This window comes from Pongo abelii, chromosome Y (genome assembly GCF_028885655.2).
Source record: "Pongo abelii isolate AG06213 chromosome Y, NHGRI_mPonAbe1-v2.0_pri, whole genome shotgun sequence".
Lineage (NCBI taxonomy): Eukaryota > Metazoa > Chordata > Mammalia > Primates > Hominidae > Pongo > Pongo abelii.
The window spans coordinates 51,547,375-51,619,463 of record NC_072009.2 but is presented as its reverse complement, the minus strand read 5'-3'; the positions used below and the strand labels follow the sequence as shown (position 1 = coordinate 51,619,463).

The 72,089-nt window shown below is 37.6% G+C and overlaps 1 protein-coding gene across 1 annotated transcript; it reads left to right on the top strand.

Moving 5' to 3' along the window:
- Positions 1-37,306: 37,306 nt before the first annotated feature.
- Positions 37,307-39,243, top strand: LOC129053502 (testis-specific chromodomain protein Y 1-like). The gene has a single exon (XM_054545534.2). It carries the CDS (start codon positions 37,312-37,314, stop codon positions 39,115-39,117), a length of 1,806 nt encoding a protein of 601 aa, XP_054401509.1. The 5' UTR covers positions 37,307-37,311; the 3' UTR covers positions 39,118-39,243.
- The last annotated feature ends 32,846 nt before the right edge of the window (positions 39,244-72,089 follow it).

The following is a 72,089-nucleotide window of genomic DNA, read 5'->3' as shown; positions in this document are numbered from 1 at the left end:
AACATTACTCATCATCAAATAAACATTTTTTCTTATCAAATAAACATTTTTTTCTTATCAAATGAACATTTTCATCACTGACAAGAAAGTACCCCTTTCTAGCCCTGCAAGAAAATATATATATGATATACTTATATATACATATATAATGTATAACTTTATATAATATGTATTTGTATGTGTATGTGTATTTGTACATGTATGCATGTGTGTGTGTATATATATATATTTACAAATGTACATATATATTTGCAAGCTTGTGCCAGGCACTTTCCTTCACATTTGTAGTTTTAACATTTCAGGAAGCCAAGAGAGCCAGATTACTTGAATTCAGGAGCTCAAATGCAGCCTGAGTAACGTGGTGCTATCGCATCTCTATTAAGATGCAAAAAGGGACCTAGATGAGTGTAACTGTCTGCACCTGTAGTCCCTGCTACCTGGGACAGTGAGGTGAAAACATCTCCTGAGTTGTTATTGTGTTGCTGCACTCCAACCTGTGCAATGAAGAGAATTGCTGCCCCTTGCCACCCTTACACACACACAAAGCTTAATAACACCTTGATTTTATTTCCTTTATTTTATCAAGGTCTTATTTGTGGCACGCATGACAATGAAACACTGTCACACAACTTTTTACTGTATAGTGTAGCTCTTTCTAATTTCTAAAACAAGCTGCAGCCTCTCATGGGAGTTTATGGTTTATTGTTCTTTAAAGAAGGTACTTCTTAGCTATCTCAGAGCTAGAAAGAAAAAGGGATCTTCTGATTTCTGGGCTTCCTTCTCTTCACTCACAGCAGCTCCCTTCTCTGTATCAGCATTATCACTTAGATTGATTTTAAATGCCTGCAGTGCACATGTAATGCACTGGCTCCCCATTGTATCTCTCATTATGAGGTTCTAGATTCCATAGCTAAACTGTAATCTTAGCATTCTAAGTGTAATTAGCATATGTCATTCTTATTTACCTATTTCCATTCTATAGCCTCATGTGTGACCAACACTCTTTTTTCTTGCATCAACAAGTTATTTTCGTTTGTTCAATCTACACAAAGCATTTTTTTCTGAAATCAAACCAACATTTCTGTTCTTTTCATTCAAATTACAATAACACTACGAGTTTCTGTCTTCAAAATTTTCACTCAATAATTTATGTGTGCATGCATCTCTGTGTGATTGTTTACAAACAATTGGCACAAGGGATCAGTTTTGTGAAAGACAATTTTCTATTGTCTTCATTGGAAAACCAAACCAAACCAAACCAAACAAAAACATAAAGAATACATGTTTATAATTTGTTCCTTTAATAATATCTTTTGGTACAAATGTGAAAAATCTTTTAACACTTGAAATGCGGACATTAGCAGTCATCAAAGTCTTCTTGATTCTTTGGAACAGTATATCCAATGGAAGGGGCAAATCCACATTGTTGTAAAATGGGATAAAGTGCATGTGTTGTTCAGTTTTGAAAAAAAAAAAAAAAAGAAATTAGAGTTGTTTGTGCTCATCCACAAAATTAACTTTTGGTTTCTCTTTACTGTTTTAGTGGTATCACACAGGTAGTTAAGATGATAACTGGTGTAAAGGAAAATAATATTGACAAAACATAGAGACTGACTTGAAGAAAAATGATTCTTTTTAAATGAATAATTTTGGATGTAGAAGATCTCACAGATTCTTTTCATCTGTCCTCTAAGATAAACTGCAATTTAATGATTGAATATCAAAGAGTTGACCGAAGAAATCGTTATTCTTTTTCTATTACAGATACCTAAAACAACCACATGTAGTTTCAGAAACAGATTTCATTCTTTAGCCTGACCAGCCCATTTTATCTCATGGGAACTTGTCTGGGGGATGGAATGAAGAACTATCTTTGAAAATGTTGTAAGTTAAATAACATGGATGTCTTTCTTGACCTTCATAACTTCTCACCTCCAAGCTGTCTGCATTGTTGTGAACTTAGCTGTCATTTAGATTGTGGTTCATTTGTAACATCATACTGCCTGCTAGTCACATCTCAGAGAAGTGAAACAATTTCTTTTCACCCTTTCTCTCACTCTTAATGCAAACCTCTTAAAATAACTATATATAGTTCTTAACGTTGTATTTTATTTTATTTTATTTACTTTTATTTATCTACCTATTTATTTATTTATTTATTTTTTATTTTTTATTTTTTTATTTTTTTTGAGATAGAGTCTCACTCTGTCACCCAGGCTGGAGTGCAGTGGCTCATTCTAGGATCACTGCAACTCCACCTTCCAGGTTCATGCCATTCTCCTGCCTCAGTCACCAGACTAGCTGGGACTACAGGCGCCAGCCACCACTCCTGGCTTATTGTTTTTTATTTTTAGTAGAAGACGGGGGTTGCACCTTGTTAGCCAGGAAGGTCTGGATCGCCTGACTTTGTGATCTCCCCACCTTGGCTTCCCAATGTGTTGGGATTACAGGCGTGGGATTACAGGCCACCACACCCGGCCAGGTCTTAACTTTTTTTTATAAGACAGTGAGACCGGCCTGGTCAAAAGGGTGAAACCCCATCTCCACCAAAAATGTGAAAATTAGCCAGGCGTCATGGCAGATGCCCATAAAATTAGCTACTGGGGAGGCTGAGACAGGTGAATTTCTTGAATCTGGGAGGCACATGTTACAGTGAGCAGAGATCCTGTCATTGCACTGCAGCCTAGTGGAAAAGGGTAAAACCCTATCTCGAAAAAAAAAAAAAAAAAGAAAACAAAAAAGAAAAGAAAAAAAAAACTGTGAGAATTAAACTCATTTGTTTCTGTGTGTCTCTTAGGGTATTACCTTTTCTTTAAGCGCTGTAAATATCAGCTGCTATTATTATTGTTTATCGTGTATCTTCAATTTACTCACACCAAATTATGCTTAATAGCATGAAAGAAAACATCAGAACAGTAACAGTCAGATGGTAGTGGCTATATGGAACCACACAAGCATCAGTGTCTGCGTCAGTAATGTTTTCTAATTTACAACAAATAAGTGACTTCTTACACCCACAGATTCTGCAAACACAAATTTCTCAAAACCTAAACTGTACTCGGTGTAACGATTCCGATTTGCTTCTTATGATAAGTAATTTGTGTTTGGCTTGTAGGAATTTTTACAAGGTATCAAAATTGTTTAATCCTTTTCCTCAGTCTCCTTGTTCCTTTTTTTGTGAAATCATTAGATCTAATTTATATGAATGTGTTGCCTTTTTGGTTTAGTTATTTCAAGGCAAAATATTTAAGATATCTTCACCTTAGAATATTGGTTTTTAATATATGGAGACATGGAAGACCATTTATTTATTATATTAATTACTATTTTTTACTCAAGCAGTTTGAAATATGAGTTAGTGAAGTGGTGAGATAATCACCAAGATTTAGCTTAACTAACAAATATTTTATTAACAGCTACAAAATACAAATTTTTTGACTCTATATAATTTTTCTGAACAGTAGAATTATTTTCTGCACGAAGGAAAAGAATTTACTATGATTAGTATACAAGTTGCCTCTATATTCATCATTACCACAGAATTTTACACCAAAAAATATTGGTGTTCCTGCCAGTGACTGGTACATGGCTTTGGATTTCATTCATAATCCTATTATAATTAGTTTTGTTGCCTATTATACTGCTCTATATTTCCTAACAGTAAAATTATTATTTCAATTTTGAAATACATGAAAAACATTTTTGCAGTAATTGTGTGAGAATTCTTGGAAAACATAAAATTCTCTCATCTAAAAATGCATTTTTTATTTAAAAATTGGCTCTGTATCACAGCTTATTCTACTTTACCATTCAGTATTAAGTTTGTCTATTCTAAACAAAATCTTTACTTATAATTTAAAAAGTGGATCATATTTTACATCAGATTTTGTTTCTCATATTGATAATTCCAATAATTTGGAAGGGCAAGGAACAAAGGACAGATGAGGTCAGGAATTTGGAACAGAGTTTGGCAAAATCCTGAAGCACCATCTTTACAAAAAGTTTTTAAAAATTAGATGTGGTGGCTTAACACTGGTAATATTAGCACTTAATGAGGCCAAGATGGGTGGATCACTTTAGGCCTAGAATTTGAGGCCAGCCTGAGTAACACTGCACGATTCTGACTCTAAGAAAAAATTAAAATAAATACATAAATTAAATAATTAGCTGAGCCTACTGGCCTTTTCTTCTAGATGCAGCTAATTGGGAGGCTGAGGAAGCAGGATGACATAAGTCCAAGGGTGAGAAGCTGCAGTTAGTGACGATGGCACCATTGTATTCACTCCTACTGGAGCACTAGAAAATTGTCTCTTAAAAAAAGCAAAATGGCTTTAGTCTTAAGTTAGTATAAATTATAAAAGTATAGAGTGCATTATAATAACTTGACTTCACAACTCTTTCTGCATTGTTTTTATTAAAAGATGTTAATAAAATGTTACTGAACTAAAAAGTGTTTGATATACATTTTCAGAGACCTATGTATAGTTGCATTTTATTTACTTCTTGACTTGACTGTGAAACTAAAGTTTCAGAGCTTTATTAGTCAATATGACATTTGTACTATATTAGTACATTTTCATACACTTATAAAGACATATGCTAGACTGGGCAATTTATGAAAGGAAGAGTGGTTTATGAACTTAGAGATTTATGTATCTGGCAAAGCAAAGAGAAGCAAGTCACATCTTATATGGATGGCAGCAAGCAAAGAGAGTGCTTGTTCAGGGAAATGCTGATGTTTAAAACCATCAGATCTGATCAGACTTACTCACTATCACAAGAACAGCACAAAAAAACACCTGCCCCCATAATATGGTTACTCTCTATGTCATCCCCCTCCACCAGGTGTAAAAATGCAAGATAAAATCTCGATGAGGACACAGTCAGATCATATCATTCCAAACCTGGCCTCTCGAAAATCTCAAATCCTCACATTTCAAAACCAGTCATGCTTTCCCAATAGTACTGTAATGTCTTAACTGATTCAAGCATTAACTCAATAGTCCAAAATCTGATATTTTATCTGAGACAAAGCAAGTTTTTCCTGCATATAAACCTGCAAAAATTAAAGCAAGTTAGTTACATCCTAGATACAATGGGGGTACTAGCATTGGGAAAATACAGGCATTCCAGATATAAGAAACTGACCAGAATAAAGGGATTACAGGCCCTAAGTACATCTGAAATTCGATGAGGCACTAAAAATGTAAGGCTCCCAGATGATCTTCTTTAACTTAATATCTCATATCCAGGTCATGCTGATGCAAGAAGTGGGTTTCCATGGTCTTGAGCAGATCCCCCTATGAGGCTTCATGGGGTACAGCCTTCCTCCCTACTGCCTTCACGATCCGGCTTTGAGTGTTTATGGGCTTTTCTGGGCACACCACCAAGCTGTCAATGGACCAACCATTCTGAAGTCTGGAGGATGAAAACCCTCATTTCCCAGCCCCACAATCATCATCTATGATGCTACCTGTGTTTTCAACATTTCCCAGCCCCACAATCATCATCTATGATGCTACCTGTGTTTTCAATGGTAGAAATACTCTTGCCGATGACAGGGATCAGGTATAGCTACTGGATCACAGAATGTATTTGATAAGTAGCACCAGCGTCTTTGAGTTCCACAAATCCTTTTGTTGGGTGGGGTCCAATGGGGGCAGATATTCCCACTCAGTAAATGTTTCACAAGCTGAGATAAGAAAAGAAAAATGCTTTGTTTGAAAGAGTTATAGAAGATGGCGTAGTATTAAATTTTCGTGTGTTAAACACAGGCTTAGCTTTGATCATTATGAGTTTACTCATTAAAAATTTTTGCATTTAAAATGATTTTATTCAATTCATTGCCATTAAAACTTTACATAAAAAAAAAATAAGAGCTTTCCCAGGTTTAATTGAGCACTTCCTTTAAGTTATTGTTCTGACCCATAAAGCTATAACCTTCATGTAAATATCTGCTTCTTTCCTCAGCAAATAGTGATAATCACTTTGCCTACACTCAGAATTTTGTTGTGAGTTGAAGTCAATGAGATGGTGTCTTTAAAATTATGGTGGAAGTATAAATTCTTCTTTATTTAGTGTAAAACTGAATACCACTTACACGTCAATCCATCTCAGAGGTGGACTGCATAAATTAGAGCACATTGAACTGAAAGTTGTGTAGCTACAGACAAAATTAAATGGATCTTCATATACTGACAGATGGGTGACAAAGTTCAAAACAAAGTTAACAATATAGACTATTGTATATATTAATTTGTGTAAAAAAAATAAATAAATAGTTATATGTATGGCTTACCGCAGGCACAGAGATAATCTCTGCAAAAGGAATATAAAATTGGATATCGGTTATCCAATACTTGTTAGTACATGTCATCCTACATAGTGAATATATACATATATATTAACTATGCAAAACGGTTAACTAAAGTGTTTAATGACAGCAGTGTTTGTTTATAAAAATCTCATTTGCAAATATATATTTACTATGTCAATACAAACATTAAATAAATTAACAAAAAAGTGTTTATTAAAAGCAAATTTTTCCCTCTACATAGATCTCACAATGCAAATAAAGATCTGATCTTTTAAACAGTGAGTTAGCTGGAAACTCCTATGATGTGCTAAAAAAATACTCACATGGAAATATATATATGTGTAACCTCATATTTACTAATTAAAAGCCTATACTGAATACGTTTGTTAATGTAAGACTTAGTTTTATGTCTTACACTAAGTTTTATGTCACTATATGTTAATTTGCTTACATTACCTCCCACTTTGTGTTTCAGTTCTGTGTAAGTTTAAACATCGCTAACCTTTTTGTGGAACTTATTTGGACCTTTAGAAGTAATAAAATGCACTCAAATGTTTGCTTCTAATATCATGATTTTCAAAACCATTCCTCTTTTAGAATTTAACTAAAATAACATTAAGCAACTTCAGTGCGCACATTTTAAATATAACATTTTATAGCATTAAGTTTGGCCCCTTGTTAAGGTAACATTTCCATATTTTTTCACATATGATAAAAACAACTCATGTGTTAAGTTACCAAAACCATCTATAGGAAACCATTACAGAAAGGCGTCTTCTGCAAAACAATTGTATTCTCTCACTAAACTTCTACTTACATATCTGATGACTACAAAATGTTGGGCTAGTTGACCAAAAACAAAACAAAAAAATGAGTTACTTCTTTTTCTAAATGAAAAAAAATAGGCTGGGCGCGGTGGCTCATGCTTGTCATCCCAGCACTTTGGGAGGCCGAGGTGGGCAGATCACGAGGTCAGGAGATCGAGACCACGGTGAAACACCATCTCTACTAAAAATATAAAAAATTAGCCTGGCACGGTGGCGGGCACCTGTAATCACAGCTACTCGGTGAGGCTGAGGCAGGAGAATGGCGTGAACCCGGGAGGTGGAGCTCGCAGTGAGCCGAGATCGCGCCACTGCACTCCATCACTCCAGCCTGGGTGACAGAGCAAGACTCCGTCTCAAAAAAAAAAAAAAAAAAAAAAAAAAAAAAAAAATATATATATATATATATATATATATATATAGCATTTTAAACCATACTAAGTGAATATTAATGAATAAAAGCAGATTTATAATTTAAACTACTCACTAGTTATTGCTTTATCTGTGTCATATATTGCAGTCAAAGAGCCTACTCTCTTTTTTAGAATTTTTTACACAGTCAATAGCTGGCATGACAAGTAGCTCAAACTAGGATACACGGTAGTGGGTGTTGTACATCCTGGAACTGCCCATTCTGCTGGCAGTTCTTACTTCTTATACATTGCAGGGGAACTATTGATGCAGGGAAGATGAAAACATAAATTAATTTTAGCATGAGAAAGTAATCATAATATTATTTGTAGAAAACCTAAATTGAGAAAAACCTGTTTTCTCAAACAAAATACCTTTAAGTTTATTTGATGTCATTAAATATCTCATTGTATCTTGAAACAATTTTGAATTTTCTTACCAAAAAATGATCCTTAAAAAACAACCATTTATATCAAGAAATGTAATTAGCTTCAAAAGTTATATTGTTAAAGAAATTTCTAAAACCTGAGAGTTTTACACAACAGAAAAATGACATTCTAAATAGACTTACTCTTTTAATTACATATAAATGGATATGCATTCATTTCTAATGAAAAGAGCATGCATTAAAATTATATTATTTTTCTTGACTTATGAGACAGAGGAAGAAACTCATAAAAGTATGATACAGAAAATAAAGTTTTGCAAGATGGATATGTTTCTCAATTAGAAATTCATTCAACAGCCAGACATCCTGACTCACACCTATAATCCCAGGACTTTCAGATGATGAGGCAGGCAGATTACTTGACGTCAGGAGTTTGGGAAAAGTCTGGCCAACATGCGAAGCCCCATCAGCTGTGTTGGTGCACATGTGTAATCTCAGCTAACCAAAAGGCTAAGGCAGATTAATCCCTTGAAGCTGGGAAGCAGAGGGTTGCAGCATGCCAAGATTGCACCACTGCACTCCAGCTGAAGAGACTGTGTAAGATTCCATCCTCAAAATGAAAGAAAAAATTTCAATCAGCTAAGAATTGAAATACACTACTTATTTACGTTTGTCAGTTTGTCAAAACACTGATTTGTAGTTAATTTATAAAATATCTTAAATAAGATGTGGCACACTTTTCAAAGTTACTATAACTGCTACAAAAATGAAAGCCTTCTAATTTTAATTTAATTTAAATTTATATTAAGTTTCATGACACATACACAGGACATACAGATTTATTTCACAGGTAAACGTGTGTCACCGTTGTTCACTGAACCCATTATCCCATCACCTAGGTATTTAGCTCTTCATAAATTAGCTATTTGTCCTGAAGCTCTGGTTTTCCCACTTTCTTTATCCAGTCTGTCACTCATGGGCATTTGGGTTAATTCCATGACATTGATTTTGTGAACAGTGCTGTAATACACATACATATGCATGCATCCTTGTAATAGAATGACTTATTTTGCGGGGGCTGTATACCCAGTAATGAAATAGCTGAGTCCAGTGGTATTGTCATTCTGAAAGTCTAAAAGTGTGAATCACCACACATTTTTCCACATTGTCTGTACTGATTTACATTCCAAACAACAATGTAAAAACATTCTTATGACTGCACTAGCTCACTACCATCAGTTTTTTCATGGGTATAAACTTATACGATAAAGATAGTCGTCAATTTTGCTTCCACAAGACACAAACATATTGGGGTATTTCTTCCATGGAAAAAAAAAAAAGAGGAGTTTACAATTGCACTGAATGGAAGAGGCCCAAAATGCTGCTCATCATTCTACAATGCACAGCAGAAGTTCCTCACATAAAGAAATTATATGAGTACAAAATGTCAAAATCAGAAATTCTGTTCCATTAGATAGCTTTATAATACAGTGGAAGGTGCTGACCTGAAGCCCAATGCCATGAATTACAGAAGTATATTCTCAGAGACTAGATGTCTGTGTAAGTAAGAGGGATAGGGTGGTTCAGTGGAAATACCAATCTTTCAACTTTAATTTCTAAAAGATTTTGAAATGTAATGATTTTCAAATAAGGTTTAAACATTCCAAATTGTAGGAGACAGAATTTTAAGTATTTCAAGGTCCAATAGAAGAAAGGCATTTAAACACAGCTAGCTATGCTCCCTTTGTCATGGGATTTTGGGAGGGTCACCTTGCCAATTGAAAACCTCTGTGGCCAGTGGTGCCTTTGCCTGAGTTTTCTCAGGCCTGCTAAGCTTGCTCTACCCACTCTGCCTGACAGGCTACACTCAGCTTGTGTTATGGCCCAGGACTTAACACCTGCCAAGGGCAAACGTGAGGTAGAGTGGCAATGGTGTTTGGGCAAGTGTGGGGTCCAGCCGCTATACACGGCCAGGTCTGCCAGCTGTTGCAAAGCAGGAAAATTTAGGTGCCAAGAGAAGTGCCACCTCACTGAGATGCAGCAGGTGGACCAGGAATACTGCAAGCAGCTTCCACAGCTGATACTGGGGAATGTAGTGGTGCCCAGAAGTTTCAGGATGCCAGAAACAGCAAAGCCCTAAAGACGGTGTCACAGCCCTGGTTTTGAGATACCCTAGGTCTGTGCACCCTGAAGAGCGACAGCTGTCCCCTTATTTTTGTCTTTCACAATGTGATGAGTAAAGATATTTTTTTCCCTGTTTGTGTTACAGTTCTTTCAGCACCGCCATTCAGTGATTCTCAAATAATTGTTCTTTATCCAGGAAGAATGAGGTAGATGGACACATGGAGAGTGAGAAATTCATAGATAAGATTTACTGAGGGACAGAACTCGAAAGAGATCCTGATTGGGTAGTTCTTCTCCACAGGCTGGATGTTCAGATGAGGGTCCAGCTCTCAGCAGAGAGATGGCTTTAGAGTGGGCAGCTTATCTCTACAGGCAAGCTGTCAAGAATTAGTGTCCAGCTGTCAGCAGGAAAGGAACCCTGGACTTGGTAGCTTCACCATCCAGCTGATCATACTATGAGATATTAAGCTGTCCACAGAGAGAAGACCCTGGGTTGGGTAGTTCTACTTCACACCTGGTGGTTCCAAGATTGGCTAAGCCTTCAGCAAAGAGAAGACCCTCGATTGGGTGGCTCCTCACTCTAGCTGGTCATCCCGTTATCTACCCAGCTTTCAGCAGAGACTGTGGTGGGTAGCTTCAGCCCACCACTGATAGTCCTGACATCTCTTAAGCTCTCAGGAGAGAGATGGCCCTTGGGTAGGTAGCTCCTCTCCACAGCTGGTAGTTTGAATAGTCCTCAAATCTAGCTGAGTCCAGGAATATTATGTGCTTCAAAGGAAAGAAAGTGCTTGCTGATTGGATTATTTGGCCACAATGTGTGCATTTCAAAACAGAACCGGTGGTTCCTATTCTTGTCCATCGACCTAGGACCTAGACTTCAGGCTGTAACTGGCTTGAAGATGGAGTCTCACTGGGGACCAGCAAATTTACTGCCATGAGCCTGTGATGGCTAACACTGAGTGTCAATTTAACTGGATTGAGGGATACAGAGTATTAGTTTGGCATGTGTCTTTGGGAGTGTTGCCTAAGAGAGATAACCACTAGGGTCAGTGGGCTGGAGAAGGTAGATCCACCCTTAATCTGGTGGGCACAATTGACCTGTAATTGCTGTTCTCTGGAAACCACAGTCACTCAATTACCAAATTTAAATACTAACAATAATTGGACCCCGATGTGACAGGGGTCAAGTGGCACCACTCAACCATCAAAGGCAATGTGGGCACAGCTAAGGGATAGTGGCAGTCAAATAATGCGACTCCTGTAGGGCCTTTTCATTGGTTAATTAGTCACGGTGTTCATGGAAGTCAAACTGATGGAACGCTTACTGCATTCATACTTACGTTATACATACAGAAATCTTTGAGTCAAAAGGACAAAACACAATTCTGGATGATGAAAACAGAGAAATACAACCCCTCTATCAATTACCAGGCTAGAGACAGCTTAAAGACTGAGAATCCATTGAATGAAGTGGAGGCTGGGTTCCCTTGACCAAGAAACCCACAACATAACTGACTATTTATGCAGTGAATCTTTACGCCATCTTTCCCCAAGAACTCCAAGCTTTACCAAGGTAATTGTGTATTAGGGAAAGGGAAATAATCAGACTTTGCAGAAACTACTGGCCACTAGCTCTGTGCTGATGTGGGTTCCAGGGGACCCAAAATGTTATTGTGGTCCTACAGTTAAAGTAGGAGCTCAGGGAGATCAGGTAATTAATAGAGCTTTAGCTTATTAGGTCAGATTTACAGCGTGCCCAGTGAGTCCCTGCAGTCATCCTTTGGTCACTTTTCCAGTGCTAAATTGCATAACTCTCATGGATATACTTAGCAGCTGGCAGAATCCCACATTTCCATGACTTGCAAGGTGAGGGCTACAACAATACGAAAGGTAAAATGGAAGCCACTGGAGCTTCCCCTACCTAGAAAAATAGTAAATAAGAAATGATATCAAAACCCTGAAAAGATTATGGAGATGGGTGCCACCATCAAAAATTTCAGAGATGCTGGATTGGTAACTACCAACACATCCTAATTCAACTCTCCCATTTGGCCTGTGCAAAAGACAGGTGGACCTTGGATGATGACATTGGAGTATCACAACTTAACACAGTTGTGAATCAACTTGCAGCTGATATACTAGACGTGGTTTATTGTGTGAGCAAATTAATACGTCTCCTGTTACATGGTATACAGCCATTCACTTGGCCAGTGCCCTTTTCTTTATTCCTGTCTATAAGGACCACCAGAGGCAGTTTGCCTTCAGCTGGCAAGGCCAGCAATACTGATTTATTATCCTTGCTCAGGCATATATTAACTCTCTGGCTTCCTGTCATAATCTTATTCAGAGAGACCTTGATTGCTTTCCACTTCTGTAAAATATCACAATGGTCCATCTCATTGATAAGATTAGGATGACTTGATGAGTGAGCAAGAAGTAGCAAGCACACTTGAATTATTGGTGAGACATTTATGTACCAGAGGACGTGAAATAAATATGACTAAAATTCGGAGACCTTCTACCTCCATAACGTTCCTAGAGGTCCAGTCTCGGGAAGCTTGTCACAATATCTTTTCCAGGGTGAAGAACAAGTTGTTGTGTGAGGCCCCTCTTATAACCAAGCAAGAGGCATAGTACCTACTAGGCCTTTTCAGATTTTTGAAGCATCACATTTTTCGTTTGAATATGTCCCCCAGCCCACTTATTAGTGACCCAAAGGGCTGCCAGCTTTCAGGGGCATCCAAAACAGGAAAAGACTCTGCAACTTCTTCAGGCTGCGTTGCAAACACCTCTACCCTTTGGGCCATATGAACCAGGAGAGTCAATGGTGCTTGAAGTTTCAATGGCAGACAGGAATGTTGTTTGGAGCCCACAGCTAAAGAACTGTGGCAGCAGTGTCCTGCTCATTAAATCTACTTGTCTTACCATGTTTCCCATTATCCTGAAGCAGCTGGATAAATAGAACGGTGAAATGGCTTTTTGAAGTTACAATTACAATGCCAATGATGTGACAGTAGTTTGCAGTGTTCCCGCAGGTGAATCAGAGAATATGCCTCTGGGATTTTGAAGCAAGGCCCTGCCATTTTCTGCAGATAACTAGCATTCTTTGGAGAGACAGCTCTTGGCCCATTGCTGGACTTTGGTGGAATATTTGAACGTTGGTCATCAAGTCACCATGTGAACTACACTGCTTGTCATGAACTTGGTGCTTTCTGACCCATCGAGTCTTAAAGTGGGTTGTGCACAGCAGCATTTCATCATGAAATGGATGTGGTATACACGTACCTAGGCTGAGCAGGTCCTAAGGCACAACTAAGGTATGAGAAAGTCGCTCAAATGCTCACATTCTCCACTGCAGCCACGCAACCTTCTTTTGTTCAGCCTGTGTCAATGCCCAAATGTCCAGATTCCCAACTATATACTGATTCATGGTCCATAGCCAATGGTTTGGCTGGGTGTCAGGCACCTGGTAGATGCATGATTAGAACATTGATGACAAAGACAGACGTTTGGGGAGGAGGTATGTGGACGGACTTTTGTGAGTGGTCAAAAGCCGTCAAAATATTTGTATTCCGTGTGAGTTCTAGCCAACAAGGGGCCTTAGTGGATAGAGAGTTTAATAATCAAGTGGATAAAAACACTGGTTCCGGGGACACCACTCTGACTCTTTCCCCAGCCACCCCTGTCATTGCCTGATGGGTCCATAAACAAAGTGGCCATGGTGGCAGAAATTGAGGTTACACATGTGCTCAGAAACATGGACTTCCACTCACAAAGGCTGACCTGGCTATGGCCACTACTGAGTGCCCAATTTGCCAGCAGCAGAGACCAAAACTGAGCCCTCAGTATGGCCCAGTTTCTTGGGGTGATCAGCCAGCTACATGGTGACACATTAATTATATCGGACCTCTTTCATCAAGGAAATGGCAGAAGTTTGTCCTCGCTGGAATAGCCACTTACTGTGGATATGGGTTTCCCCACTCTTCACGCAATGCTTCTGATAAGACTACCATTCATGGTCTCGCAAAATGCCTTATTCACCATTATGGTATTCAACACAACATTGCCTCTGACCAGTGCACTAACTTTACAGCTAAAGAAATGTGGCCATGGGCTCCTGCTCATTATATCTATTGGTCTTACCTTGTTTCTCATTATTCTGAAACAACTAAATTAATAGGATTCTGAAGTGGCCTTTTGAAGTTACAATTGCAATGTCAACTATGTAACAATACTTTGCAGGGCTATTGCAAAGTTCTCCAGAGGACCACGTATTCTCTGAATCAGCATCCAATATATGGTATTGTTACTTCCATGGCCAAAATTCACTGGTCCAGGAATCAAGTGATGGAAGTAGAAATGTTGCCACTCACTATCACTACTGGTGTTTCACTAGCAACATTTTTGTTTCCTGTTTTTTATGATATTATGTTCTGCTGGCCTAGAGGTCTTAACTTCCCGAGGAAAAGTGCTGCCACCAGATGAAACAATAATGATTACATTAAAGTGGAAGTCAAGATTGCCACCTGGACACTTGGGCCTCCTCCTCCCTTTATGTCAACTTTCTAAAAAGGCAGTTACAGTGTTGACTGGGTTGATTGACCTGAACTATCAAGATGAAATCAGCCTACTCCTCCACGATGGAGGGAAGAAAGAGTGTGGTATAACATACAGAAGATGCATTAACATGTGTTTTAGAATTACCATGAAGTGTGATTAATGTCAGTGAAAACTACAACAGCCCAATCCTGACAGGGCTACAGTTGGATCAGACCCTTCAGGTATTAAGGTTTTGGTCACTCACCAGGGTAACAACAACAAAAAGAGCAACAAAAACAACAACAAAACAATAAAAACCGCAACCTGCTGAGGAGCGTGCTGAAGGCAAAAGGAACACAGAATGGCTAGTAGAAGAACTTAATCATCCATACCTGCTATAAACACGTGACCAGCTGCAGAAATCAGGACGTTAATTGACTTAAGTGTTTCCTCCTTCTTTAGCTAAAAAAAAAAAAAAAATAAAAATAAAAATTATGCATGTATACACATGTACCGAGAAAATATTTTTTATTTTCCTTTATCATGCTACATAAGATTTATTGAGTTCTTGTCAATATTTGCATATTGCAAACTTCATGAAATAGTGTTTTGATTGGGGATTGTTGCATTCCTTGTTGTAAGAGGATAATTGAATTATGTTAGGTGTAATTATTACCTCATTTTTGTTCTGCATTTGAAGATTATGTATTATAGCAGGAGATGCATTTCGATTCAAGTTAACAAGGGGTGGATTTGTGATGGTTTATACTGAGTGTCTAATTCATTGGATTGAGGGATACAGATTATTAATCCTGGAGGCGTTTCTTCGGTGTTTCCCCCCAAAAAATTAACGTTTGAGTCAATGGGAAGATCTACATTAATCTGGTGGGCACAATCTCATCAGCTTCTAGCAAACATCAAACAGACAGAAACAAGTCAAAAAGTGAGATGAGCCTAGCTTCCAAAGCATATGTCTTTCTTCTATGCTGGATATATTTTCTCTCGGACAGTGGACTCCAAGTTCTTCAGGTTTGGGACTCATACTTTCTCTCCTTTTTGCTCAGCTTGCAGGCAGCCTACTGTGATCACGTGCATAAGTACTTATAACCTCCCTTTCATGTTTATATATACATATACGTACACAAACACACACACACATACACACACACACACACACACATATGTGCATATATAAAAATATATAAAGGGATGGCAAATGAAACAGTTTGTAAGTATTCTCAAAAAGCATTTTCTTTTATTATACTTTAAGTTATAGGGTACATGGGCACAACGTGCCGGTCAGTTACATATGTATACACGTGCCATGCTGGTGTGTTGCACCCATTAACTCATCATTTAACATTAGGTATATCTCCAAATGCTATCCCTCCCCATGCCCCCTACCCCAAAACACGCTCCAGTGTCTGATGTTCCCCATCCTGGGTCCATGTGTTCTCGTTGTTCAATTCCCACTTATGAGTGAGAACATGCAGAGTTTGGTTTTTTGTCCTTGCGATAGTTTACTGAGAATGATGATTTCCAATTTCAACCATGTCCCTACAAACGATATGAACTCATAATCTTTTATGGCTGCATAGTATTCTATGATGTATATGTGCCACATTTTCTTAATCCAGTCTATCATTGTTGGACATTCAGCTTGGATGCAAGTCTTTGCTATTGTGAATAGTGCCACAATAAATATACGTGTGCATGTGTCTTTATAGCAGCATGATTTATAATCCTTTGGGTATGTACCCAGTAATGGGATTGCTGGGTCAAATGGTATTTCTAGTTCTACATCCCTGAGGAATCCCCACACTGACTTCCACAATGGTTGAATTCGATTACAGTCCCACCAACAGTGTAAAATTGTTCCTATTTCTCCATATCCTCTCCAGCACCTGTTGTTTCCTGGCTTTTTAATGATAACCATTCTAACTGGTGTGAGATGGTATCTCATTGTGGTTTTGATTTGCATTTCTCTGATGGCCAGTGATGGTGAGCATTTTTTCTTGTGTCTTTTGGCTTCATAAGTGTCTTCTTTCGAGAAGTATCTGTTCATATCCTTCACTCACTTTTTGATTTTTTTTTTTTCCTTGTAAATTTTTTGGAGTTCTTTGTAGATTCTGGATATTAGTCCTTTGTCAGATGAGTAGATTGTGAAAATTTTCTCCCATTCTGTAGGTTGCCTGTTCACTCTGATGGTAGTTTCTCTTGCAGTGCAGAGGCTCTTTAGTTTAATTAGATCCCATTTGCCAGTTTTGGCTTTTGTTGCCATTGCTTTTCATGTTATAGCCACGAAACGCTTGCACATGCCTATATCCTGAATGGTATAGTCCAGGTTTTCCTCCAGGGTTTTTGTGGCTTAAGGTCTAATATTTAAGTCTTTAATCCATCTTGAATTAATTTTTGTATAAGGTGTAAGGAATTCATCCAGTTACAGCTTTCTACATGTGGCTAGCCAATTATCCCAGCACCATTTATTAAATAGGGAATCGTTTCCCCATTTCTTATTTTTGTCAGGTTTGTCACAGATCAGATGGTTGTAGATACGCAGCATTATTTCTGGGACTCTGTTCTGTTCCATTGATCTACATCTCTGTTTTGGTACCAGTACCATGCTGTTTTGGTTACTGTAGCCTTGTAGTATAGTTTGAAGTCAGGAGCGTGACGTCTCCAGCTTTGTTCTTTTGGCCTAGGATTGTCTTGGCAATGAAGGCTCTTTTTGGGTTCCATGTGAACTTTAAAATAGTTTTTTTTTTTTTTTTCCAATTCTGTGAGGAAAGTCATTGGTAGTTTGATTGGAGTGGCATTGAATCTATAAATTACCTTGGGCTGTATGGCCATTTTCATGATATTGATTCTTTCTACACAGGAGCATGGAATGTTCTTCCATTTGTGTGTATCGTCTTTTATTTCATTGAGCAGTGGTTTGCAGTTCCCCTAGGAAATGTGATCCACATCCCTTGTAAATTGGATTCCTAGGTATCTTATTCTCTTATTTTATTTTATTTTGTATTATTACACTTTAACTTTTAGGTACATGTGCACAATTTGAAGGTTTGTTACATATGTATCCATGTGCCATGTTGGTGTGCTGCACCCATTAACTCGTCATTTAGCATTAGGTATATTTCCTAATGCTATCTCTCCCCCCTCCACCTTCCCCCCACCCCACAGCAGTCCCCAGAGTGTGACGTTCCCCTTCCTGTGTCCACGTGTTATCATTGTTCAATTCCCACCTATGAGTGAGAACATGTGGTGTTTGGTTGTTTGTCCTTGTGATAGTGTACTGAGAATGATAATTTCCAGTTTCATCCATGTCCTACAAAGCACAAGAACTCATCATTATTTCTGCCTGCAAGATATTCCATGGTGTATATGTGCCACATTTTCTTAATCCAGTCTATCATTGTTGGACATTTTGGTTGGTTCCAAGTCTTCGCTATTGTGAATAGTGCCGCAATAAACATACGTGTGCATGTGCCTTTATAGCAGCATAATTTACTGTCCTTTGGTTATATACTCAGTAATGGGATGGCTGGGTCAAATGGTATTTCTAGTTCTAGATCCCTGAGGAATCCCCACACTGACTTCCACAATGGTTGGACTAGTTTACAGTCCCACCAACAGTGTAAAAGTGGTCCTATTTCTCCACATCCTCTCCAGCACCTGCTGTTTCCTGACTTTTTAATGATTGCCATTCTAACTGGTGTGAGATGGTATCTCATTGTGGTTTTGATTTGAATTTCTCTGATGGTCGGTGATGGTATGTTTTCATTTATTTTTTCGCTGTATAAATGTCTTCTTTTGAGAAGTGTCTGTTCAAGTCCTTTGCACAAATTTTGATGGGGTTATTTGTTTTTCTCTTCTAAATTTGTTTGAGTGCTTTGTAGATTCTGGATATTAGCCCTTTGTCAGAACCATAGGTGGTGAAAATTTTCTCCCAATTTGTAGGTTGCCTGTTTATTCTGATGGTAGTTTGTTTTGCTGTGCAGAAGCTCTTTAGTTAAGTTAGATCCCAATTGTCAATTTTGGCTTTTGTTGCCTTTGCTTTTGGTGTTTTAGACATGAAGTCCTTGTTCATGACTGTGTCCTGAATGGTGTTGCCTAGGTTTTTTTCTAGGGTTTTTATGGTTTTAGGTCTAACATGTAAGTCTTTAATCCATCTTGAATTAATTTTTGTGTAAGGTATAATGAAAGGATCCAGTTTCAGCTTTCTACATATGGCTAGCCAGTTTTCCCAGCACTCCATTTATTAAATTGGGGATCCTTTCCCCATTGCTTGTTTTTCTCAGGTTTGTCAAAGATCAGATAGTTGTAGATATGTGGCATTATTTCTGATGGCTCTGTTCTGTTCCATTGATCTATATCTCTGTTTTGGTACCAGTACCATGCTCTTTTGGTTACTGTAGCCTTGTAGTATAGTTTGAAGTTAGGTAGCATGATGCCTCCAGCTTTGTTCTTTTGGCTTAGGATTGACGTGGTGATTCGGGCTCCTTTTTGGTTCCATATGAACTTTAAAGTAGTTTTTTCCAATTCTGTGAAGAAAGTCATTGGTAGCTTGATGGGGATGGCATTGAGTCTGTAAATTACCTTGGACAGCATGGCCATTGCCACGATATTGATTCTTCCAACCCATGAGCATGGAAAGATCTTCCATTTGTTTGTATCTTCTTTTATTTCATTGAGCAGTTGCTTGTAGTTCTCCTTTAAGAGGTCCTTGACATCCCTTGTAAGTTGGATTCCTAGTCATTTTATTCTCTTTGAAGCAATTGTGAGTGGGACGTCACTCATGATTTGGCTCTCTGTTTGTCTGTTATTGGTATATAAGAATGCTTGTGATTTTTGTTCACTGATTTTGTATCCTGAGACTTTGCTGAACTTGCTTATCAGCTTGAGGAGATTTTGGCTGAGACAATGAGGTTTTCTGGATATACAATCATGTCATCTGTAAACAGGGACAATTTGACTTCCTCTTTTCCTAATTGAATACCCTTTATTTCCTTCTCCTGCCTAATTGCCCTGACCAGAACTTCCAAAACTCTGTTGAATAGGAGTGGTGAGAGAGGGCATCTCTCTCTTGTGCCGGTTTTCAAAGGGAATGCTTCCAGTTTTTGCCCATTCAGTATGATATTGGCTGTGGGTTTGTCATAGATAGCTCTTATTATTTTGAGATGCGTCCAATCAATACCTAATTTATTGACAGATTGTAGCATGAATCATTGTTGAATATTGTCAAAGGTCTTTTCTGCATCTATTGAGATAATCATGTGGTTTTTGTCTTTGGTTCTGTTTATATGCTGGATTGCATTTATTGATTTGCATATGTTGAACCAGCCTTGCATCCCAGGGATGAAGCCCACTTGATCATGGTGGAAAAGCTTTTTAATGCGCTGCTGGATTCGGTTTGCCAGTATTTTATTGAGGATTTTTCCATCAATGTTCATCAAGGATATTGATCTAAAATTCTCTTTTTTGTTTATGCCTCTGTCAGAAGGAATGTTACCAGTTCCTCCTTGTACCTCTCGTGGAATTCAGCTGTGAATCTATCTGGTCCTGTACTCTTTTTGGTTGGTAAGCTATTGATTATTGCCACAATTTCAGAGCCTGTTTTTGATCTATTCAGAGTTGCAACTTCTTCCTGGTTTAGTCTTGGGAGGGTGTATTTGTTGAGAAATTTCTCCATTTCTTCTAGATTTTCTAGTTTATTTGCGTAGAGGTGTTTGCAGTATTCTCTGATGGTAGTCTGTATTTCTGTGGGATCGGTGGTGATATGCCCTTTAATATTTTTTATTGTGTCTATTTGATTCTTCTCTCTTTTCTTCTTTATTATTCTTGCTAGTGGTCTAACAATTTTGTTGATCTTGTCAAAAAAACAGCTCCTGGATTCATTAATTTCTTGAAGGGTTTTTTGTGTCTCTATTTCCTTCAGTTCTGCTGTGATTTTAGTTATTTCTTGCCTTCTGCTAGCTTTTGAATGTGTTTGCTCTTACTTTTCTAGTTCTTTTAATTGTGATGTTAGGGTGTCAATTTTGGATCTTTCCTGCTTTCTCTTGTGGACATTTATTGCTATAAATTTCCCTCTACAAACTGCTTCGAATATGTCCCAGAGATTCTGGTATGTTGTGTCTCTGTTCTCATTGGTTTCAAAGAACATTTTTATATCTGCCTTCATTTCGTTATGTGCCCCGTAGTCAATCAGGAGCAGGTTGTTCAGTTTCCATGTAGTTGAGTTGGTTTCTTAATCCTGAGTTCTTGTTTGATTGCACTGTGGTCTGACAGAGAGTTTGTTATAATTTCTGTTGTTTTACATTTGCTGAGGAGTGCTTTTCTTCCAACTATATGGTCAATTTTGGAATAGGTGTGGTGTGGTGCTGAAAAAACTGTATATTCTGTTGATTTGGGGTGGAGAGTTCTGTAGATGCCTATTAGTTCCACTTGGTGCAGAGCTGAGTTCAGTTCCTGGGTATCCTTGTTAACTTTCTGTCTCGTTGATCTATCTAATGTCGACAGTGGGGTGTTAAAGTATCTCATTATTATAGTGTGGGAGTCTGCATCTCTTTGTAGGTCACTCAGGACTTGCTTTATGAATCTGGGTGCTCCTATATTGGGTGCATACATATTTAGGATAGGTGGCTCTTGTTTTCGAATTGATCCCTTTACCATGATGTAATGGCATTCTTTGTCTCTTTTGAAATTTGTTGGTTTAAAGTCTGTTTTATCAGGACTCAGATTGCAACCCCGGCCTTTTTTTGTTTGCCATTCGCTTGGTAGATCTTCCTCCATCCTTTTATTTTGAGCCTATGTGTGTCTCTGCACATGAGATGGGCTTTCTGAATACAGCACACTGATGGGTCTTGACCCTTTATCCAACTTGCCAGTCTGTGTCTTTTAATTGGAGCATTTAGCCCATTTACATTTAAAGTTAATATTGTTATGTGTGAAGTTGATCCTGTCATTATGATGTTAGCTGGTTATTTTGCTCTTTATTGATGCAGTTTCTTCCTAGTCTCGACGGTCTTCACAATTTGGCATGTTTTTGCAGTGGTTGGTACCTGTTGTTCCTTTCCATTTTTAGTGCTTCCTTCAGGAGCTCTTTTAGAGCAGGCCTGGTGGTGACAAAATCTCTGAGTATTTGCTTGTCTGTAAAGTATTTTATTTCTCCTTCACTAATGAAGCTTAGTTTGGCTGGATATGAAATTCTTGATGGAAAATAGTTTTCTTTAAGAATGTTGAATATTGGCCCCCACTCTCTTCTGGCTTGTAGAGTTTCTGCCAAGACATCCACTTTTAGTCTGATGGGCTTCCCTTTGTGGGTAACCCAACCTTTCTCTCTGGCTGCCCTTAACATTTTTTCCTTCATTTCAACTTTGGTGAATCTATTTTTTTCTCTTTGAAGCGATTGTGAAAGTGATTTCACTCATGATTTGGCTCTGTGTTTGTCTGTTATTGGTGTCTAAGCATGCTTGTGATTTTTGCACATTGATTTTGTATCCTGAGAATTTGCCAAAGTAGCCTTTCAGCTTAAGGCGATTTTGGGCTGAGATGATGGGGGCTGATAATGTACAATCTTATCATCTGCAAACAGGGACAATTTGACTTCCTCTTTTCTTAATTCAGTACCCTTTATATGCTTCTCCTGCCTGATTGCCCTGGCCAGAACTTCCAACACTATGTTGAATAGGAGTGGTGAGAGAGGACATCACTGTATTGTGCCCGTTTTCAAAGGGAAGCCTTCCAGTTTTTGCCCATTCTGTATGATATCAGCTGTGGGTCTGTCATAGATAGCTCTTATTATTTTGAGATATGTCCCATCAATACCTGACTCATTGAGAATTTTTGGCATGCAGGATTGTTGAATTTTGTCAAAGGACTTTCCTTCATCTATTGAGTTAATAATGTGGTTTCTGTCATTTCTTCTGTTTATATGCTGGATTACATTTATTGATTTGCCTGTGTTGAACCAGACTTGCATCCCAGGGATACAGCCCACTTGATCATGGTGGATAAGCTTTTTGATGTGCTGCTGGATTCTGTTTGTCAGTATTTTGTTGAGGATTTTTGCATCGATGTTCATCATTGATATTGGTCTAAATTTCACTTTTTTTATTGTGTCTCTGCCAGGCTTCAGGGTCAGGATGATGCTGGCCTCCTAAAATGACTTAGAGAGGATTCCCTCTTTTTCTATTGATTGGAATAGTTTCAGAAGGAATGGTACCAACTCTTCCTTGTACCTCTGGTAGAATTCAGCTGTGAATCCATCTGGTCCTGGAATTTTTTTGGTTGTATAGCTATTAATTATTTCCTCAACTTCAGAACCTGCTATTGGTCTATTAACAGATTCAACTTCTTCCTGGTTTAGACTTGGGAGATTGTATGTGTTGAGGAATTTATCCATTTCTTCTAGATTTTCAAGTTTATTTGCGTAGAGGTGTTTATAGTACTCTCGGATGGTAGTTTGTATTTCTGTGGGATTGGTGATCATATTCCCTTTACATTTTTTGTTGCATCTGTTTGATTCTTCTATCATTTCTTCTGTATTAGTCTTGCTTGTGGTCTGTCAGTTTTGTTGATGTTTTCAAAAAAAAACCAGCTCCTGGATGAACTGATTTTTTGAAGGGTTTTTAGTGTCTCTATCCCCTTCAGTTCTGCTGTGATCATAGTTATTTCTTGCCTTCTTCTAGCTTTTGAATGTGTTTGGTATTGCTTCTCTAGTTCTTTTAATTGTGATATTAGGTTGCAAATTTTAGATATTTCCTGCTTTCTATTGTGGGAATTTATTGCCATAAATTTACCTCTTCACACTGCTTTGAATGTGTCCCAGTTATTCTGGTATGTTGTGTCCCTGATCTCGTCGGTTTCAAAGAACATCTTTATTTCTTCCTTCATTTTGCTGTGTAGCCAGTAGTCATTTAGGAACAGGTTGCTCAGTTTCCATGTAGTGTAGTGGTTTTGAGTGAGTTTCCTAATCCGGAGCTCTAGTTTGATTGCACTGTGCTCTGAGAGACAGTGTGCTATAATTTCTATTCCTTTACATGTGCTGAGGCATGCTTTTGTTCCAACTATGTGGTAAATTTTGGAATAGGTGTGATACAGGGTGCTGAAAAGGATGTATATTCTGTTGATTTGGGATGAAGAATTCTGTAGATGTCTATTAGGTCCGCTTGGTGCAGAGCTGAGTTCAATTCCTGGATATCCTTGTGAACTTTTTATCTCGTCGATCTGTCTAATGTTGACAGTGTGTTGTTACAGTCTCCCATTATTGTGTGTGATTATAAGCATCTTTGTAGGTCTCTCAGGACTTGCTTTATGAATCTGGGTGCTCCTGTATTGGGTGCATATATATTTAGGATAGTTAGCTCTTCTTGTTGAATGGATCACTTTACTATTATGTAATGGCCTTCTGTGTCTCTTTTGATCTTTGTTGGTTTAAAGTCTGTTTTATCAGGACTCGGATTGCAACCCCTGCCCTTTTTTGTTTTCCATTTGCTTGGTAACTCTTCCTCCATCCCTTTATTTTGAGCCTATGTGTGTCTCTGCACGTGAGATGGGTTTCTTGAATACAGCACACTGATGGTCTTGACTCTTTACCCAACTTGCCAGTCTGTGTCTTTTAATTGGAGCATTCAGCCCATTTACATTTAAGGTTAGTATTGTTATGTGTGAATTTGATCTTGTCATTATGATGTTAGCTGATTATTTTGCTCATTAGTTGATGAAGTTTCTTCCTAGCCTCAATGGTCTTCAAATTTGGCATGTAATGACAGTGGCTGGTACCAGTTGTTCCTTTCCATGTTTAGCGCTTCCTTCAGGAGCTCTTTTAGGGCAGGCCTGATGATGACAAAATCTCCCAGCATTTGCTTGTCCGTAAAGGATTTTGTTTCTCTTTCACTTATGAAGCTTAGTTTGGCTGGATATAAAATTCTAGGTTGAAAATTATTTCCTTTAAGAATGTTTAATATTGGCACCCACTCTCTTCTGGCTTGTACACTTTCTGCTGAGAGATCAGCTGTTAGCCTGATGGGCTTCCCTTTGTGGGTAGCCCGACCTTTCTCTCTGGCTGCCCTTAACATTTTTTTCCCCTCATTTCAACTTTGGCCAATCTGAAAATTATGTGTCTTGGAGTTGCCCTTCTCAAGGAGTATCTTTGTGGTGTTCTCTGTATTTCCTGAATTTGAATGTTGGAATGCTTTGTTGGATTGGGGAAGTTCTCCTGGATAATATTCTGCAGGGGGTTTTCCATCTTTGTTCCATTCTCCCTGTGACTTTCAGGTACACCAATCAGATATGGATTTGGTCTTTTCACATAGTCCCATATTTCTTGGAGCCTTTGTTCACTTCTTTTTGTTCTTTTATCTCTAAACTTCCCTTCTCACTTCATTTCGTTTGTTTGATATTCCATCACTAATACCCTTTCTTCCAGTTGACGGAATCAGCTACTGAGGCTTGTGCCTTCCTCAAGTAGATCTTGTGCTTTGGTTTTCAGCTCCATCACGTCCTTTAAGGACTTCTCTGCATTGGTTATTCTGGTTACCCATCCCTCTAATTATTTCCAAGGTTTTTAACTTCTTTGTCATGGGTTTGAACTTCCTCCTTTAGCTCAGAATAGTTTGATCATCTGAAGCCTTCTTCCCTCAACTCGTCCAAGCCATTCTACATCCAGCTTTGTTCCATTGCTGGTGAGAAGTTGTGTTCCTTTGGAGGAGGAGAGGTGCTCTGATTTTTAGAGCTTCCATTTTTTCTGCTCTATTTTGTCCCCATCTTTGTGGTTTTAACTATCTTTGGTCTTTGATGATGGTGATGTACAGATGGAGTTTTGGTGTGGATATTCTTTCTGTTTGTTAGTTTTCCTTCTAACAGTCAGGACCCTCAGCTGCAGGTCTGTTGGAGTTTGCTGGAGGTCCACTCCAGACCCTGTTTCCCTGGGTATCAGCAGCAGAGGCTGCAGAACAGCAGATATTGTTGAATGGCAAATGTTGCTGCCTGATCGTTCCTCTGGAAGTTTTGTCTCGGGGAATTACCCGGCCATGTGAGGTGTCATTCTTCCCCTACTGATGGGTGCCTCCCAGTTAGGCTACTTGGGGATCCAGGACAAACCTGGGGAGGCAGTCTCTCCGATCTCAAATATCCAGCTGTGTGCTGGGAGAAACACTACTCTCCTCCATGCTGTCAGACAGGGACATTTAAGTCTGCAGAGGTTTCTGCTGCCATTTGTTTGGCTATACCCTGCCCCCACAGGTGGAATCTACAGAGGCAGGCAGGCTTCCTTGAGCTGTGGGGGGCTCCACCCAGTTTGACCTTCCCAGCCCCTTCCTTTACCTGCTCAAGCCTCAGCGATGGTGGTGCCCCTCCCCCAGCCTCTCTTCCACCTTGCAGTTTGATTTCAGGCTGCTATGCTAGCAATGAGTGAGGCTCTGTGGGCATAGGACCCTCCAACTAATTCACAGGATATAATGTTCTGGTGTGCCATTTGCTAAGACCATTGGAAAAGTGCAGTGTTAGGGTGGGAGTGACTTGATCTTTCAGGTGCCAGTCTGTTACACCTTTCTTTGACTAGGAAAGGGAATTCACTGACCCCTTTTGCTTCCTGGATGAGGTGATGTCTCACCTGGCTTTGAGTCATACTCGGTGCACTGCACCCACTGTCCTGCACCCACTTGATAACACACCCCAGTGAGGTGAACCCAGTACCTCAGTTGGAAATGGAGAAGTCACCCGTCTTCTTTCTTCAGGTCTTCAGCTGATCACTATCCCTAAGAGAAAATCAAAAAGCATTCTCTTAATAAATACTAAAACTGGAAGCCATCTTTTAATAAGTCAGCATGTTTGATGGTGACATTGTAAACTAATTCCATACAAAAAATCCTGACATACATACCCATGTGCGTATGTGCTTCAGTGGTCCATACCCATCTATGTAAAAAAAAAAAAAAAAAAAAAAAAAAAAAAAAAAAAAAAAAAAAATACTTTTTAAGTACTTATTTTTCTATTTACTTACTTCCAAGGCTCTAGAACATATATCAGAGGAATGATTTAACAAATGGCTACCAATTAGTAAATACTCTTCATTTATTTAAAAGGTGTATTATGTCTTCTTAGAAAATGACAATTTAAACTTTCAGAAATTTTTAGTAAATACTGGTTCTCTAATCGTTGTAAAATGTACCCATGAACATTATGTTTAAATTTAAGTAATCTATAAAGCCTAGCTGCCTCAGTGAAAAAACTGTTACAGGTAGTAATAGTAATAGTAACAGTAATAATAATAAAACAGTGCCAGCACTTTGAAAAATCAGGTCAGTCACAGGCTTCAATAAATATTCCTCTTTCACTACAAGCTTTTCCTGAACAACTTTGTTTCTACAAATAGTGCTAGCTTCTGTACACCACTTAATGTCTCCAGTGCCTCAACTTCACACTTTCTGCATTGTTCCAAGAATGTGTCTTAACAGCAGAGCTCTCCTTTAGTATATTAAGCAAAAAAAAATTAATCTTGCCTTTTCCTTTTAGGTATTCAATGGCATTTTATTAATCTTGGAGAAAAAGCAGCCCTATATGGGTAGGAGTTCTGCCAAGTGGAGAAGGCCCTAGCATCCACAACAGAACCTACAGCTCAGGTGCTAAGTGGGAACTAGGGAAGCAGTGTAAATGTGGATAATTACCAGGTTGCTGCTAGTTGCTCACGTTCTGAAACAAATTTTTGATTCAAATGAAAAATATTTTCCATTGTAGAAATTCACCTCCTTTTGGATTTATCTTAACATTTTTAGAAATTGTTCCTATTACATCGGTTTCCTCATTCATTGATTTTTGTTTTCTCTTACTGTCTAATATGCATTTCTTGTGAGTGCATTATTTTATTATGTTCGAACAAGTCAGAGAACAAATAATTCTGATCAAAGATGCCCACTATGCAAACTTGTATCAATTTTTTTTAAATGTAGGAGATAATTGAGCGTTGGTTCTACTAAATAACTTTAGCAAAATTGAAAATCCTCTAACCCCAGCTATAATCCTTGAAAAGTTTTCTTTCATTTGGCTCACTTATTGTAATATCCTAGGATCATTATTGACTGTATTATGACTGGGATCATTCATGACTATATTATGGATACACATTGTGCTTTCTGAATGCACAATGTGTATCCATAATATAGTGTGCCAATGCACCTGTATGCACGTGTATTATTTATGCCTTTCAACTGTACTAAAGATCAGCTCTATCCCAAATGTCATTCATTGATTTTTCTCCCTTGGTACATCCAAAACAGAGGCTGACAAAGGGGTTATGTTTTGACATTAATGTATTACAAAAATGTTGAAAAAATAATTGGAAGGAAAAAGAGAGAAATAGAAAATATATTGTTTAATTTCTAATCATTGATTAACTGAACTGACCTTACTTTATTAATGTTTACCCTAAGTTGAATCAATGGAAATTATATACAGTTTTTCAAATCCTTCTGCTTTATGGAAGCCAAAGTTGGAGTTAAGAAATCTTCAAAATATAATATCAAAGGGTTATAAATGTGAGCTACTAAAAATAATTTTCTCAACAGATGTTTCAACACTGTTAACTTCTCAAAGGTGCCTGACACTCAAGATTTTAGTATATTTAGCAGCATTTCTAACCTCTCAGCAATAGATGCTAGTAAGTACCTTACCAATACCACTTTCAGTCATGAACCAGGGTTAGAGTGAAATCTAAAGTAAAATCTTCAGACCTGTAAAAACCCCAGACAATCACATGGACTGTCTGTTACCTCTATGAGCTTATCCTCTATAATTTTTCCCCTTCTACAGTCTGCTGCAGCCACAGGTAGCTGGATTTTTAAAAACAATTTATACCAGCTTCCACCAGGAATCATTGTACTTATTGATCTTGCTGCATGCTTACAGTATTTTCTTATTATTTTCTTTAGATATTTATTTGAAAGTCACTTTGTAAGCCACTTACTGTATATTTGTTTTACAAAAATCAAAGTGTACTTCATAACAGAGAATCTTACCTCATACTTTTTCTACAAAATTGATAATTTCACTTAAAAAAAACCAAAAACTTTCTAACATAACCATTAAAACAGAAACCTAACCTCTGGGATTCAAAATTGGAAGTGTAACATTCACTTTAAGTATTTTAAGCAAGAGACAAAACATAAACCTCATAAATAACCATAAACTCTGAAATTAGAAAACACTCAGTGATTCATAGACAAAAATAAAAGCAAAACTGCAGGGATGGCAGTTTCAAAACATTTCAAAAGAAAAAGAAAAGTTTCAAACCATCAAAGACAGTCTGGACTCTGAAAATCAATAGTTTATATCAACCAAGTAAATATTTAATCCAGAAGGACAATTATAAAATTGTAAATTATTTTTTCTTTAAGGATTGTTATATCAACTCCTAGGCACAAACGAAACCTCCAGAATTGAAATCCACACTATCAAAATGAGGACTTGATGCCTGCTCCTGGAAAAAGCAAAGAAGCCCTTATGTGCTAAATAGTTTTTTTTTTTTTTTTTTTTCTCAGTCTTTCTAGAGGACATATGAAAATCTGGTAAAATAAACATTTATTTCTCCTTTGCCTAACTCAGAAGTCACTCTTGGTTGGAAATTCCAGGAATTTGTCACAAATATTTAAGTTGCTGAGTACAAAAAATACTGTTATTTTTTACACTAGGCTAAGGATAAACAGGAACAAAATTTAGAGAGATTAGTATTTGTAAAAATCTGAATATTCAAAAGCAGTTTAACATACTGAAGCACTTAGAAAATCATGCATATTTTTACAACAGTAACATTCTAAAAGAAATGGAAAACAATATACTTTAACCCTCAAGTTTATCTGTAGCTTAAGAGTGTGAAGAAAGTGAATGTCAGGAGAGAAAGATAAACAATCCCCCTGAGAGTTAAAGGAGAATGTTAATACATACCATGTATTTAAAAGTGATAGTTTTCATATTGCTCTCTTTCAAATTGCCAATGGAATGCAAGCTAAGCTTTTAATAACTAACACATTGCATTTCAGAAATAACAAAAAGCATTCAGAGTTAGCACGTTATGACTTTTCAAATACAGAGGTAACTTTCAGTGTGAGCACATTATGACATTTCAAATATAGTTTTCTGAAAAGCTGAAACACAAAAACAAACAGAAAGTTATGAACAATGTAAACTAAATGCAGGAATTAAGTGGGTCCCAAATTTTATAGACAAAGAACTAAAAACAGCAGTCTTAAGCAGGGCTAAAGAGAAATGATAGACAAATGATGAAAGAATAACATGAGAGCATCAGTGAGACAAATTACAAAAGAACCCGTAAAAAAATGGGGCAACTACCGAAGTAAAGTCTATAATAAAGGGGTTTAACAGCACATTTGAGCAGGTAAATATTCATTCAATCTGAAGGAATAAAAACTGAAAAGACTCAGTCTGAGGATTAAAATTAAAAAATAATAATAATAATAAATAAATAAATAAAGAGTAAATAGAACACCATGAGGTATACCAGAACATGCAATATGGACATCTTATAAATGGAGAATAACAGAAGCCAAAAACTTGTAAGGCAAAAATGGCTGAACATTTCCTGAACTTAGAAATCCCAATCTAAAAGGTGAAAGAGGACAAAAATCTTTAACCACAATATAGTCAATGATAGCCACATCAGAAAACATTATAGGCAATCAAGAGCCAATACAAAGAAAATTGTAAAAGCAGACAAGGAATATCAATTTGCTAAGTACAAGAAGTTCTTGATTAAAATAACAAATGATTGTTCAGCTGAAACCATGAAGTCAGAAGGTGGTGGGATATCCAAGTTTTAACAGAAAAATGCTGTCAAACCTGAAATATATATCTGGTAAAATGAAATTCAAGCAAACATGTCTGGGTAAAGAAAAGCTAAAGGAAATTGTGACTAAAGCTTCTCTATAAGAAAAATGCTATTACTATTTCAACCCTGGCAAACTTAACTGTTAATGAACAGTCTGTGTGGACAGATATAATCACAGATAATAATATAAATTGAGAAGGATGGAAAACTACAAGAGGAGCATATTCTTATATTTTCGACATTAAACACTAAATTGTTCACACAAGCTAGTATTGTTCATAGTAGGCTATTTTAAGTTTTCAATAATAATTGCAATCCCAAAAACACCTAATTGTAATGTAAAAAATAAACAGAAGGTTTTAAAAAATTAGCCAAATTTTTTAAACGAGCAAAAAATAAATTCAGGATCAAGCGGAAGAAAGAGCGTATGGAAAGCATGTAAGTCAACGTCAGAGTATGCAACATTTTACTTGTAAGAAGTGTAAATGTGAGCTCTTGCTTAAAAAGGCACACCTTGTTGCAAGTGTACCCTTAAACGAAGGAGTCACATTTGTGACTTCTGTGCGAGGCATATTTTAGGTGTAAAGACAAACAGGCCAAAGTAAAATGATAGTAGATTATGGGAAAGTTCTGCAATGTACAACGGATCACTGTATATCCGTCTGTTCAAGTATACAACAGGTACAGTGGAAGGATTAGTATGATGCAATTACTATAGAATTCCGAGTCTACATGAAGTTTTACAGCTTTCAAAAAAAGATTTGCAAAGTAAATAAAAATTAAATTTTATCAATTTTGTAGCCCAGATCAGCAGCAGCTACTTATTCTTTATTAACCACCACTGTGGGATGCTGCCTTCCAAATATTTCTGGAGCAGCTTACAAGAGCCATGGTAAAGAGAAGGGACTCTGTCCTCCAAATCTCAGGAGGACTCACTTGCCGATTGCTGCTTCTGTTTATAGAGGTCCCGACAGAGGGGAATAGTCATTGTTTTATTCCCTAAACATTATGCAGGCTCTTTGTCCCTCTGTGCAACCAACCTTCATTAGATATAAAGAGCAAAAATATTTTTTTCCTGATTGCTCTTCTTTTTCTCTGAAGACATTTCTAGACTAAAACTTTCTAAAGTAATCATATATTTAATATGAATCATATATTAATCATCTATAATCATATATAATATAATATATTATATATCACATATCATATATAATATATCATTAAATTACATATAATATATAACAGACTTATATATGTAATATATTATATATCATATATAATTATATTATATATAATTAATATATATTATATATCATATATGATATATAATAAATGTATTGTATACTATATATAATATATGTAATATATTATATATCATATATACATATCTATATATTATATATGATATATTATATACGATATCTGATATGTTATATATTATATATCTGATATATTACATATAATTATATATAAATCATATATATTAATCTTATATACACACATGCGTGTATATACATATACACAAATATATATATATAAAATGAAATGTGGTTTTAACGATACGTGCCCCAAAATAATGTGCCTCAAAAAAGACCCCAGAAGAAGCTCATTACAACTGATTTACAGGAGGGAAAGAGCCTATGTAATGAAGAAACAAAACACTACCAAACCATAGAAGTAGAGAATCTTATTTTCAAAGTTACAGCACTTTAAATTTTAAATACTCTTTTTCAGCCCCAGTAAAATCACAAACTACAGAGTGAAATAGGGAAGTATGTCTCATTCTAAGAACGACTGCAAAAAAAAAACTACGAAAAAATAAGCTTTTTTTGACAGCCCAAATGGCAGCCTTATTAAAATATAATATTTAAAATTTAGATACTTAATAAGCTAATAGAATAAACACAGAAGCACAAACAATTATGAACAAAAATTATCAATCTAAAGAGTAAAATTATTTTAAAACCTAAAGAAGTCTAGAGATAAACTGTACAATGAAACCGAGAAATATGGCTCATTTTAAGAATTAAAAAGAAATTATGATCTGAAACTTTTTTTAGAGAGCTCAAAAGGTGGTCTTACTAAAACATAATATTTAGAATTAAGTTTCAGAGTCAGCTAATAGAAGAAACAAAAGAAGCACCAAAAGTTGTGAACAAATTTAATAAAAATAGTAAAATTATTTTAAAACCTATAAGAGTCTAGAGATAAAAGTAAAAAAAAAAAAAAATTCACTACAGATATTTAAAAGCAGACTTGAGCTGGGGGAAGAACACACTATCAGCAAACCAAAGAAAGGGTGTTGATATTATTAAGTTAGGAAATGATAGAAAAAAAGTAAAGTAATGAGAACAAAGCCTAAAATGCTGTGGAACACTATCAAGCAGCCATATTATGCATACTGGAATTCCAAAGGGTGACAAAAAGAATCAGGAAGACTATTTAGAAACAATAATGGTGAAGAATGTCAAACGCAACAAACTCCAAGCAAGAGAAACTCCAAGAAGCAAACTCAAATTATATGATAATTAAACCCTTTGAAAGAAAGATAGAGAAAATCTTGAAAGCAACAAAAGAAGTGGCTAGTAATGTTCCAAGAACCCTCAAAATTAATCAGCAATCTTATCTGAAAACTCAGAGGACAGAAAGCAATAGATTAATGTATTCCAAATGATGTAAGAAGAAACTTTTGAACAGAAATCTTATGTTCAAAACATTGTCCCTTATAAGTGAGGGAGAAATCATGACATTTCCAGATAAAAGCTGGGACAATTTACCAGTAGACTATCTTTTTAAAAAATGCCTTATGGGATACTTCACAGTAAAATGAACAGACAATAAAGAGCAGTGTGAATGAATATATATTACGGTAAAGATAAATATATAAGATGTTACAAAACATAAGGAATAACAGTGCACCCCTCCACAATTTGTTTCCCAAGTAATTTAAAACACAAATATATTTAATAAAAATATTATAAATAACTTATGTTTTTGACATACAATGCATAAAGGTATGATTTTGAGAACTCAATAAGGAAATCATAGGGGTGAAGCTATACAGAGTTAAGGGATTTGTGTGTTATTGAAAGTAAGCTAGTGTAACTTTAAAAGTGGAATAACTTTAGAATATTCAATATAATCACAGTATCAATGACAATTAAAAAAGAAAAAGAATAACAGGCAGGTATAAAGCTTTCTGTACCACACCAGAAAGTAGGAGATGTGGATTTAGCTACTCTCACTTGAGGCTACCAAGCCAGCTATCATGTACCATGAGACAAAGCCCAAGCTGTCACACCAGGGCGTAAGTGTGGAGAGCCTAAAGCACATGGTATAGCTGCTATTTCAAACAATTTTCACTACACCCGTGGCGATGAAATAGAATAGGCTCATCCATATGCAGAACCTGGTGAAGAACTAGAGGCAGAAAGAAGTGGATTACAGGTGTGAACCTGTAATCCCAGCACTTTGCAAGGCTGGGGCGGGCAGATCACGAGTTCAGGAGATTGAGACCATCCTGGCTACTACAGTGAAAACCTGTTTCTACTAAAAATCAAAAAGTTAGCCAGGTGTGGTGGCAGGCCCCTGTAATCTCATCTACTCAGGAGGCTGAGGCAGGAGAATCACATGAACCCAGGACGCGGAGGTTGCAGTGAGCCGAGATTGTGCAACTGTGCCACTGTACCGCTGCCTGAGTGATGGCTCAAGACTTTGTCTAAAAAATAGAAAAATAAATAAAATTTGGTGTTGGAAAGGTTAGGAAGAAACAGTATGACACTTGGGAACCACAGCAGCACTGGGGAAAAATGTATATATGACTTTAACAGATGACAGACTGAAAAACAGAAAAAATAAAAGAGGGGCAAGGACGAGAACAACTAGAACTTTTTCAAACAATACCAGAAGATGAACTTCTATATCTACCAAGCCCAACTTTTCTAAGAATGCTCCTAAAACTCTAGTGTCTGGCCAACACCACAAATTCAAAAGCAGCCAGTTATGTACTGCCAGCCAGAATGTTGGCAGTAATCCAGGGTCACATCTGTCTGACCCAAAGAATATGGAGCTACTATATTCAACTATCAAGAAAGACACTTGCCCCTTACAGCCCTATTCACAACAAGAACACAGTGAGTGACATTCAGAAACTCAAGTATCTGGACCCTATTGCAGCAGATCCACAGGATACAGTGGTCTTCAAGGAGGAGGAAGGGAAGCTCATCAGGCCTTTATCAGATCCCAGGGCAGGACAGTGTGGAATAGAGAACAAGACCCAGATTCACCCACTATTTTCTCAGAAGTCTGGCTCAGTTACTGCTTTCATGGCTGCAGACTCAGCTACCAAAAAAGGTATAGTGGTATTAGCAGCCAATGGAGAAACAGACATGCATACATTAGTTGCAAGAGTGAAAATTGGGCAAAGAAATGTTACTGACGATGGCAGAGACCAGCGTTTTATCAGGAAGACGTAATTCACCAGAGGGCTAACAGAAAATGTCAGCACATACAGATATATTGCAGTGAAGAAAGAGTATGGATTCACCCAGATGTTGCTATGAACTAGATCGACATAAAGTAATTAAAGAAATGGTTAATGCTCTGAATAGGGCTGCTGTGGGTGGGAGCAAGCTTGTGCTGTTCAGTGCAGTTGGAAGTGTCCTTTGCTGTGGTCTCGATTTTGGGTACTTTCTGAAGTATTTAAGGAAAGACAGTAACAGAACAAGCCTTGAAATGGTGAACACCATCAAGAAATTTGTGAACAATTTCAATCAATTTTAAAAGTCTATTGTTGTATCAGTCAGTGGCCCATCCTTTGGAATAGGTGTATCCACACTGCCTCTTTGTGAATTCTTCTGAGCTAATGAAAAGGCTTGGTTTCAAACCCCTTATATGACATCCGGACAGAGTCCAATGGCTCTTGTGTTACTTTAGTTCCTACTTGAACTTTGCAACATCCAGCCTCCTTAATTATTGTGACCATGAGACATTACTTCACCTTTTGATTGATCCCAGCCCAAGGTCTCAGGCCAAGCTGTCACTTCAGCTCCTTTCTTGGTCCAGGGCCAAGTTCCAAGGCTGAGACTTGTAGCTTCTACAAATCATCACTTCAGCTCCAGGTGAATCCAAGGCCAAGTTTCAAGGCCAAGCCGAATAACGCTTACTCCAAGAACACTAAGTACATTCCTTTACTTCGCTGCCTTTAGAAACTGTAAAGCACAGTCTCATAGTAGGTAAACCACTCACATTCCACCCCCACTGTGAAGAGTTTTTTACTTTCACTGATAAAAGTTTTGATTCAACTTTTTGCATCCATCCTCTTTAATTTTCTTGGCCATGACACAAAGAGCTCTGTGTGATACCTCACATTTAGAGATTTCTAGATTGTAGTGGACTAATGAAACAACAATGATTTTAGTCTGGGAATTGAGCTATGGGATGCATCAGCCTTATGAGACCAACTGACAAACTGTCCCCACACTGTGATACCCACCCTTGGGGGCAGTCAACCACATAGTGGTCACCAACAGAGTCTGAAAAGGGGCAAGGCAGATTGATACGGCTTAGAAACCTGAGGGACACCATCAAGGAGCCATACATACGCATTTTGGAAGTTTGAAGGAAGAGACAAAAGATCATGGAGACTATTTAACAAAATAGTCATAAAGAATGCAACAATTTAAGACAAAAAATAAGCACCCAAGAAGCTCAACAGACTCCAAGTAGCAAAAACTCAAAGAAATAAACTAAAAATTTTACCTGATAATTAAACTGTCTAAAACAAATACAAAGAGAATCCTGAGGATTTTCAAAGGAAGGAGAGGAAGTAGCTAGTCATGTAAAAGGGACCCTAAAAATAGCCAGTGGACCGCTTATCTGAATAATCACTGAAAAGCAGTAGATTACTCATCTGAAAACTAAGATGATAGAAAGCAGTAGACAAATATGTTCCAAGTGATGTCAGAAAAAACTGTCAAACCTAAACCTTATAATCCACCTAATTGTCCATGGAAGGTGAGGGACACATTATGACATTCCCACATAAAAGCTGGCACCCTTTACAACTAGACTACCCTTTAAGAAATGTCTTATGGAGTACTTCAGGGTAGAATGGACAGACACTCAAAAGCAGTATGAACAAACGAAGGCTAAGGTAAAGATAAATACAGGTACAAATATATAAGACACAAAATTTGGCCAGGCACGGTGGCTCATGCTTGTAATCCCAGCACTTTGGGAGGTTGAGGTGCGTGGATCACGAGGTCAGGAGATCGAGACAATCCTGGCTAACACGGTGAAACCCGGTCTCTACTAAAAATACAAAAAATTCGACAGGCTAGGTGGCAGGCGCCTGCAGTCTCAGCTACTTGGGAGGCTGACACAGGAGAATGGCATGAATCCGGGAGGTGGAGCTTTCAATGAGCCAAGATTGCACCACTGCACTCCAGCCTGGGTGACAGGGTGAGACTCCATCTCAAAAAGAAAAGAAAAAAAAAACAATTAACAACATGCACCTCCACAAGATGTTCTCCACGTACCTTGAAACACAAATATATTTAATAAAAAAACTACCTCTAATTTGTGTTTTTGACATAAACTGAATAAAGGTATAATTTTGAGGACTCAATAAGTGAAATAGTGGAGGTACATTATACAGGAGTAAAGGTTTTGTATGTTACTGAAGGTAAGCTAGTGTAACTTTAAAAATGTTATAAGATTAGAGTCTTCCATACAATCATCATAGCAACCACAATTAAACAAACAAACACCAAAGAGTAACAGGCAGGAAGAAAGCTTTCTGTTCTACACCAGAAGGTTGTGGCTGTGGATTTAGCTACTCTCACCTGAGGCTACTGAGCAAGCTATCATGCACCATAGCATAGCTGCTATTTCACACAATTTTCACTACACCAGTGGTGACGAAATAGAAGAGGTTCATCCATATGCAGAACCTGGTGAAGAACTGGAGGCAGAAAGGAGTGGCGATGTGGAGACACAACTGACAAAATGTTGGCACAGCAACTGCTCCAATCCTATGTCTTTCCTCATGGCTTCCCAGGAGTTTGAGGTTGAAAGTATTGTTGACAAAAGACAAGATAAAAATGGGAATACAGAGTATTTGGTTTGGTGGAAAGGTTACGACGAACAGGATGACACTTGGGAACCAGAGCAGCACCTCAGGAACTGTGAAAAATGTATACTTGATTTTAATAGACGACAGACTGAAAAACAGAAAAAACTGACATGGACTAGAACCAGTAGAATTTTTTCAAACAATGCCAGAAGAAGAACTTCTAGATCTACAAAAGTGGGCTATTCTAAGAACTCTCCTAAAACGCTAGTGACGGATAAACACCACAGATCCAAAAACAGCAAGTTATTTGCTGCCAGCAAGATCATTAGGAGAAAGGCATCTTCAATTCTCTCCGACACAAATAATAGGGAGATAATAAATTCAACTATCAAGACGCTTGCACCTGAAAGCCCCTTTAACGACAAGAAAACTGTGAGTGGCTTTCAGAAACTTGAGAAACTGGACCCTATTGCAGCAGATCAGCAGGACACAGTGGTCTTCAAGGTGACAGAAGGGAAACTCCTCCACGACCCTTTGTCACATCCTGGTGCAGAACAGCCTAGAATAGAGAACAAGACTCAGATACACCCACCAATGTCGCAGATGTCTGGCTCAGTTACTGCTTCAATGGCCACAGGTTCAGCTACCCAAAAAGGTATAGTGGTATTAATAGACCCATTAGCAGCCAATGGAAAAACAGACATGCATACCTCAGTTCCAAGAGTGAAAGGTGGGCAAATAAATATTACTGATGACAGCAGAGACCAGCCTTTTATCAAGAAGATGTACTTTACCATAAAGCTAACAGAAAGTGCCAGCACATACAGAGACATTGTAGTGAAGAAAGAGGATGGATTCACCCAGATAGTGCTATCAACTAGATCCACAGAAAAAAATGCACTGAATACAGAAGTAATTAAAGAAATAGTTAATGCTCTTAATAATGCTACTGTGGGTGACAGCAAGCTCGTGCTGTTCAGTGCAGCTGGAAGTGTCTTTTGCTGCGGTCTTGATTTTGGGTACTTTGTGAAGCACTTAAGGAATGACAGAAACAGAGCAAGCCTTGAAATGGTGGATACCATCAAGAACTGTGTGAATACTTTTATTCAATTTAAAAAGCCTATTGTTGTATCAGTCAATGGCCCTGCCATTGGACTAGGTGCATCCATCCTGCCTCTTTGTGATCTCGTGTGGGCTAATGAAAAGGCTTGGTTCCAAACCCCTTATACGACCTTTGGACAGAGTCCAGATGGCTGTTCAACTATTACATTTCAAAAAATGATGGGTAAAGCATCTGCCAATGAAATGTTATTTGCTGGGCGAAAGCTGACAGCACGGGAGGCATGTGCCAAAGGCCTGGTCTCTCAGGTAGTTTTGAGTGGAACTTTCACCCAAGAGGTTATGATTCAAATTAAGGAGCTTGCCTCATATAATCAAATTGTACTGGAAGAATCTAAGGCCCTTGTTCGCTGTAATATTAAGTTAGAGTTGGAACAGGCCAATGAGAGAGAGTGTGAGGTGCTGAGGAAGATCTGGAGGTCAGCCCAAGGGACAGAATCCATGTTAAAGTATGTTGAAAATAAAACTGTTGAGTTTTAATTGTCAGTCTGTCTGCTCAGGACGCGAGAACTAAGCTGAACCAAATGCATCATGAGTTGCGAGATGCCCTAATCCATCTTCATTGCCCAAAACAGTTTCACCCATAGCTAAGGCTTGGAAACAGAACCGGAAATGTCCAAGCCAGGTATTTAAATTATCACATCATTTTTAAGCACTGTAGCTTTAAAAGAAGTAATAAAACAGCTTGTTTGCCCAAATGTGGTTATTTTATGCTCACATAAGCCCAAATATAAAAGCAGACTGTTGGGTACTAGATTCTTCTTGGAAGCCATAAAGTGTATCTATGGCTACTACGATACACAAGACCAGAGTTGTGTTTTATTGGATGCTTATGACAGAGAATCCTGTAATAATGTTGATTTTTCTTATTTTCATATGCTAGAATACCTCTGCTGGGTTATAAGGCAGCATTAGCTTCCCTCCCAGAAGGACACAGAACTGTATGAGATGGTGCCCTTGACTTTACAGTGTCACAAGCACTTCAGAGACACACTATTATAAATTAAAAGACTTTTCTTTTAGAATAAATATTTCTGGCACAAAATTCACTGATGATCATTCTCCTAAACTGAACATATGACTAGAATTTGTGGTGAGGTATCACTTGATTTTATTTTCCTTTATAAATGTCTAGTTCTTACCCAGTTAACAAAAGAAAACTTTATCTCTCTAAAGTGAAACTTGTTGCACCGTATTAGTGAATTATGGAATCATTTTTGTGGAAATATCCAGGTTCTAATGTTTGTAATGTGCAGATTTAGGTTACCTTAGAGTGTGCCCTAGTTAATAAGTTAAAATTCTGGACACATTATTAAAGGCAGAAACTTCTTACCAAACAAAGACTCCTACACTCTGTATGGCCTTTAAAATTATCAGTGTCTCTTTTTATGATCACACAAATTTCTAGAACACTGTATGTGTTCAGTTACCCAAAAGCTCTATGCATACTGTCTTGCTGATTTTTATCAAGGCTCCATTACATAGGCATATTTGAATAATCCACTGGCCACTGGTGATGAATGTCGTCTTTGTCACAAGATCTCTAGGGTGTCGCTTCACCAGCCAACAGTCTCTGTGGATGATGTCACCTTTGTGCAAGTTTCCCTTGAGCCTGCTTGTCTAATTTTACACACCCATCTTACAGCCTGCACTCAGCTCAAACTATGGGCTTAGGTTTCAGTTTGCTATGGATGTGCCAGGCACAGAATGGAGGCAGATGCATGAGTGAGTGTTGGTTGAGTCCAGGCACTGCACACAGCTTTGCATGTTATCTGTGATGAGGTAAGCAGGTCAGGTGCTGGTACAGGTGACAATTCCCTGCAGGTCTTTAGGTGACTCAGGCATACCACAAGCTTTCTCTTCTGCAGGCACTGAAGAATGCAGTGTCATCCAGAAAAGAAGAAATGCCAGAAAATGCAAAGACCCAAAGACGTCATCTCAGCCCTGGCTTGGGAAAGGTTTAGATCTGGAATATCTAAAGGGCTAGTGTCCTGCTTTCTTTTTTCTTCTACTTTTCTTTTTTTCTTTTTCTTATCTATGGGATCACTATGGCTTAAATTAGGTTTTTCAAAGGGCTCTGTCTCTCTTTCTACTGGAGATTAGGATCTTGTCTTTTCTTCACTCTTTCTCTCTTTGACTGCTTTTTATTTATTATGACATGCTATAGAAGAAATGTGTTTTGGCCCAGCTTCTTTCTGTTGACTGTAGGGCTATTTGTCAGAAACAGTAAGATTTTGGCTCAGCAATAACATAACGTCTTCCTATTTAAGACCCAAAAAAAAGGGCTAGATATTAGAAAGGCTCTATATATGTATTGATGTATCATAAAACTTCCCCAAGTCTTACTTTATTTGTTTAAGGCACTGTAATGAAAAAGAAACTTGCACTTTACTGGCGCCTCATTCATTGGGCATTTCCTCTAGGGGTAGTAAGGAACATGGAGGGCTGGATGTAAAAACTGGAAAAGCTGAAGATGTTGTGACTAAAAGATTCTCTGCATCAAGAAGATGAGAAAACCTGGAGTAAGAAAATTTTGTTTTGATTGTTTCCAGGGAGACTGTTTCTCTGATGTTTGTGAGTTGTTTCTTGTGGGCTTTTCTGATATGACTGCTAAGAAGGCATGAACAATTTTACAATATTTACAAAGATGTCGGTTGTTTCACGGGACGAAAAGCCTTGCACATAGGAAACTTCAAACAATGTGCCTTCGACCCTCAGAAACTTTCTAGGTCTTCAATAGTATTGACAAAGAAAAGCTACATAGTTGTGGTGGATTACTGGGAAAATTTCCACAGGCAGAGAAACAGCCCGGACTATCAGGCTGCAGACAGAATTTTAAGAATCCTTTACAATCCCGTGGCCAAAGCAAATATATTTTTTTAAAAATCCCAACTTTTTTTGTGAGTGTGCTTAAGACCTGTCCACAGCTACTCAGATAAAAAAACAAGACCCCGCATTAAAATGTTGTGTCTTTTGTGTAACCAGATTGCTTCCAAGAAATAGTCTCTTTTTCAGAACATGTACATATTGGACTCCAGTGTGTTACAAAGGGCACCTTATATTACTAAACATGCTTCAGGCTCTGAGCCAAATTTCTCTAAATTATCATTTTAGCCTCTGGTCCCATGCCAAGGTCCTGGGCCGTGCTTTCACTTTAGCTCTTGTGCAGCTCAGTGCCAAGTTCCTGAGCCAAGCTGAGTCATTGCATCAGCTATTAATAGTTCCAGGCACAAGGACCCAGGAAAGATAAGTAGTGCTTTCTTCAAAACTGGTTAGTACATTTTCTTTCTTCTGAGTCCATAAAAATATCAGACTCTTTCTCAGAGTGGGCAACTGACTCTACTCCACCAGAGGTTAACATATTACACATTTGCTATCATCTCCCCTTTTGCATTCATAATTTTTAATCTTCTTGAGATTAAACAAATCTGTGTGTCACCTGATAGATTTTGGTTCACAGGGGCACAGCAAGGTTTGTTTTTGGTTCATGGACTGGGAAAGGCTTTAATTAAAAAGGTCACTAGTAGCTGGGCATGGTGGCTCATGAGTGTTATCACAGCACTTTGGGTGGCCAATGCAGGCAGATCACAAGGAGGTCGAGATCGAGATGATCCTGGCTAACATGGTGAAGCCCCCATGAAGTCTATTAAAAACACAAAAAATTAGCTGCATGTGGTGGTGGGCACCTGTAGTGAGGGCTACTTGGTAGGCTAAGGCAAGAGAGTGGCATAAATCCCAGAGATGGAGCTTGTGGTTACCCAAGATCTTGCAACTGGACTCCAGCTTAAGTGACAGAGTGAGAATCCATTAAATAAAAAAGGTGAGTAGGAGTGCAATTCCAAACTACTTACATTCATATCTGCAGCTTGTCCTCTATTTGCATTCACATCTGCTCCTTGTTCTCAGTTTTTGTTTGTTTGTTTTTGTTATTTGTGTTTTCTTTTTTTAATTTCTGAAGAGTAAAGAAAGCTCTGGGCAAGTGCCAGGTAAAATCCGATAGATTGCCTGCCATTCTTACAAAGCTTAGGAGAAAGGGATGTTGGGAGACACATTGGCCATCTCCTTTCACCCTCCACTGTTGAAAATTTTGCCTCTGTGCCAACTATTTTCTTTCACAGAGGATCCAGCTGTCACATAGGACTGAAAGGATATCTAAGTTAATTGAAGATTTCTGGATAAGACTATATCACGGTGTTATGTGAAGGCCTCAAAACTAACTCCAGTTTCTGACAGTCTATCAGAGTGTTGCCTCCGAAAATTTCAGGCTTTTCTGTGGCATTTTACTTATTTATTTTTTGTCATTGTGTGGCTAATGTCCATCCTGTTTCTTCTTTGTATGCAATGTTGCGATCTGGAGATGTAAGCTCACTGGTAAAAGTCAGTCATTAGAAATATAATTCAAAGAGTTGCTATTTTGTGATTTTTTTTCTTTCAAATGGGAAGAATTCAAAATTGTGATCTAAAAATTTTTATTTGATAAGGATCTTTTTGTCCACCGATGATAGATATTCACATCACTGTAGAGAATGGCATACATTCAAAGAAAATTTCTCTTTCGGCTGGTTATTTCTCTTTAAAAACCTCCACACAACCATACATATCTAAAGAGTTTCTTTGTGAGACACATCTTTTTTCTGCAGAGACACATACTGTGGGGACAGGTGATAGAGCATTAACCTTCTTTTTCTAACTTTTGAGTATATAAACCTGGGATTCAGCATTTTCATGGAGCATTTTAGATCTTAAAATGCAACCTAGTGAAATGAGTTTTTTCTCTGTGGGGAAGCCTTGCCAGTACTTTGCACAAAACCCTTGGTTTTTTAACTCCTCTCTCTCCTATATCTCTCTAACAATAATAAGACTCTGTGCCCTATCAGTAAACAGAAAATTTCCACTTTCAATAATCAGAAAGAAGGTGCCTTTGAGAGACACATTTTAGTTAAGTACTGTCTAATGAAAGCCAGCCATACAAGTTTTACTTGTTTCGAGGCACACCTTCTTCCTCCAGCAGCACTGACATTTAAACTAACAGAGAATTTTATGTTTCAAAGTCAATCAATCTTATTTCCTGCAATTTCAATATTTTTTCTAAGCCTTAGCAAGGGAAGCCACAAATAGCATTAAAATTCTTACTCTATACAAGTGTCTTGCTTGAATCCAATGACTATACCATCTTTTTTTTAGGTTCCCAAGTTACTTTGGTTATCTTCTGGGTTGAGTAGGCTTAAGAAATCAACCAGGAGTCACCAGTGGAGAGCTAAAGCCTGTGCAGGTAAACGTTACTTGTCCTGGTCTCTAGCTCCTCCGGAACTGTGGGTGAAGGTTTTAGCTTGCATCCATGGAGGACAACTATGTCAGTCACCAGACTCAGAAAAGACAAGAGGAATGCAAAAACAAGGAATATCCTATCTTTCTATTCAGTCAGGGCTATTTCAAAAGGGGAAAAATATAATAGGAAGGGTTTTTTCTATGTTTCTTTAGAAACTTCACAAACTATCTGCAGTGTGCACCTCTCTAGATTACTGTCTGAAACACAGAAGTTTCATTGGCTGTGAGACTCTGAAAAAAGAAAGTGGCTTATTTATGTATTTATTGCTCAAGGGCATGACAGCCCTAACAACTCCAGGACAGACATGCCTAGCTGTCTGAGGGAAGTGTTCGTTTTAGTACTATTCAACAGATATATCTTTTCTTCAGATGGCAAAGAAATGAGTTTGATTTTTTCTTTTTTTATTCAACCTTCCTTTGACTGGGAGAAAACCCAGATCTTTCTAAGCACGGTAAAACTGACTCTGCCCTCTTGGCAGTCATAACAGGCACGTTTCAAAGAGATAATTCATTAAGTCAGAGACAAACCCCTGAGGAACACTCAAATATGTCTTCTAAATGCCATACATGCCACCCTCATTTAGAACCTCCAATAGCCTTTTCATCAGCTTGTCTTCTTGTGCCACTAAAGAAACCCCAAACTCACTCTTGCCCCTGCAGAAAATACTCCACAGATGTGATGCTAGTATAGTAGAAATTTTCTTCTCATTGTAGGGACTTAGATAAAAAAATGAAAAACATAAGCAAATGTCCCCTGATGACCCCAGTGGACATACAGAGATATTTCAAAATCTAACTCAAGTGCTTAATCGTACCTGAATTGATGATACATTACTCCTAAACCAAACCCTAACTGTTGCCATAAAGCACGCAGCTTTACAGAGAGCAGAGTTATCTGTGGATGAACCACATGTCTTTTACAAAATCTTGAAAAAGGGAGGCTGAAAAGGAAAAAAAAAGTTGAACTGATAACAGAATTCTTATTCATAATAGGAAAGGATAGACTGCTGATAACTCAGTTGGAGTCTTATTGATCCTATAGCAGAGTGAAAAAAAATTAGTGAGCCTACTGGAAGGCTTATTAGTGAACAGTACAAAACTTCATAACTGCTCTAAACTATTCATAATAGGTTAAAAACACATAAAAATTATAGAGGCTTTTTTAAAATCCTGAGAGAGGCTTTAGTGAAACACATGTTCCTACCTCCCTATTGAGTTAAGATAAAGTTAATCTTAAGAGAAAAGTTTATTACTCAAACAGACCCTGACATCAAAAGAAAACAGCAAAAATATGTCACAGGTTCAGATAATATTGTTCTTTTAACAATGCACCAGGATGTAACAGCCTTTCTTTCATTTCAGATAACACTAAGAGTCTTTTCTTTTACATTTAAGAAAATTAAGGATTGTAGACAAAGGAAACTGTTTGGAGCAAAAGTTTGAATAAGTGGCAAAAGAAGCTCTCTGCCAGCAGAGATAGAAGCTTGAATAAGTTGTCCACTGGGGTTTAAGGTTTTTATGGCCTAAAAAATAAAGATATGTACTTAGTTTGCAAGCTGTCTTGGAGAATGTGTGACTTAGCTTTGCCCAGGCCCGGGACCTATTAGAAAGCTTAACCCAGGCACTTTGCCTGGGACCAGTCAGAAGTAGTAATTTGCAAAGACTGCTTAGCTTGGCACAGGACCTAAAGTAAAAGCTTGTCCTGGGATGCTGGCTCAGGAATAATCACAGACTGAAATGATGATTCATATGGGTTGAGCAACCAGTCAAATACAAAAAGAAATATTTCAGGCATTACCCACTAGATCTCACTGGGTTTATGCCCCCCAAAAAAAAAAACAAACAAAAAAAACTTTATTTTCGGAAAGCCCTCTGAGTATACAGAAAACAGCCTGCCTATGCCAGGCATTGGTTCCCCCATCTGAATGAGTGAGAGGTTCGTACAAGATTTTATCTGAATGGACTGAAAGTTCTGTTATTTCTGTTGCTGCAGCCATGCTATCAGGCACAACTTTCTGTGTTAGATCCCTTACTGGTGCCTACACTTTTTTTTGGTCTGATTATTATGTTGGAGTCAGGCCCTTACCTGTTGATTGGGGGTCTTCCAGAAACCACTTCCTTGCTGTTTTCATATGGAAAGGTAGCTAAGTTGTCTTTGTCTTCCCTCAGAAATGAAAACTCTAACTTCTCTTAGGAGATTGGGTATTGGTCTTTCCGGATGCTTTCTGCTGGAGAAGAATGTTGTGTAGAAAACAGTAGGTAGGATTCTACTGAGGGTTGGTTTAAGTATTTGTAGAAGAAAGACATGTTAATGCATGGTTTAATTTGCATTACATTTTAAGGTGTGATAGACTTAAGGCAAAAAAAGGAAACCAGCTTTGATTATTAGAAAAAGCATATCACAACTAGACAAGGTGAGTAAGAAAAGCTGAAATACTTCAAGGCTGCTAACATGCCCGTATAATTGTGGCTATATTTATACCTGTTAAGATTTTGTTACATGAGACTTGGGTTTATTTAGCTTTCTTGATTTGATCCTTCAAAGCAAAAATTCTGTTACAGGAACCATATTTTCTTCTGTTATCTGAGAACATTTGTGGAATGCATTCCCAGAATTAGAATATTGTTCTAGATTTCTCTATTCCCCATATCTTACTGTTTTCCAAGAACTGTAGCTGGACCTCACCAGCTACAGTTTTTGGTGGACAGAAAAAAATAAATAAATAAAAAGGGTTAATTAAAATTGTAAGAAAATCTTAAAAACAACTTATGAAGTGAGAAATTGGTGATAGGGGTGTGACAGACTTTGAGACACATATCTTTTTTCTAGTCCTAATTTTTGTTAAGAATGAATCATGATAAACTTTAGTCATTGGCAAAACAGACTTTTCTTACACTTAGCCAGACAACTTTTGTACAGTGCTGTGAGAAATACCTTTACATGGGCTTTCCTCATGGGCTTTTATGAATCTCTATTCTACAAGGAATCTTAAATAGGACATTATAAAGCTGAGTCCAGCCATAGGTTTCACCCTTAGATATATATTATTTGGAAAAACTCCTCGGTTTTTTGAGATTCCAAGGGCGTGTGGTTCCTAGGCCTGATAGGAAGTGGCATTTTTTTTCTTACCACAGATTAGAAAACATGTATTGGGACTGTGTAAACGAAGTATAAGGCCGGGTTTCTTAGAGGGCTTTTATTGGTTCCAATAGTCAGATGTAAGTCATTAAAGAAGGCACACGCTTCCAGTCAAAGCCTTAGAAAATCAACAAGCTTATTCTATTGGGTTATGTTGCAAATGAAAATACATTTTTTGTTGCACTGATTAAAACAATTATATTGTTGTAAATTAAGAATAATCACACACACCTTCCGAAATGTAGAGGAACTAGGCATAGGGGAAAAAAGTGTGTTCCAAGTTTTTTTAACAGGTGTATACCAAATGACAGCGTTAAAGCTGTAACTAGTTTAAAAGAAAGTGCACTTGACTTCAAAAAACAAAACAAGGATTAGAAATGTTCTATAATAAAGGTAAAGAGATTGCTTCATTCTTCTGTTAGATTAGTCTATTTTAACTTTTGTCCTACTTGATATTTATAAGCGTTTTAGCTATTCCTAAGTTCTGTAAAGTTTCCTGTTATAAAAAAACCTATAGTGAGAACAGCTGGTAAAGCTCTACAGCTAATTTTAAGCCATTATTCTTGATGAAGATTTAATGTCTGTAAATGACAAAATGTCTAGTGTGGTTTGAAACAGAATAGGCAAAGACATTTGGTTACTTCTGTGATTTACAACAGCTTAACATAATCACCTTAATTAAAATTGATAGCACATATTCAGATATTAAGAACATGAAAAACCCAATGTGGTTTTGAGACCTGTGTTAATATTACTCACTAAAATATATTCTGAAAAAATAAAATATTACCATCAAAATCACATGTGTTTAAATATGTTTTATAAAACAGTTTAATTTTTTTTTTTTTTTTTAATGCTCCAGGGGCTCTATGAGGCATCCAAAACACAGGTTTCAGAAAACACATCCTTGAGCTTAAAATTTTATTCTGGGAAGCCTGCCAAATATTTTAGAGGATGAAGACATTTAATGTTATGATATCCAATTCCAGATTTCCACAAATCATTGTTTTAGCCAAAATACCGTTGGTAGAAATGTTTGAAAGGGCAGAAATATTTTCATCAGCCTTCAATATTACATAATAATCTCTTTCAGAATGACAAATTTTCCCCTTGTATTTATATCCCAATATTAACCCTAAGCTTAATGAAAACTTATGTAAAATTATATTTAACCTTAGAAGATTGACAAAGAGGTGAGATTTTCACAAACTTATTACAACGTTTTAACAACTTTCTAAAAATTTGCTAAAGAGAAGATTAATGTTTCAAGAAATTTTTGTTGTGTTTTCACTTCAATGCTTAATGGCAGAAAAAATCATAACACCCTTTCCAATCTAGTGCCTGGGTGCGCAGAGTTTTCTTCTGCAAGATTAATTTTTTTAAAGCTATTTTCACAATTTGAGTAAACAGTTAGCTTTATTTTAGTTAACTAAAGAAAATCCTTTACCTCTAGGCAAAACGTACATTTCCATGTCTTTCTAGAATTTATTTTCACTACAAGCAACTTTTACTCTTCTACCACACCTGGAGATTAAATTTATATACAGTATTCTCAATTGCACGTTATAATAATAGCTTTTAACAATGAAAAACTTCAGGGCAGCCAGAGAGAAAGGTCGGGTTACCCACAAGGGGAAAGCCATCAGACTAACAGTGGATCTGTCGGCAGAAACTCTACAAGCCAGAAGAGAGTGGGGGCCAATTTTCAACATTCATAAACGAAAGAATTTTCAAACCAGAATTTCATATCCAGCCAAACTAAATTTCATAGGTGAAGGAGAAATAAAATACTTTACAGACAAGCAAATGCTGAGAGATTTTGTCACCACCAGGCCTGCCCTAAAAGAGCTCCTGAAGGAAACACTAAACATGGAAAGGAACAACCGGCACCAGCCACTACAAAATCATGCCAAACTGTAAAGACCATCGAGGCTAGGAAGAAACTGCATCAACTAATGAGCAAAATAACCAGCTAACATCATAATGACAGGATCAAATTCACACATAACAATATTAAGCTTCTATGTAAATGGACTAAATGCTCCAATTAAAAGACGCAGACTGGCAAATTGGATAAAGAATCCAGACACATCAGTGTGCTGTATTCAGAAAACCCATCTCACGTGCAGAGACACACATAGGCTCAAAATAAAATGATGGGGGAAGATCTACCAAGCAAATGGAAAACAAAAAAAGGCAGGGGTGGCAATCCTAGCTGCTGATAAGACAGAAGTAAAACCAACAAAGATCAAAAGAGACAAAGAAGGCCATTACATAACGGAAAGGGATCAATTCCACAAGAAGAGCTAACAATCCTAAATATATATGCACCCAATACAGGAGCACCCAGTTTCATAAAGCATTTGCTGAGTGACCTACAAAGTGACTTAGACTCCCACACAATAATAATGGGAGACTTTAACACCCCACTGTCAATGTTAGGCAGATCAACAAGACAGAAAGTTAACAAGGATACCCAGTAATTGAACTCAGCTCTGCACCAAGCAGACCTAATAGACATCTACAGTACTCCCCAATCCAAAACAGGAGAATATATATTTTTTCAGCACCACACCACACCTATTCCAAAACTGACCACTTAGTTGGAAGTAAAGATCTCCTCAGCAAACGTAAAAGAACAGAAATTATAACAAACTGTCTCTCAGACCACTGTGCAATCAAACTAGAACTCAGGATTAAGAAACTCACTCAAAACCACTCAACTACATGAAAACTAAACAACCTGCTCCTGAATGACTACTGGGTACATAACAAAATGGAGGCAGAAATAAAGATGTTCTTTTGAAACCAATGAGACAAAGACACAGCATACCAGAATCTCTGGGACACATTCAAAGCAGTGTGTAGAGGGAAACGTATAGCACTGAATTGTCCACAAGAGAAAGCAGGAAAGATCCAAAATTGACACCCTAACATCACAATTAAAAGAACTAGAAAAGCAAGAGCAAACACATTCAAAAGCTAGCAGAAGGCAAGAAATAACTAAAATCAGAGCAGAACTGTGGGAAATAGAGACACAAAAAATCCTTCAAAAAACTAATGAATCCAGGAGCTGGTTTTTTTGAAAGGATCAACACAATTCATAGACCGCTAGCAAGACGAATAAAGATGAAAAAAGAGAAGAATCAAATAGACGCAATAAAAAATAATAAAGGGGATAGCACCACCAATCCCACAGAAATACAAACGACCATCAGAGAATACTACAAAGACCTCTACGCAAATAAACTAGAAAATCTAGAAGAAATGGATAAATTCCTTGAAACATACACCCTCCAAAAACTAAAACAGGAAGAAGTCGAATCTCTGAATACACCAATAACAGGCTCTGAAATTGTGGCAATAATCAACAGTTTACCAATCAAAAAGAGTCCAGGACCAGACGGATTCACAGCCGAATTTTACCACAGGTACATGAGGAACTGGTACCATTCCTTCTGAAACTATTCCAATCAATAGAAAAGAGTGAGTTCTCCCTACCACATTTGATGAGGCCAGCATCATCCTGGTACCAAAGCCTGGCAGAGACACAACCAAAAAAGAGAATTTTAGACAAATATCCTTGATGAAGATTGATGCAAAAATCCTCAATAAAATACTGGCAAACCGAATCCAGCAGCACATCAAAAAGCTTATCCACCATGATCCAGTGGGCTTCATCCCTGCCATGCAAGGCTGGTTCAACATATGCAAATCAATAAATTTAATCCAGCATATAAACAGAACCAAAGACAAAAACCACATGATTATCTCAATAGATGCAGCAAAGGCTTTTGACAAAATTCAACAACACTTCATTTTAAAAATGTTCAATAAATTAGGTATTGATAGGACATATCTCAAAATACTAAGAGATATCTATGACAAACCCAAAGCCAGTATCATACTGAATGGGCAAAAACTGGAAGCATTCCCTTTGAAAACTGACACAAAGTCAATTTTGTCAGCACCGCACCACACCTATTCCAAAATTGACCATGTAGTTGGAAGTAAAGTGGATGCCCTCCCTCACCACTCCTATTCAACATAGTGTTGGAAGTTCTGGCCAGGGCCATTAGTCAGGAGAAGGAAATAAAGGGTATTCAATTAGGAAAAGAAGTCAAATTGTCTCTGTTTGCAGATGACATGATTGTATATCTAGAAAACCCCATTGTCTCAGCCCAAAATCTCCTTAACCGGGTGAGCAACTTCAGCAAAGTCTCAGGATACAAAATCAATGTAAAAAATCACAAGCATTCTTAAACACCAATAACACACAAACAGAGAGCCAAATCATGAGTGAACTCCCATTCACAATTGCTTCAAAGAGAATAAAATACCTAGGAATCCGACTTACAAGGGACGTGAAGGACCTCTTCAAGGAGAACTACAAACCAATGCTCAATGAAATAAAAGAGGATACAAACAAATGGAAGAACATTCCATGTTCATAGGTAGGAAGAGTAAATATCATGAAAATGGCCATACTGCCCAAGGTATTTTATAGATTCAATGCCATCCCCATCAAGCTACCAATGACTTTCTTCACAGAATTGGAAAAAACTACTTTAAAGTTCACATGGAACCATAAAACAGCCCACATTGGCAAGCCAATCCTAAGCCAAAAGAACTAAACTGGAGGCATCAAGCTACCGGATTTCAAACTATACTACAAGGCTACAGTAACCAAAACAGCATGGTACTAGTACCAAAACAGAGATATAGATCAATGGAACAAAAGAGAACACTCAGAAATAATGCTGCATATTTACAATTATCTGATCTTTGACAAACCTGAGAAAAGCAAGCAATGGGGAAATGATTTCCTATTTAATCAATGGTGCTGGGAAAACTGGTGAGACATATATAGAAAGCTGAAACCCGATCCCTTCCTTACACCTTATACAAAAATTAATTCAAAATGGATTACAGACTTAAACGTTAGACCAAAACCCATAAAAACCTTAGAAGAGAACCTAGACATTACCATTCAGGACATAGGCATGGGTAAGGACTTCATGTCTAAAACACCAAAAGCAATGGCAACAAAAGCCAAAATTGACAAATGGGATCTAATTAAACTAAAGAGCTTCTGCACAGCAAAAGAAACTACCATCAGAGTGAACAGGCAACCTACAGTATGGGAGTAAATTTTCACAACCTACTCACCTGACAAAGGGCTAATATCCAGAATCTACAATGAACCCAAACAAATTTACAAGAAGAAAACAAACAACCCCATCAAAAAGTGGGCAAAGGATATGAACAGACACTTCTCAAGAGAAGACATTTATGCAGCCAAAAGACACATGAAAAAATGCTCCTCATCACTGGCCATCAGATAAATAGAAATCAAAACACGAGTTAGAATGGCAATCATTAAAAAGTCAGGAAACAACAGGTGCTGGAGAGGATGTGGAGAAATAGGAACACTTTTACACTGTTGGTGGGACTGTAAACTAGTTCAACCCTCGTGGAAGTCAGTGCGGTGATTCATCAGGGATGTAGAACTAGAAATACCATTCGACCCAGCCATCCCATTACAGGGTATATACCCAAAGGACTATAAATCACGCTGCTATGAAGACACATGCACACGTATATTTATTGTGGCAGTATTCACAATAGCAAAGATTTGGAACCAACCCAAATGTCCAACAATGATAGACTGGATAAAGAATATGTGGCACATATACACCATGGAATACTATTCAGCCATAAAAAATGATGAGTTCATGTCCTTTGTAGGGACATGGATGAAATTGGAAATGATCATTCTCTGTAAACTATTGCAAGAACGAAAAACCAAACACTGCATATTCTCATTCATAGGTGGGTATTGAACAATGAGAACACATGGACACAGGAAGGGGAACATCACACTCTGGTGGCTATTGTGGGGTGGGGGGAGTGGGTGCGATAGCATTAGGAGATATACTTCATGCTAAATGATGAGTTAATGGGTGCAGCACTCCAGCATGGCACATGTATACATATGTAACTAACCTGCACATTGTGCACATGTACCCTAAGTCTTAAAGTATAACAATAATAATAATAATAAAATTAATAACTTGAATGTAAAACGTGATGAGTTTATAAAACTACGGTCTGGGTGCAGGTAAAGTATGATTTATTACAGCATTGTTAAAGGAGTGATTATTTTTATACATCTTCAGGTCTTAGGTGGTTTTTGTTTTTTGTAAGTTAAAGTCACATGAACTGAAAAGTGCAGCAGCCTTCATTTCTTTGGAAGCAAAATATTTAGTTCCACTAACTATTCTTCACTAAGTTAATTAATTAGATTTTTAAAATATATACATAACACATATGTAACCACACAGAAAACAGAAGTTCCAGAAGTTATAAAATTTTATTTTACCAATTTTGCAATTGGATGATTGACCTCTTGCTGATGCCCTTTAAGAACTCGGATACAAATAGTTTCCAGGGCCTAATAAAAAAGCCTCAGTGATGCTGGGCATAGTGACACACAGCTGTAATCACAGCACTTTAGGAGGCCCATGTTTGGGGAACAAGAAGTCAAGAGATCATGGCCAACGTGGTGAAACCCCATCTCTACTACAAATACAGAAATTAGCTGGGCGTGTTGGTGGGCACTTTTAGTCTCATCTAATTTGGGGCTGAGGCAGGAGAATCATTTGAACCTAGGAGGCAGAGGTTGCAATGATTTGATGGTGTACCGCTGCACTCCAGCCTGGTGACAGAGTGAGACCACGTCTCCAAAAAAAAATCAGAGCTGTAAGGAAGAGTCAGGCTTTCATTTTCGGAGGTATTATTCACTTCTAATTCCAAGAGCTACATAAGAAATGCAGATATCTCATAAAAGACGATGGGTGGTGCCTTTTCTGTTGGCCTCAAGATGTCCCTCATCATCAGCTTTTATCCAAGAACCTTTCATGCATGCATGCACCAAATGTGTCAAGAGAGAGTGGAGAAAGGTAATTTAGTAGATTGAAAGAAAAAACTTTTTCAAGGAAACAAGATTTATGAGGAGACAAACATGAACGTCTTCAATATACATATAGCATCAATCTCCATTTTTAATTAAGCTGATTGCCTTCTAAGAGTGTTTTCATTAATTTAACTGTACAGAGAATATCAACAGAAGTGTTTATTATTTATTTCACTGGTTTACACCCCTATATGTATGCAATCATGTTCAGAAGCTCAAATTTCCCCTGATAGAATGCCGTTGGGTTCAGGCAAGTACAGGCTTTCAAATGGTCTGCAGATCCTTCAGCAGCAAAGCTTGATATTTAAGGAGGTGACTGTCAGTTCACAAGGGACTTTTCTAAGGAAACACAGTACTGCTATACTGGGTGGTGTAGAAACAGATATGTTATTTTCATGGTTAACCTGATGGTTTCTGGCACCAACAATGTCACTGAGGCAGCTGCTCAGAGGTGTGTTACCCGTTTCTTTTTAGAAACCAAGCTGAGTTTCTTTCTTAGTTACACCACTGGATGTTGAGCTGGACCTCAAGCCTCATCCATAATTTCTACGTCTGTTTTCTCTATATCTGATATACGGAGATTAAATGTCTTTACTATGAATAAACCGAGGGCTTCTGCCTTAAGTAAGATTTGTTTAACTGGTTAAATTTTTTTGAGTATTAGGTTCTTAAGTTAACCAGTGAGTTTTATCTGCCTTAGTTTCTTCTATGAGGTGGTATTAAAGATGAGCTACTTCTCCGTACTGAGGTACCTGCCATCTGAAAAATCAAATAATGCCCAAGAATATTCTTAACTGTTAAGAAAAATTGGCTGAATTGTTTCATGACCCTGTACGTTGTTATCTTCTGATAAGACCAGACCCAGGTACTGTACTGAAGTCTCAGAGAGCTGAGCTTTAGATTTTGAGACCCAATATTCTTTTTTTTTAAATTTTTTGCCAGATAGTTTAGCAGTGCATTAGTGTGTTCCCAGGAAGCCCATCACAATTTTGCTATTATTTACATCTCACCAGTACACAAACACATAAGAGTCTCTACATATCTAAGGTAATACTGGGGGTTTATTTTGTATGTTTCAGAAGAATAAAGATCCCAGACACATTTTCAAAGACTACAGAGCACTGAGGTTGAAGAGAAAGTTTAATAAGTGAAATGAAAAAGCTCGATGCCAGCAGTGATGTGGTCAAAATGGGTTAACCAATATGAAAGTTGGATTTAGCGTTTTTGTGTGTTTTGAATGGTAAGAAATGCACTTAGTCTGTGGGCTGTCTTAAAAAATGTGTGACGTAGTTCGACCTGGCACCTTAGATCCTAGCCCAATCAGAAAGCTTAGCCTGAGACCTCGACCCAGTACCTATTAGTGGCTAAAGTGAATATTCATAGGGGCTACTCAGCTTAGCCAACAACCTTTCAGAAGCTGAAGTGAATCTGTGGCCTAAGATTTTGTCCAGAACTGATCTGAGGCTGAACTAATGATTCATAGAGGTAGGGTTCACAATCCAGGAAGAAAAGAAAATTGTTCCCTGGAAGGCACTTGCTCCCACTCTCCCACTCTCTTTATGTTCACCAAAGGAAAAGAAATATTTCTGGAAGTCCACTGATTATAAAATGGACAAATGCATTTCTATTTCAGGCCTTGTTTTCCCATTTGAGTAAGCTTGAAGTTTCTGCAAGTTTCTGAGTGAGCTGGAGGTCCTTCTATCTGTGTAGCTGGAGTCAGGTCTTCAGACACAACTTTCTGTTCTAGTTCATTTATTGGTGCCTGCTGCTTGAATGTTTTTTTACAGGCTGCTTTTTATCTTATGTGGAAACGAGGCATTGATCAGTGGGCCGAGAAGTTTCTGGGGACACTTCTCTTTCTGTCTATAGAAGGCAAGCTAGCTAACTCTCTTCACTATTGGAGGAGGAGAGCTCTGAATTGGAGAGAAGAACGGAGAAACAGTCTGTAGAATTTAGAAAAATGTTGTTGTTGTTGTTTAATTTCCATTTTGCCTCCACAATTACTTGAATCCTGTAGATCACAATGGCCGTTAGGACTGGGGAACCATTATTCCTGCTGAACAATCCGGGAAATATACACTGGACCAGGTGACCTAAGTCTCTGGGAACACTCCTACTTTCACTGGTCTCCCTCATAGTCTGGACAAAGTTGAGATATATTCTTTTTCGGCCTGAGCAATTCATTTGAAAGTGCCCTAGCTTGTCACACTAGTAGAAATCAGCAGGTGCATCTTGGAGATTCTGGATCTTGTAGGCCTCTGAAGCGGCCAGTAATGCCTTTCTCATTCTCTTGTGACTCCCTTCTACTTTCTAGGTCTCCTCTTTCCAGTTCTTGTTTTAAAAGACCAAAAAAGCCACCCTACAAGGTTTTTCAAAGTGCTATCTGATTCCATGGCCTGCGTCTGTGGTTTTGTTCTGATATTAGAGGATGGCTGAGAAATAAACTACTATTTTAAAATTGTGTATCCCTTGATTGAATTAGGAGATGGAGATGAATGTTTTGCTAAAGCTTCTCTCAGCCTTTCCAAATAACCTGTGAGATATTTTTTCTAGTTTCTGATTTCAAAAAGGACAGTTCAGAGTAATTAACAAGTTTTGTTCTGGTTCTTTTGAAGCCTGCTAATATGCACAGTAGAAAGTGATTTCTTTTCTATTCATCTCTAGGTTTACTAAGGCTTCATTTGGGGTTTTCAAACAGCACTGTTTTTCTTTGTGTTGGAAATAGTAATTCCGACTTTTTGTTACCCATTTTTCATCCTTCACTTCTGTTTATTTTTTGACTGACTATAGGATGTCCGTTGTTCATCTTCAAATTCCTTTGCTCTCTGCAGTGCTGCCTGTTTTTCAGCAGTAGTTAAAATGTGGCTTAAAAGTTGCACTGCATTTCTGCACATAAGATGAGGCTGTTGGTTGAAATGTTGGAAAGCCTGTGTAAGTCTATCAGGTTCATCAGGGAACTGTGTTAAGTCCAGCTTTATGTGTATAAGTTTACTGCAATGAGAAGGAAATTTAAACCTTAGTATCACAGTATTCATTCTGCATTTGTTATAGGGGCAGCAGTAAAGTTGGAGGTTTACCGGGATTGCACAATAAGAGGTGTTTTTATGCAACAATTCTGAGCCCCGGTTAAAGGAGTCAGATAGGGCACTCAGAAATTGCATTTGACAGTTCTCTAGAGATTTGTCTCTTTGACTTTGGAAAATTGTGTACTGTAGACTTACCTCATATGGTTCCCAAAGACCCAGGGGTAATTTTACAGTGTTTACAAAATCTGGAGGTTTTTTGAATAGCAAAAAGACCTAGTTGTCAGCTATTATTGAAATTACGCCTCTTTGAGAATGCTTGTCCTCCTATCAGGAACACGGCCACATGGCCACCTTGTTGCCAGTTGAATATTATTATTATTGTTTATAAATTTAGAGACTCAGGGTCAATGGAGTTCCAGGGCTTCCAAGTGCACTCAAGGGGAGTGCAGTCCACAGATGCTTTGTTGCTATTTAGAAACAGATGCTAAACAAGGTGTCATTCAGATGACTTCCTCCTTTTGGTGTTACCCACGATAAATAGAAAGTGTTAGAGTATCCTTTTTCATCTTTTTCCTTTGTCTCATCTGTGCCCCCAAAACTGCAATAGGTGCTGCTTAGAAATGCAAGCATAGCCTTTACACATAAATCCGGATGAGCTAGTCAGAAGCACTAGCTACACTCACCAGTGAAAGGCTGTAGCTTTCTGCCCTGCTTTTGTCCTAGACCCACTGAACCCCAAAGGCTTGAATGTTACCCCAGAGGTCTTGCAAATGGTATATAGTAATAAAATTTATGCTAGACATTTTAATAGAGGAAGCGTCTTCATACTAACTTTGGCTTTCCTAACCATGTTCCCAGTGAAACATCAGAATCTCCAAGAATGATAAAGACTGACTTTCAAACGTTTTAAACGCAAAATTATTGCAGTGAAGTACAGCTGGCTCAAAACGGTAGAAACTGAATGTCTGAATGGCCCTTCATTAGATGGGGAAAGCAAAGAGGTTAAAATCTGCTCTTTAACACTGTTTTTCTACCAAAAGTTAATAGTGGAGGCTGCCTGTTTAAAGATAGGACATGGGGGCTAATCACTGGTGGCGGAATGTTAATGGGAAAAGAATTTCAAAACTGTAAGTTTTGGGCAATGGATTGAGAAGGATCCAGGTAGGAAATAAATCTCATTTCACTAGGGAGTGATGTAAGGTTAGAAATCCTAGGTTGAAAATTCTGAGACAAAATTCTTTTTATTCAACAGTTAGGGAGAGAGATTTTGGGTTAGATATGTTGTCTCCACTAAATGCCTCCCAACATTCAAAAATTAACTTGTCTCATGGTGTAACTTTTATGTGAAAGAAAATAATATCTTTGTAAAAAATTCCAAATAAAGGAAAGAGTATTTATTTGCAGTTAAATCCCTCCCATACAGTGCCATGATTATCTATTATTGAGGGACAAAAAGGTCCTTTATAGGTAACAATTTATAGTGAAATCTTGAATTCCTCTTGTTTCACAGAAATCCCAAAAACAAACCTTTTTAAATTACACTACTAATTACTAAGACAAGGAGTGACTGTGTTAAGGAAACCTGCATACCTAGGGCTGTAAAAATGCCCACAACACTGCATAGAAAAAAATATGAAAGACATTATAGCTGTGAAAAGAAAAAATGTAAATTCTATAGATAAAAATGGGAAGTCCTTGTGTCAATGGCCTGATGAGTTGTCACAGACCAGAATTACCCTAATGGTAATCAGATAACACTGAGACGTAGCCTCAAGCAGAAACTTTTAGCATACCTAGGACCTCCTCTAAGTCTCATGTCACTGCCAGTCCCTTTATGAAAAAAATAAAAAAGTCTTAAAACAAACAAGATATTTTTTAAATGAATTTGAAAGTTTAAAGTCTGCTTTTACCATTCTGATGAATTATTTTCTTCCCAGCCCATGCAGCAACATATGTGTAATCTCAACAATGCACCAAGATGTAATAGTATCCCTTTGTCTGTAATTATACCCAAAGATCTTTGCCTTAATTAAAAAAAAAGTAAGAAGCTGAGAAACAAAGTTGAGATTAAAGAAAAAAAAAAGCACGACAAGAAAGCTCTCTGTCAATCAAATAAGGACTCAAATGTGTTTCCCACTATGAGGCTGGGGTTCGGGGTTATTACAAACTAGCAAGAGAAAGAAATGCTTTCAGTCAGTGGGCTGCTTTGAAGATCATGCAATTCAGCTTGGCTCAGGGTCTTGGTCTGAGAATAATTAGAAAGCTTAACCCAAGAAACTTGCCTAGAAATAATCAGGAGTTGTTGTCATAATTTATATCTACTGCTCAGCTCATCTCATGATCTATCAGGAGCTGATGTAAAAGTTTGGCTCCAGGATTTGGCCCAGGCTTAATCAGGAACTGAAACAGTAATTTATAAAGGCTGGACTCACAGTCCAAAAAGAAACAAATATGCCAACCCGAACCCACCAGGTCTCACTGTGTTTATGCCAAAAAAATGGACAATAAACTATTTCCTGGGAGCCAACTGATTACACAAAAGACAGTTCCAAACTCTTCAAAATCCTTGGGTGATTCTGAAGGTGGAAGGGAGGAAAGTAGACTTTCTTCTGGAAATTGGAGTGGGTGTCTTTGTTCTGCTTTTCAATCTTGGCTTTCTCTCCTCCCCTAATGTGACAATGATGGATGTGTCAGCAAAAGACCTTTATAGAATATTTTCTCAGCCCCTTAGTTATAGTTGAAACAGCCTTCTATTTAGTCATACCAATTTAATAATTCCTGAAAGTCCCACTTTATTACTAGGTAGAGATATTCTGGTCCATATACAAGCCTCCATATGAATGGCTGCAGGAAAAACTTTTTCTCCACTAAGTGGAAACTAATATTAACTAAGAAGTATGGGATGTCGAGAGAAATGTTGCTGGGCTACAATCACTGTATGCATCTGTATTTACCTTAAGGATTGCACTATCTTTTCTGGCCAGAAGCGTTATTTCCCAAACCAGAAGGTAGAAAAGGGCTAGAAGTCATTATAAATAAGCTGTAAAACAAAGGCCTTTTTAGACCCTGCAACAGTCTTTATGAAACCCCAAATATCAAAGAATGTCATTTCTTAACATGCCCAGAAATCCCATTTACTTGGATCTCAAGAAGCAAAAAGTTTAACCAACTCATAGGTATTGGGGGAACCAACCCCTGATATTTCAACCTCGGTTCTTTTATATTTTCCCTAAGTGTCAGGCAGTCTGAGAAATAAAAGGATAGGTTACAAAAAAAGAGATAAATTTTAAAGCTGTGTGTCCGGGGGAGATGTCACATGTCAGCAGGTTCTGTGATGTCCCACAACCCACAAAGCCAGCAAGATTTATTAGCAATTTTCAAAGGGAAGGGAGTGTATGAATAGGGTATGGGAGACAGAGCTCACATTCTCCATAGGGCAATAAAAGATCACAAGGCAGAAGGTCAGGGTGAAATCACAATGTCAGGGTGAACCTACAATTACTAATGAAGTTCCATGTCCTGCTGTGCATGCAGTGTCATTGATAAACATCTTAACAGGGATCCAGAGAAGAGAACCAGTCTTACTGGAATTCACCAGGCTGGAATTTCCTAATCCAAGCCATCCTGGGGGTGCTGCAGGAGGCGAGGGTGTGTTTCATCCCTTACCTGCAACTGCATAAGGCAGACACCCCTAGAGCGGCCATTTTATAGGACTCCTCCTAGGAATGCATTCTTTTCCCAGGGCTGTTAATTATTAATATTCCTTACTAGGGAAATAATTCAATGATATTTTTCTTACCTGTTTTTGGCAATAAGAGAAATATGGTTCTGTTCTGCCTGGCTCCCAATCAGTCAGACCTAATGGTTATCTCCAATGTTCCCTGAACATCACTGTTATCCTGCTCCTTTTTGAAGGTGCCCAGATTTCATATTGTTGAACACACATGCTTTACAAACAATTTGTGCTGTTAACACAATCATCACAGTGTCCTGAGGTGACATACATCCTCAGCTTATGAAGATGAAGGGATTAAGTGATTAAATAAAGACAGGCATAGGAAATTATAAGATTATTTATTTGGGGAACTAATAAATGTCCATGAAATCTTCACAATTTATATTATTCTGCCAAAGCTTCAGCAGGTCCATCTCTTTGGAGTCTGTAACTTCCTGCAACACATGGGTATTTGGAAGTAAAACCCACGGTTGTGCTTGGCTTTGAGAGGTCTTATCAGAGGTTCCTCATGAAGAAGAGTTTCGCCAAAGGCAATGTAGAAAGCCGATTTAAGAACAATAATTTGGCCCACAGTTTATGCCAATAATTATTTTAACTATTAAATTTTAGACTATTTTGCTGTCAACTCAGGCCTATTATATTTGATTTTTACAGAAATGAACAAGAAAAATAGAAAGATTTCTTTCAAATCTTACATTGGACATTATCTTCTAGTCTCAAGTGGTGTTTGTCTTTGTGGGGTGAAGACTAAGAAAGCTAACAAAACCAAGCCCTATGCATCCACAACTTCTCTGGCATAACTATAGTTGTCAGTTACAGGGCCTGTCAGCAGCCTCAGAATTTTTAAGCTGTTTATTTCCTCAGCTCATCTCATTTTATAACGTATGGTTTGATAACCCAAATTTTTTCTTCTCACACAGAGGAAATCAAACTCCAAACGGTACTGCAAATGAAACCACTTATGAAAACACCATGTTTCTGTGAAACCTTATCCTGACCTCAGGTGGAGCTCCAGCTGTTATGTTTCATTGCACAACCCCCCTTCCCTAGCAGGAAGTAGCTAGAAAGATCAATTCTGTCTAACGGCAGTTAGTTAGGTAGTAGCGTTTTACTCTCACTAACAGCAGAGAATAGTTAGGTAGTTGAGGGGGCCCTTGGTATAACTTCTAGGAACAAAGATCCAGCTTACCAAAAAATAGGCTACAGACACATATTATTAAACTTGCACAAACCTTCAGCCCACTCACATGAAGAAACACAGTCCAACATAGACAGATCTTTGTTCTTTATGCACAAAATATGCTCACAAACATACTGATTGAAAAGCAAAAACAACAAGGAAACATCCTCATCTTTTGTATAAGCAGTGGACTTCCAAAAATAACGGCTTTTCTTCAGGTGAGGAAAGTACACGGTGGGTGACAACAAGTTTTAGTGGGCACTTTTCTGGACACGCTTTGGAATATAACCTGAACTAGTATAAATAATCATGTCAGCCTCTGATTAGTCACGGGTAGAGGTCGTCGGCCAAGGTTTCACATCAGCACTTGTTTGGTCCCAAGAAAAATTCCAAAGCCAAGCTGAATAAGGCTTTTTCCAAGATCAGTCATCACATTCTTCCATTTCCCAGTATATGAGGACCCCAAACACCAGTGTCACACTGGAGAACCAATTTGGGTTTCCACTGTGGAGAGCTATTTTAATTCCCTTCTTAAACTTCGGTTCTAACTTCACTTTATGTGCACCGTCGTCAAGTTTTTGGACCCGAGACAAATCACTCTTTGTGATGTCACACAGTGAGAATTTGCTACTTGTGGTGCATTGGTGAGACTACAATTCAAGCCTGAATTGAGCCCTGGGATGCATAAGTCTTACCTGGTCATCCAAAATCTGGCCCTGGAATAAAAACTATGTCTCTGCAGGCATTCCACCTTCCAGTGGTCACCACCACTGGCTGGACTGGGTTGAAGTGGCATTGTTTTGTTTTCTCTGCAGTTCTTCCTGAAGAGTCCTGGCTTGCCAAAGTTTCAGCAGTTAGAAGGTACAGCTCAAAACTCCTGGATTTTGTATACCTGTAATTCAGTCACTAATGCCTTTGTCTATCTCTTGCTTTTCCCTCCTTTCCCATGCCTCATTGTGGGCCCTGCTGTAAAAGACAAAGAATGCCACCCACAATTTTTTCTACAGTGTTATCTTTTACCATGGTCTGCTTTTGTAGTTATCTTCTGATTTAAAGTTTGAGTAATAAACTTGCTTATTAAGAATACCTGTATTTTATTTAAATCAGGAGATAGAGAGGATTGTTTCACAAAATCCACACAATCCTCTCTCAGCCTTTTTGTAAAGTCTGAAATATTTATATGTGATTTTTATTTCAATATAACCAGTTTGGATTAATTAAGAGGTTTGATTCCAGTTTCTTGAAAGCTTTTTAACATGCACATTAGAAAGTCTTTTTGTTTCCACCGATCCATAAAATCAGTAGGTATTTAGTTGTGGTTTTTAAGGGGCACCATCTCCCTTCTTATTGGAAATGGGGCTTCTGTCTCCTTTCCCATATATATATATATATTTTTTGCACTGGTTTTGTTCTTTGCCTGCCTATATTAAACATGCCATTTTTCTCTGAAACTCTCAATTGCCTGTGTGGCTTCCTGTTGCTCAGCAGTACTTAAGATTTGGCTTAGGAATGACATAACATGTTGCCATGTAAAGCCAAACACTTGGGTAACATTTTGGAAAGCCTGTCTGTATGCATCTGGGTTATCAGAATGCTTTTCTAGGTCCCAATCTATCTGTTTAAAGTCTTATAATAAAAAGAGAACCATGAATTTAGATACACCAGGTTTCTTAGGCATTTTCTTTAGGGTTAACGGTTTAATGGAGGACTGCCTGGGAGAATTGAAGAAGATAAGGATGATAAAGTGACTAGAGGAGTCTCTGGATAGGGAACACAAGAAAAGCTGGAACATCTGGAAGTTTCTTCTGAGGGTTTCCTGGGGGTTTGTTTCTCTGACTTTTGAGAATTGTTCACTATAGACGAGTCTGACATGCTAAGAAGGCATGGTCAACATTACAATGCTTACAAATATCTAGGTTGTTTGCAGGACAAAGAAAGTACCTCAGGCAATTTGCCTTCCCACTTACAGAAAATATCTAGATGTTGGGTAGTATTGAGAGAGAAAAGTTAGGTAGATAGGATGGATTCTTGCTAAAACTACTTTGAACAAAGAAACAGGCTAAAATACCAGGCTGCAGGCAGATGTTTAAAAAACCTGCAGAAACCTTCAGTCCACTCATGTAAAGGAACAAAGCCTAACAAACAAATATTTTTGCATTTTTTTGTTACCTAAATTATGCCAACAGATAATCTGATAAAAGAAGAATGTTCTGCATAAAAGTATTTTTCTTCTTAGATAACGCACATACTTCCAGAAAACAGTCTCTATTCCTTTTACACAAGGGGCTTCAATGTGCTTCAAAGAGCACTTTTCTCCTTCTTCTTCTTCTTTCTGCATATGCTTTCCACTGTGAGCTGAGCCACTATAAATTTTTACTTCAGCTAAATTTCAGTCCTGCGTCAAGGTTCTGACTCAAACCAACTAGTACTTTTTCAAGACTAGTAAGCACACTCTTTTCTTAATTCATAAAATCATCAGAACCTGCCTCATAGTGAGAAATACATCTCTCTCCTATCTGTGCTGTCAACAGTCATTTTTTTTCCCTCTTAAGCTTTCAATCTGACTTCTCTATAGTGAAGAAAAAAAAAAAGTCTAATGATACCTCAAAATAGCAGACAGATATACATAGTGGTACATCCACGTGACTGCAAAAGTGTTCATCAGAACACACTGAAGACCACTGGGTAAAATAAATAGAGACTATTTTCTGAAAGATAAGTGTTTTTATGCAGAATATTCTTCTTCTTTTATCAGATTATCTGTAGGCATATTTTAGGCCAAAAAAATGCAAAAGAATTGATTTATAAATGTTTGTTCTTTATATGAGTGGACTGCAGGTTTGTGCAGGTTTTTTTTTTTTTTTTTTAATTTGCATGCAGCCCGATATTTCAGTATGTCTCTTTGCTTATAGTAGTTTTAGCAAGAATCCATCCTTCTACTTAAATTTTCTCTCTCAATACTATCCAACATCTAGACATTTTCTGCAATTGAGAAGGCAAATTGTCTGTGGTACCATATATGCCAGATTTCTTTGTTCTGCAAAAAACTCAGATATTTCTAAACATTGTAATGTTGGCCATGCCTTCTTAGCACATCAGACTTGTCTATAGTGAACAAGTCTCAGCAATCAGAGAAACAAATCCCCAGAAAACCCTCAAAAGAAACTTCTAGATGTTCCAGCTTTTCTTGTGTCCCCTATCCAGAGACTTCTCTGGTCACTTTATCATTCTCAGTTTCTTCAATTCTCCCAACTAACCCTCCATTAAACTGCTACCCACAAAGAAAATGACCAAAAAACATGTTGCCTCTAAATTCCTGATTCTCTTTTTATTACAAGACTTTAAACACATAGATTGGGACCCAGAAATGTATTATGATAACCCGGATAGAGAGAGGCTTTCCAAAATCTTACCCGAATTTTGATTTTACTTGGCTGCATGTTATGTCATTCCTAAGCCAAATCTTAACTGCTGCAGAGCAACAGAAAGCCACACAGGCAATAGAGAGATTCAGAGACAAATAGCATGTTTAATATAGGAAGGCAAAGAAGAAAACCAGTCCAAAATATAAAAAGGAGGAAAACAGACCAAAGGCCCATTTTCAATTTATATATATTTGATACATGTTCTGAGAAAGCAATATATTAGAAGACTGAGTAGGAGTATAGGCGCACTTCTTCAACTTCTTTACATTACTTGTATTTCTGAGGATTTTGTCCTAAGATTTTTTTTTTTTTCGTTTTTGTACTCAAGAGCAAACAACACTGAGCCAGTGTCAGCCAGTTCAAATCAATAGGATGACTTCCAGCCTTATAAGGCTCAGGTGGCAGTCCAGATAGAGAGAATTTGGACAATCCCCCAACATCCTCAGTTGATGAAAATGTTGGCTCTGTTCCGACTCATTTTTCTTCACAAAGCAGCTTATGCATGCAGAGACTTAGAACCGGTCTTGAGACAATTGAAAGTTTCTGGCCAAGGCTATACCTCCGTGTTATCTAAAGACTTCTGAACTAAAGCCAGTCAATGACAGTCCATCAGGATGTTGGCAACAGGATTTCCAGAATTTTCGATTTTATTTTCTTGCCTTTCTGCTTATGGCAGTCATGTCCTTTATTTTTTCTTTGTATGCAATGTTGCAACCAGGAGATATATTCTTATTGGGTGGATTCAGCTGGTGATTTAGTAGTCAGCAATATTATTCAAATGTTGCTCTTTTGGTGGTGTCTTGGAAACAAATGAAATTCAAGTTTTTATTCTAAATTTTAACTTGGTAAAACCTTTTTGGGAACCAATGGTAGACATTTAGAACACTGTACAAAAAGTTTTCTTATCCCAATTGAATACTTTGTTCTGCATTTTTTTCTTCTCCTTCTTCACTGTCCTATTAATCTAAGAGGCATAGTGTAGGGAACATTTATCAAGCCCTAACCCTCTTTTTCTAACTTTTGACAGAAAACTGTTTGTAATCAGAGTTTTAATTTAATATTTCGGATCCTAAAGGAAGACCTAGTAGGATAAGATGTTTCTCAGCATAGAGCCTTGTCAGCCCTTTGCCTAAAATGTCTAGTTTCCAACTTTCCCTTCCTCTGATGTCTCCCTAATAATTATGAGGCTCTATGTCCCATCTATAAGCAGAAAATCTCCACTTTCAACAGTCAAAAAAAAGGCTACCCTAGAGAGACAAATTACCATTTGATTGCTGATGTTTTTATAAAAGAAGAAAAGAAATGGAAACTTTTTTTTTATTTGTTGAGGCAACTGTTCTGCCTCCAGCTACAATGATATCTAAATATGAAGAAAATGATAAGTTTCAAAGTCAATCCCCCGTATTTAAGAGAATGTCAATGTTTTGCTAGGAAAATAGTAAGGGAAACCAGGGGTAGCATAAAGACTCAAACTCTGTTAAAGACTCTTGCTTCAATCAAACTACTACATAGTCTCTCTTAGGCTTCCCACATACCTGGAAGCTTTTGGGTTGAATGGGCTTAGGAAACAAACAAGGAATTTTATATATATATATATGTGTGTGTGTGTGTGTGTGTGTATATACATTTATATATATTATATATAATGAATTAGGAATTATACATATATACACACATATATACACATACATATATACACATACACACATATGTATAGATGTACGTAATATAAATACATATATGTGTGTATGTGTGTATATATATACACACACATATATACAGAGCATACATATATACATATATACACACGCTTATATACATGTGTGTTTATGTGTGTATATATACACGTGTAAGATATATACACATACATATGTGTGTATGTATATATGTATGTGTATACATACATATAGACATACCATCTGTATATACATAACAGAGTGTACAGTTATACATACATAAACCCTAGGTATTACATATATATGTATTACATACATATATATGCACACATACAATATGTGCGTGTATGTGTATATGTATATATACGCACACACAAACATATATACATATATAAACCCATATGCATATACATATATGTGCATGTATACACACATATATGTATACATATACATATAAATATGTATATCTGTATATATATAAATACACACACTTATGTGTATATACACATAGACAAATATGAATATATATACGTATATGTATATGTGTATATATATATACACATACACACACTTATGTGTGTATATATATACACATACACACACTTATTGTGTATATATACACATACACACACTTATGTGTATATACACATATGCACACATATGAATGTGTGTATATACATGTATTTGATACACACATATATAATACCCAGAGTTTATGTATGTATACCTATACACCCTGGTATGTGTATATAAATGTATGTATATATACACATATCATACACCTGTATTTGTATATATATGTGTGTGTACATACACACAGACAATTTTAAACATTAAGTAGCACGAACACAAGTGTAAAGTTTCAGCAAAATTTTAGTATATAAAAACAGACCACTTTACCAGCAAATTGCTACATGATTTGACAGCTATTAATGTGCAGATTAAATCAATGAGTGCATTAGAGCAGGGTCTGCCATTCCTCGCAGCCATTCCAAGTGATTCACCTCTCATAGTAATAGATTTTAAAGATTATTTCCTTATTATACCCTTACATGGGAAGGATAAGCAAAGTTTTGCACCAAAGCATCCTCACCAGTCCTACGCTATTTCAGCATTTTGTAGGACAGTCCTTAAAGGAGCCTCAGAAAATATTTCCTGCTTCCTACATCATTCATTATATAGATGAAATTCTTTTGGCTGCTCCAATGGAAGAGTTATTACACCAAATGTTGAGAGAAGCAAAACAGGGGGAAATCTCAAAACAGTTCAAGAAAAGGTAGAAACAACCACCTCATAGCAACACTTAGGCACTATTGTTACTGGAAAAGATGTTCAACCTCAGAAAGTCGTCCTCCGTAGGGACAGATTACAAGGTTTCAATGATTTCCAACAACTATTAGGAGATATAAATTGGCTGTGCCCAACCCTAGGTATTGTTACTCATCAACTCAAACACTCAGACCCTCCAAGGAAATTCTTCATTAGGAGCAATGGGCTTAGGAGACAAACCAGTTGTTCCAGCAACTTACTAAGGAGGCAGAAGCTGAATTACAGCTTGTAGTGCAGATTCTTCAGCAAACACATGCCTCCCAGCTACAGCCATGAAAGATTTTGATTCTCTTCATTCCTTCTAGCCCCCAGTCTCCAACAGGATTTTTAGGCCAGATGATAGAAAAATATGTCATTGTAATAGAATGGCTTTTTTTTGAATTTCAATCAGAGATTAAAATCTCTGCAAGTTTATCTTTATTTAACTACTCAATTTATAACAAGGGGTAGGGATAGATCAAAATCGCTTAAGAGATATGATCCAGACAAAATTACTTTTCTCCTTTTAGAGCCAGTCTAAAAGTATGAGGAAGAATATTGGATTCCCAACGACAGGTTGCAGCATGGGAAATGTTGACTGTGTGGCAAATTGCTCTTTCAGATTATGTAGGAATAGTATATAAGTATTATGCGTCAGACAAAATTTTGCCATTTTAAAAGTTCAACCTTTCATCTTCCCTGTGATTACTCCTCGCAAGCCCATTTCAGACAGCCAGACCTATTCTACTGATGGCCCTTCCAAAGGTCGCCAAGCTACTTATGGTATAAGCATGCTCATACAATTAAAAACCCCAGAGTTTCAGCCCAATGCTCAGAACTAATGGCGGTTATTCAGGTTTTAGAGCTCACTGCTTTATCTCTTATTAACATTCTCTGTGATTCAGCCTATGTTGTAAATGTAGCCAGTCACATTCGGACTGCCACTATTAAAAGCACCCTAGAACTGAAGCTGTTTAACTTGTTTCTAAGACTTCAACAGGCTGTTTGCTCTTATGCTGCTTTTTATATTTCTTATATTTGCTCTCTCACACAACTCCCTACACCACTATTTCCAGGTAATAATAGAGCCAATAAGTTGATTGTTCTGCATTTCAACAAGCTCAAACTTCTCCTGTATTACTGCATCAAAACTCAGTCTTGACTCGTATGCTTCATTTGCCTAAGAGCCAGGCTGCAGCCTATACAAGCCCGTCCTACTTGCCAGCACGTCACTGGAGTCACACCCATAGAAGGCTGTAACCTATGAGACTTAGCTTCAAATGAAATCTGGCAGATGGATGCTACTCACAAAGCTGCCATTGGCAAGCTCTCCTTTGTTCATGTGACTATAGACACTTACTCTCATATGCGGCATGCTACATGCAAACCAGGTCAGAGAGCTGGTTACGTACAATGACGTAGTCTGTCATCATTTGCTCATATAGTGAGTTCCTAAACAATTACAAACTGACAATGGACACGCTTATGTTATTTATGTTTTTTAAAATTTTTTACAGATATGCCTAATCATTCATAAAACAGGAATTCCTTACAACCCCCAAGGACAAGGAATTATAGAATGGACAAATTAAACATTACAACGTGTGCTGAAAAAACAGAAAGGGGAAACAGGAGACCAGTTACCACCTCAAACAAAATACATTTACTTTTACTTTAATTTGTTTTTAACTTATTTAGTTAAATTTTTTGACTCCTGGCACAGATAGTAAGACTACAGCAGAACAACACTGGTAAGTTTTATAGGGAAAAAAGGAAAGTATACGCAAATATATTATGAAAATCCCCCTAAGAACGATGGAAAGGCTCAGTAACTTCACTGATGTTGGGATGAGTGTATGTTTGTGTTTTCACAAGAGATGGATAAACTGTGTGGGTGCTCTCAATGTGTTTGCAACCATGTAAATGGAGACTGGAAAGAGCCATGGATCCCAACTATGGATCCGGCTCCTCCATTACAAGCCATGAGTCACTTGAAACTGCTGGAGCATCAGGGTGAGGCAAACACCCCTGACTTCAAGTTTATGGCCATGTTACCTGTAACGTCCTGTGCAGTAGGTTTTCCTTGTGCAGAGACAAAAAGATACAGGGCATATGTTTCCAATACCCCAGTATTATGGAGTGTAATTTGGAGTGACACTCCCCTTGACATCTGTCATGATCATGGAGGATGGGAACCAGGACCCCTAACACCCCCTGACAAAGAGTAATTAGACTCTCAGAACAATGATTATCAATTATGCTGCACCATTGGAGGGACTTCCTTTATGCATCACCCAGGTACATCACTCAACTTCAGTGGCCTTACAAATTAATTCCAAGTATGGTTGAGTTACCATAGAAAAATCATGTACCTGTTAGGCCTTAGCTCTTTTAACATTACTGGTGTAGCTACTACTCACTCCCAGCCCCATCCCCCAAATTGTATTAATTATACAGAATGGGCTGTCTTGGAGAATTCTTACCACACTCCTTGGACCCAGTGTCTTGCCCCCCTAGCTAGACAACAGTTCATGCTATTGGTAGACATTATTTTCTGGGTCCCTGTGGTCATTTAGTTGGGAGAGAGGAAAATCCGACCTCGTGGCATAAACTTCACTGACGCTGGTCAGCATCTCTTCACTACATTGGGCTGGAATTCAATCCCAACTTGCAACAAGGTTCCCTTAGCATGGACCAGGCTCTAGCCCACTTTTGCCTCAATGGTATTATCAAGGAAAGAGATGTCCAATTCAGGAGTCAATAGGGAATGCAGCACTCCACTATATGAATGGCAGAATTTGTGTTGGAACACTATCTAATTATAGCAATTGTGCTGAACACAGTTTTAATGTTACTTCTGTAGAAAATATTACCACTTAATTTACAATTTGTGTTTTTAAACTTATGTTTCTCTAGCAGCAAAACGGACCAAATCCAGGTAAATGACGCACAACTGACTTGCGATTCCTGTCAACTGTATTATCCCCTTAATCATAGCACAGTACAAACGTACAGTATATCCACACTAGTAATTCTAGGTCACAATTCCAGATTATGGATGCTTGTAAATCTGTCTGAGCCTTGTGTGGCCACCTCTGCTTTCCATTTTTTAAAACTTTTTCTTACTCAGCATACTCATTGTGCTTGTAGAGCCTTAGGCATGAAAATTTTTGTGAAAATCTCCTTAGGAATGCTAATAACGTCGTTGTGGTGTCCTTAGTAGCAATGCACAGCTCCATTCAAGCAGCTCAATATGCAGAAAATTGGATGTGTACAGCCAAGCAGGCATGGATGCATAAAAATAAACAACACTGAAATATACACGGAAGCAGCAATGTTAAAGACCGCAGTTCTGTGGATAGGAAAACAAGAACACACTTGTAGTTGCAGAAGCAATTGCATTGTCATTTTAAGCATACTTATATTTGTGTAACCAATTTGGAATAAAACAAGAAATATCCAGGGAAACTTGTAAAGGCCCATTTACAGGGAGCTTTCACATCCAATGTTACTTTTGATATTAATGACTTACAAAGTAAAATTCTTAACTTGAATAAGCATAATCAAGTATTTTGGCCATGCCTGAAAACTCAGGCAGAATTCCAGCAAGGCTTAGAGAGCCTTAATCTTTGGACCTCCTCCAAACCTCACCTCAATG

Excerpts from the sequence above, each read along its gene's own strand:
- LOC129053502 (XM_054545534.2), top strand. The coding sequence starts at position 37,312 with ATGCACCATAGCATAGCTGCTATTTCACACAATTTTCACTACACCAGT.